Source organism: Lissotriton helveticus, chromosome 5_1 (genome assembly GCF_964261635.1).
Source record: "Lissotriton helveticus chromosome 5_1, aLisHel1.1, whole genome shotgun sequence".
NCBI classification, from domain to species: Eukaryota; Metazoa; Chordata; class Amphibia; order Caudata; family Salamandridae; genus Lissotriton; species Lissotriton helveticus.
In genome coordinates, this window is record NC_136065.1 from 450944174 (window position 1) to 451016262 (window position 72089).

Genomic DNA, 72089 nt, shown 5'->3' on the forward strand with positions numbered 1-72089 from the left:
GGTCAGGTGCGAGATGCTTGGTTTGATGATACAGGAGGATAGCAACACCCTAAGGGTAATCTCCTGGAATGTTCGGGGTCTTGGGGATCCAAGGAAGCAGAGGCAGGTTCTGGCCTACCTGGATAGGCAGCAGATTCATGTGGCACTTTTACAGGAAACTCGCATTGCATGGAATGCCACAAATACCTTCGCTAGTCGATGGGCGAGCTGCCGTGTGTTCTCTTCCTACTCCTCTTATGCCTGAGGCACTGCTATACTTTTTAGCAAACACACGCGATTCGAGAAGATGGGGGTGTTAGAGGACCCACAAGGAAGATATGTTGTACTATGGGGGCGCTTGGGCAGAGACACTGTCACAATAGCTAACTGTTATGGCCCCAATTCGGACTGTCCAGAATTCTTTACCAATTTATGGGGTAAAATCTTGACAATTGGATCGACTCACATTATCTGGGGAGGGTGACTTTAATGTTGCTCTAAATCCACAATTTGACATATCCAATGCAGATCCGCAACACTACACCAAAGCACATGAAGTTCTGCAGGTAATAATAGCGGAAGGCGGGCTGATTGATAGCTGGAGATATATGAACCCCCAACAGCATGAAGGTACGCACTTCACATCATATAGAGGATCCTGGGCATGGATAGATTACTGCCTACTCACAAGGGGACTTGGGCCACTATCAGTAATGTCATACATTTGGCTCAGACCTTTTATGATCACTGCCCAGTTAAGGTCACACTTTCCACTCCGGGGTATGATAGGCCTAGGTCGAGTTGGCGATTACAACCTACGGCTCTTTTAGATATGGTTTTTCGAACAGAGCTCGGCGAGGAAATTTAAAAAAATTTCGTCCGGAATAAAGGCTCCGTAGATAGTGTTAAAATGATATGGGATGCATTTAAAGTCACTATTCGCGGGTACTGCATGTCTAAGAGTTTTGGGGTTCTGAGGGACATACAAAACATGATACGTAAGTTGGAGCAAGATCTGAGGGAGATGGAGAGGTGAATGGGGCGGGAGAGGCAGGGCAGGTGCTGAAAGATTTTCGTACAACTTTAACTGAATATGTTGATGCTGCACACAGGGAGGTGAAGTTTCGGGGGCGGTATTGGATAGCACGCAGATATGGGGACGGAGAAAGACCGGGGAGGGTGCTGGCTGCAGTAACAAAGGGTCCTCGATTGCACACACATGTTTTGGAAATACAGGAGCCGGGTAAGCCACCACAACGTGACTCGCGGAGCGTCTTGGAGGCATTCACCGTGCACTACGCTGCACTATATACATCTCAAAGACATGGTGTTATTGACCTAGAGGAATTTATGGGGGATGTGGCGCTTGGATGGCTTGGGGATACCCAGCGGGAGTTCTTAAGTATTCGATTCGAGATCGATGAAATTAGGGAGGCTATCATGCAGCTTCAAAATGGGAAGACCCCGGAATCAGATGGCCTACCGGCTGAAAATTATAAGGCTTATATCGACATCATGGCACCGGGCCTGAAGGAGGTGTGTGAGGAATCATTAGAGGTGAGAACAATCCCCTCCTCGATGAGAGAGGCAATAGTCATGTCACTACTAAAGCCTGGGAAACCTCCCGAGTCCTGTGACTCGTATAGACCGTTGTCCCTGATGAACTGTGACATGAAAATCTTGGCAAATGTCTTAGCTAATCGGCTGTCCCTCTTACTAGATAAGCTTGTGTTGATTGATCAATTGGGATTTATGCCCAGTAGAGCCACCTCCCATAATCTTCGGACTTTATTTTAGTTAATCCAAAATGTGGCGCCTGACTTCCCACTCGCCGCAGTTGTTTTAGATGCCACTAAGGAGTTCGACTCGGTTGAGTGGGATTATTTATTCGGAGTGCTGCGGAGGATGGGTTTCCCTAAGATGTACCTGTCCTGGCTGGAACTATTGTATCACCATCCCACTGCTAGGGTTCTGATTAATGGCCATTTGTTCCAACCCCTCACGATTTCCAGAGGCACTTTCCAGGGGGGCCATTGTCCCCGCTTCTTTTTGCAATTGCGGTGGAACCCTTGGCTTGTAGACTGAGGCAAATGCACCAGGCCAAAGCATTCCGCTGCTGTCTTCGTCAAATACTGGTATCGCATGTGGACGATATCACGCTTTATATTAGAGATCCGCAACAGAATATTAACCCCATCTTACGCGACTTTATAAAATTTGGTCGACTATCTGGAATAGGCATCAACTGGGGAAAATCCCAGGTTTTCCCCCTTACACCGGCGGTAACACAATTCCCGCTTGATTTCCCGATAGAATGGTGCGAAACGGAGCTGAGGTATCTTGGCATCCAAGTGACCAGAGACAGGGAGGAAACCATAAGAGCCAATTATGGTACGGCCATAACACGCCTCAATGCTAATGTCACACGTTGGATGTCGGTACCTTTGTAACTTGCCGGGAGAGCCTCCCTTATTAAGATGATTGTACTTCCCCAGTTCCTCTACCTGTTCCTCAATATACCTTATGCGCTGGGGAGGTTCTTTTTTAAACCATTACGCTCTGAGTTGCTAAGACTATTGTGGGGTGGAGACAGTTGAGACTTAGTTGGTCAACACTGACGAGGCCATGTGAGCAGGGTGGTTTTGACATCCCAATTTTCGAGATATATTTTTTAAGCGCACAGGCGCACTATGCCTACTTTTGGATGCACCGTCCTTGCTATATGCCGCAGATAGCTACAGCAGATTGGCTCGTTGACCCAGTGCCGATGACTGGAGTGATACATGGGCCTGTCAGCACACGGGCGACGCCACCCACTACTATGACTGGCACGGTGGACGCGTGGCACCAGATAACTACATTACTAGGTTTGCCTGCTCTTTATTCCAGGCGGCTCCCATTGTCGTTTCATCCTGATCTATCACTGTTGCAAGAGAAGGGTTTTCAGGGGCTGTGTAAACGTGCAAAAATAAGCACTTGGGGAGATCTATTCCATAATGGGGCGTTCCGCTCGATGGAGCATCTCCTTCGGGGAGTGCAAACTACACCTCTGGATATATTCCTCTATGTGCGTCTTAGACAGGGGATGAGGTTTGTTCTACCGGATTTCCCTCAAGATCCAGTATGCCTCCTCCCACTACACCAAATGCTGGGGTCCACAAATGGGAAACATCTTGTGTCAGGGTTATACAATAGCATCCGAGTAAACGGAGCAGGAATACGCAGTAGGTCCCGTGCACAATGGGATGAGGACTTGGGGTGAGAAATTACTGATGAACAATGACAATATTGTTGTGTGCAAACGGTACAGATCTCGGCCAGCTGTCGGTTGTGAATCATACACTATAAATAGCTGCATAGGTTATATTATACCTTGGACTTTGCATGTAAGCTGACCCACGATGCCTCAAACATAATACTGTGATCCTTGCTGTGATCATTCAAAGGTTTATATTGGGCACTCACATTGTATGATTTATGTATGACATGACATATATAGGCATTTACTGGGGGCGATTATTATGATTGGGTGCTGATTCACTGTGTCATGGTTGAACGCAAATTACTTTTACATTCTGAAAATCTAAAATAAAGTTTTCAAAAAAACAAAAAAAATATATAGGAATAGAATTGGGACCAGAGGCGTTTCCAGAGGGGAGGCTCATAGCTTTTGCTCAGTTACATATTTTGGTGCTTTGTAAATAAGATGCCATATGAGACTTTTTGATGTAACTATGCATCAGTGAGAGGGTGGGCCATTGTTCCTCTTGATATAAATGCATATAGTTCTCTCAGAATGTGGCCATAATAGATTCTTTCTCATGAGTAATGTTACCCTGGGCGTCACAAATAGCTGATACATAATTCTTTACTGCATTCTCTTTCTGTTTTAAGGGTAGAATGTTTTCCATGTTTTTACTATTCTCGAAGTGCTTTAAACAATTTTATCGAGTTTGGTGCATTGCCTTATTCCATAATCGTTTTTAATTCTCTTTGTAGAGAATTAATTATCATTAGTCAGCTTACTAATTGTGAGTTGACCATAGCATCTTGACAGGGAACATGCATACCCTGTAATCATTTAAAGAAATCTGCACTTGATCTGTGCTTGATCTATCATTTCTGTCTCCTGAAATCGTAGATGTGAGAGTTGACCCTCATATAACAGTTTTCATACAGTCCCGCAATATATTGGGGGAGGCGGAGTGCTCAGGCATGTATTCCTCTTTCACTCTGGTCGTATGAGCTGATAACGCGATTTGGTAAGAAGACTCCAATCAAAAGTTCAGCATTGATGAATCAGTAATATATACTGAAATGCATCCTTGCAATATTTAATATGAGTTGGTTTTGATCAGAAGCCATTTAGGGCCAGATGTAGGAGCCCAAATACCGGTATTTGGGTTTTCAGATGTAGGGGCATGTAATTTAAAGAATCAGTAATTTTACCGATTCGGTAAATATACCAATTCTGTAAAATACCGAATCGGTATATTTACCGAATCGGTAAATCCATATGTAGCTGACACTCCTGAGAGTGCCACAGGCCCTTAAGAGTCGGTATTTTACCACACAATCCTATTGTGTGGTAAAATACCGACAGACATGCCCTTAGGGCATGTATGTGTGCCACATGTCACACAAGCCTGTACTTGGGGTGCTAGAGGGTGTCAAAGTGACACCCCCTGCACCCTTGCAGGATTCGGTATTGCCCATTGATTCCTATGGCCTTCAAGGCCCATAGGAATCAATGGGCAATACCAAGTCGGTATTTACTGAATTCGGAATTACCTAAATCTGCCCCCTTCCCATTTACAGACTCTTAAATACCGAATCGGTAAAATTCGGTATTTAAGAGTCTGTGGGCCCGATGTAGGTAAATCCCAATTACCGATTTTGAAATACCGAATCTTACCGATTCGGTATTTTAAAATCGGTAAATGGGATGTAGGTCCCAACATCTGGATTCGTTACCGAATCCTTAACAATTCATTAATTACCGATTGGGTAAATACCGAATCGGTAATGCCCATTCTTTCCTATGGGCTTTGAAGCCCATAGGAATGATTAGGCATTACCGATTCGGTATTTACCCAATCGGTATTTAAGGAATTCACAAGGGTGCAGGGGGTGTCACTTTGACACCCTCTAGCACCCCCAAAACGGCCATGTGTGCAATGTGGCACACAGACATGCCCTAAGGGCACGTCTGTCTGTCACATGGCACATGTGTACATGCACAGATGTGCATGTACACAGGAATCGATTTTTTACCATGGATTTGTATTCCATGGTAAAATACCGATTCTGTAAGCCATGTGCTGCCGGAACATAGGCTACCTACATCACATTTTCGGTAATTTTACCGAATCGTTATCATTACCGAATCGGTAAATATTACCGACTCGGTAAATTTACCTATTCGGTAATGATAACGAATCGGTAAAATTACCGAAAATGTGCCCCTACATCTCCATGGCCCTTTACCGATCGGAAACGGCCGAAAATCGGTATTTTCGGCCGATTCCGATCGGTAAAGGGCTACCTACATCGGGCCCTGTAAATGGGAATTACCTACATCTAGCCCCTAGTGTATGTGACTTGGCATGCAAAGAATTAGGCTATATGATATCAAAAGCATATCCATTCCGGATGATAATTTATGTGGAGAAAACCAAAATGTGAAGCCATATTGTGAGGGTCTACACATATGCTTCATTACTATAACACCTAGGCAGGCCATTATATGCGGAAGGGCAGCCCTGGGATGCAGCGTTCGACAAGCAAATGTGTTGTCCTCTTGAATCTTGCTAGGATCAGTAACAACGTTAACATTACAATCTGAATTTAATGAGACTTCTTCGTTAGGTTATTTCAGCACCAGTTGTTTAAATATCACTGATTCATCTATATCAGCTACACGAGCACTACATATTGTAACATACATTAATTCCTTAAAAATAATAGAGATTACATCTTGGAGTGCTCTGCGCTTGCCAATTAGGACATATAACGAGTAAGGTTGCTAGACCTTTGAAGACCAGTTGAGTCAATTTCCCATATCATGTCTAGATAGAGGCGTGTCCTGAAGGCGGAGGACCTCAGGTGCTAAATATATTAGTGCCTCCTTTGTTGTGCAAAGTTTTTTTATTGGATTGAAACCCATTAACATTCCACGTTAAAATCCTTATGCCTCAAAGGGTGACATGTCAAAATTGTGCCATTGACGGTAATTGTAATGATTAATTTTAGCACGAATAGTACACATCTGTTTTTTATGCAAGCCTACCTCCTCCCTCACTCCCCTTTCCCTCCACTTCCCTAACCGCAAGGACAGAGTGATTTCCCTGGACCCCTCCCAATGCTAGTCTCTGAATGATCAGAGATAACCTCATGCACCTTAGGCCCAGATGCATGAAAGGAAAATCTGGTTGCAAAGGGGCAGATTCTCAGAATCTGCCCCTTTGCGACCGGTATTTTTGCATTTGGGATGCATCATCACAAATGCAAAAATCGCAATTTAAGGAATCTCTAAATTGAGATTCCTTAAATTGCGATTGCATTTAAGGAATCCCAAATTGAGATTCCTTAAATTCAATGCAAAAAAGTAAAACAATTAGCGATTTTATTAATAGGGGGAGAAAATTACCATGAAGTTGAACTTCATGGTAATTTGCAAAAACTTTTAAAAATGCACTTTTGTGCATTTTTCAAAGTTTCATGTTGCGCACACACATGCCCTTAGGGCATGTGTGTGCGCTACATATGTGCACAGATTAATTTCAGGGGTGCAACAGGGTGCCCTTTGGACACCCCTGCACCCTTGAAATGGCATTCTCAATTTTCTATTCGCTAATTGCTAATCGCAAATTGAGAATGTCTTCCTATTCATTCCTATGGGCCTCTAGGCCCACAGGAATGAATGGGGAGGTATTCCTTAATTTCGACACGCAATTTGCGAGTCGCAATTAAGGAATATTAAGAAATCGCAATTGTTTTAGAGATTTCTTCCTTATATTCCTTATTAGCGAATCCTTATTTTTCGCTAATAAGGAATCACAAAATGGATGCTTGGTGCATCTGGGGGATAGTCCCTAAAGCACATCACAGATAAGTGTTAGGCACAGTGGTTGTGAGGGGACAGTATAGTGCTTTAAAAAGAAGACGATAAAGAGCAAAGACCCTTTGCCTTTGGGCTTATTAAGCTCTATCATTAAGCAAAAAAACATGTAACTTAACTTCTGTGAATTATCCATAGGTAAGTCCATTATCATTAATTAATCATTATCTGAAAAGCAACCCTTGATCCATAGCTCATGCAAGCCATGTACATGTTCTTTGGAGATATACGTATAAGTGTATGAGCCACAAATGTTTCTTAGCTGAGATGTTTCTTGAAGATAAATCTGCATACTGGGAATTTTGAATCTTAGTATTATGTGTTGTAATTGCCACCAGTGCTCAAATGTCTAATGATTGAAATCAGAGCATATGAAAAATATGTGGACACCATCTTTAGCAGCATCCCTTGGGTGGCCAGCCTGATACAGAAACTCTTGAAAAATTAAGTTACTCATATACATAATAATTGCCCAGGCGTGTGAATTCCTTTGATTAACCATACGTTTGTTAAAGGGGAAGTCAGTCAGTCAATAGCCCATTCTTGGTAAATAGGGAAATATCTTCACAAACAATCAAACAATAAAGCCACGTAGCTCATCCTTATCTGCACCACCTTCAAAGCTCAATACTTCTAAGTTATTGTGTTGCATCAGGTTTTCCATGTATTCTGGTTCCTCCATAATTTCCTGAGATTGCTTCTGATAGGTATCGACTTGCTGTCGTACTGCTGTGTTGACGTGCTGTGACTTGTTTGTATTCTTTTCAACCTCAGTAATACGTATACCAATAAGTGCTGTTTGTTTAGATATCTTGAACACTGCAACCTGAGTTTTTTAGGCTAGCCACATGTAAAGCAGCTGTATCTATTCTGTATTTGTTCAATAACAGCATGTATTGTGTGAGAAGCTGGCCTGGTATATGATGTCCACTAATGTAAGTGGACACATTGCAACAGTCCAGACAACGCTTATGGGGATTTAAGAGGTCTTAGACAACCTTAGAAAGCTTTCTAAGTGATAGATGTGGAGAGAAGCCTTCAGACTTAGTCCAGAAGGAGTGTGAAGCAGCTTGCTTTACCAGAATTCAATCTCATAGTATAGATTAAGTGAAAAGAACCACACCAAGTATTTATAGAAATATGTATTTATTACGTAATACCCTCTAGTACGTTCAAATATCTCCTACATGGAGATCAACACAGTGCACACAATACTTTAGCAAAGAAACACAGTAAATAGCACAGAATACACAGTGGACCCGGGAATGGGGGGGCAAACCATATACCAAGAAAGTGGTTTAAGAACTACAACTTAGGTCAAGACAAGGTCCAGAGGACATAGAAGTGCTGGGGACCCACAGAAACACCCATGGTGTGTAGATAGGGAACCTAAGGAGAGAGTGTGCAGTGTGGAAACACGACCACGTGCGCCCTACAAGTCTACGTGTAAGTCATGGTTGGATTTTTAAAGATTAAGGACCCTTTCAAGTGGACCCTGAAGAGACCCCATGGAAGACAGAAGGTTGTAGAGCCACCCCACCCATGGGTACCCTAGTACCCATTTTACCTACACCAGGGAAGCCGGGTGCATACATGTAAAGTGGTGTCGGAAACCGCAGTCAAACCCAATGGAGGACTTCAGGAAAGTGCCACTGCTGAAGAAGGAGAAAGTGTCCGGTGGACTCTGAAGGTGGATTCTAGATAAGAAGTACCTGCAAGCAGAGATTACAGAGCTTAAGTCACTCTGGAGTGACCAGGAGACTTGGGAGCAGAATGCCCTCCGATGTCAGGTGTTGCTGAGATTGATTCTGCAGCTGTGAGGAACAGGTGATGCTGTGGAGGACCAGAAACCATGCACAAGCTTTCCCACGAAGGATGTCGAATGCTGAGAGGTCGGTGTCTGGTGGGAGCACAAAAGAGCCTTGGCAAAGGCAACCAACACAGGAAGTGAAGAAGGAGCAACATAGGGACCAGCAAGGTCCAGGGGACTCACCACAAGCAGGGGAGTCAGGGTAGGCATTGAGCAATCGGGGGTGCCCAAAAGAAACAAGTGTGTCCCTCATGTGGACCCACAGGCTGGAAGAACTGGAGTCGCGAGAGGACCTTAAGCAGCTCACCAAAAGATGCAGGCCGAGAGTGTGGCTGAATATTCTGGTCACTGGAGGTGCTCAAGATTGTGGCTACTTGTAGCCTGAAGATCTTCTTGGAAGCAAGCCAACAAGCCTTTGCAGCTAGAAGTTGATGCGGAGCACAGGGATTTGGTTATTGCAAACCCCACGAGGGATACTGGCCTCAAACTTGGTGAGAGGGTTGGGCAAGACGCGGGAGCTGTGGAAGACCACTACCTGTATTGCAGACCCTTACAGAGTCCGGAGGACCTCAGAATCAGCAGACCTGTCTATTTAGTTGCGGTGCCTGCGAATGCACGGGAGTGACTCCTTCACTCCAAAGTAGATTCCTTCAAGTGTCTTTGATGCTTTACAGGCCTTGGAAGTTCCTGTATGATGCACAGGAACATACGGTGCAGCAGACAGGAAGGAAGACGAAGTCAGGCCCAAACAAAGTCCAGCGAAGTCCAGAGTGCCCTGACAGTATAAGAAGAAGTGGTGTCTGATCTGAATCTTATCTCATGACGAATCGTGGGACATACACCAAGGTAAGCCCTTAAGTACCCTAGGGAAAGGGTTGGGAAGATTCAGGGAACCCTCCCAGGGCAGGGTCTGGACAGGGTGGATTTTACTCCCATGTCCTGTTTTGTCCTGTTTCGCACCAGAGTGGAGCCAATGGCTCCGAGGACTGGTTTGAACTGGACTATGCACAGGGACACCAAATGTGCCCCACATGCAGACTGAGTGGTGCTAGCAAGCTCACCCACTCCACCCCAATACACTAAATCCAGTCTGGGAGGTGATCAATCCTCACTGTGACAGGATGCCTATTGTTCTGACTTTCCCTGCTCTAGATTGGCTCAGCAGCAGGAGGACAGAATTGTGTCTCAGGTCGGCAGCAGCCATTTTATGCTGTCCGGGTCAAAAAGGCCTGTACCGGGAACACTGAGAGCCTAACAGAGGGCTTTTCCAGTGCTTGAAATCATACCTTCCTCATACCGTTTATGATGTGGTGGTATGATTCCAACATGTTTGATACCAAACATGATATGATTAGTTGCAGCCAGTTTCAAGATGGTCATCGTGTAATTACGCAGTCCCCCTCTATATAGTATATGGCTGCTTCACTGATAACCCGGGAGAATGGACTCCGTATACTGCATGGGTGTCCTGCTCATGCAGGGGCACCATCTCACTTAGAACCAAGTACCCTGCCTTCAGGATTGCAAAGGCCTGCTAGAGGGGTGACTTATAGGTTTTAAGCACAGTGACCCTAGATATAGGAAACCTATATCTGTAGTAAGTGGTGCAAGCACCAACTTCCACAGGCTGCAATGTCAGGCCTGTAGTTCCATTTTGAATGGTCTCTCATGGGTGGCATAATGCATGCTTCAGCCCATGGGAGACCTCTGGTGTACCCATGCCCTGGTTACATCGGTACCATATACTAAGGACTTATAAGGGAACCCCAGTATTCAATCTGGAGTGTACCTAAGTGTTGAACATAGCGACTGTAGGGAGATAGCAGATAGACTGGGGTCCTGATTAGCAGGATCCCAGTCAGATTAGTCATATACAACTTGCACCAGGCCAAAAGTGGGGGTAATCATAGAAGCAGATCCTACTTTCCTACATATTGCTACTAATGAGAGCTCCCTGATTTATGGTTATGGCAAGCACGCAATTTTGGTAGGATAGCTTTAGTATTTGTTTGCCATTGGAAGGTCGGTAACGTTGTTATTTCTGTAGTGAAAGTGAGATGATGGGCCCTGTTATTCCATTAGAGGGCTTCTCTACCCTTATCACTCATGTCGATATTGTTAGCAGGTTGGTCCTCATTCTCTTCCTGGAGCTTCTCCATGAGTTCTTCCTGTGATGAACATAAAGGTTATCAGTAGTGACTGTATCTATTTCAGACTCTGCTTCGGACACCACATGAGAGACAACGAACATGGAGCAGAAAGCCTTTTGTGGATCAACCTTCTCCATTATCTGGCTGTGGGAAATAATTGTCTATCATGTTTGAACTCACTTTGGGGATAAAGATCTCTGGCTGATATTGGTGATTTGTGGATCACTCAGCTCTTTAGTCTAATGGAGATGTAATTTATGTTTAGCTTGGTGTAAACCATTACAAATAGAGACTGCATAGTCAGTGGAGAGTGCAGCATCTACGACTGCAGGCAGGGGGCCTGCTTAGAAAATAATATAAATCCATTATCGGTCTGGGAAGTACCCAAAATAGTGGTGATGCAGCAGAAAGCCGGACAAAATCTTTCTCCTCATACTTACATCATATATATCATGTTTCAATCTATTTCCTCTCTGGGCCCATAACATAACACTTAACTGCCAATTAATCTTTTATGTGACCTAACAGGGGCTGGTATATTTAGAGAATGTGAGGAAAATCCTTATGAGGACCTGGAATAAGAAAATGCCAAATTCATGCTAACAACATATAACCATTAATTTAAGATCTTACTAGTGATAAGATTTGCAACAAAAGGATCACCCCAAAAATGACTCGAATACGATATGTTTACTCATATAAACAATTTATCTAAACCTCAATTTGAATGGACAAGATCATAAAGCACATTTATGTTTCAATTTAATAGAAATAATTTAGTACAATTAGTCACACAATGTCATACAGATTCAATAAGATAAACATTTGCTGTTTACCTAGGGAAAGAAAGAAAACATAGGGAAAGTCAAATTTCAGCATTTTGGTTATACAAACCAAAATATGCAGAGTTGAAGCGCATTGAGCAACAACTAAGAGTATGTACATTCTTCAGCTGAACAGTTATAGCTGCACACTTTACCACCCGGCAAAGTATAGGTTTGAGTTAGTTCAGAAAGTTCAGTTCAAATGGGTTTGGCATAGGTAAGAAAATGAGAGATCTGACCAATAACATGCCAGGCCGGGAAATTTATATGATATCCAGGCCCGACTCCTCCTCCAAGGGAGCAAATATACTTCCTAAAGTTCCCAGTTTACACCCACAAAGCATTCTTTCTATCATACAATATGGTTTCCATTGGTTGTCCACAGTGGGCTGCTCATGGTGTGATCAATACCTCACTAAGAAATCCGGAAGCATTAAGTAATCCTTTTGCAAATTCATCAATTTCAATAACTTTATATTTGCATCCTTTTCTCTGTAGTAAGAAAATTCAATTTGTTCACTGTCTTTCTGTTCCCAGATGCTCCCACTGAGTTTGCAATTGTGTTGATACATTTCTGTCAAAAGTGTTGCTGAATCAAGAGAGAGAGAGTCTATTGTTTGCAAGCATAAGAAAGAAACTTCATGAAAAGTTCTCACAGGGTCCAAAATGACTACTTCAGGTAGATTCTGCTTTTTAATGAGGAAAAGAAGCATTTGAGGGCTACATAAAAACTTGCTGAATAATTATCACGTTATGGTTAATATAAAACACACATTAATTTGAATAACTCAGTTTTCTTAGTTAATTCACTCAATTATTATTTTCTTCAGAAGTTACATGTCAATATTAGGTGCTACTAAATATAATGTTTTGCACTTTTTTATTTTCAAAACAGATTAATACACGTGTCACTTTTGATATACACGTTTTTACAACACAATATGAAAAAATAAAATTGCGAATCTTCATAATGTCAAGCATCTTTATACTCAGCATTTTAATTGTTTTCACGTGTTTCATTACGTAAGCATTAGTTTCATTTCTCACATTTAGGGTTCTATTAGGATGTAGGGCAGATCGCCACTGCCCGCATGGCGGTGTCGAGCCGCCCTACAACACACCCTGCCCGCCACCTATTTCCCCCGCCATATTAGTTTGGCCACCAGTTTTCCGCCGGTCACACAGGTGACCGGGCGGAAAAGGAGCCTGATATGGTGGCAGTGTCTGATAGACACCGCCATCCATATTAGGGAGGCAGTGGGGAGCAGCCTTTCACCGCCATGGAAAGGCATGCAGATTGTGCTTACGGAGACCCGTTGCGGGCCCCCAGGGTATTGAGGGGGTGGGTGGTGCACATGGGGGGTACCTATGGTACTCCCCTACATTGTCATGGACAAGGTGGCAGGCACCAGAATGCCGGGAATGGAGGATGCCACCGCCACGGTGGCAGCCTAATTGCAGGTTCAGGACCACCGCACCACTGGCGGCCGTTCCCAGCACCGCTAGGGTGGCAGGCGGACTAAAGTCTGCCCGCCATCCAAATCTGCCCCTTAGTATTCATCAGCAGCATATTTTCTAAGTTAACTTTGTTTAGATTCTTAAACGTGTGATTGCATTGCATAAGCAAATAACCTTTTCTCTCTCTTTATTTACATCTTTCACATTTTCACGTTTCAAAACCCTTCTGCGTGCTTTTACGATGCAGTAGATAATCTCATGTTTTTTGTCCGTCTTTAAACTTTCACGCTCCATCAGTGGTAATGGCTAAGTGTGGATCACCTTGAATAGCCCCTGTCTGAGAAGAAACAGAAGATGCAGCATTACTGAAATTAGATTCTAAATTACAATTTTCTCGCCCAATATGTGCACCATTTCACTGTGTTTCTGTTGTTAGTTGTTTTACTGTGTGTTCCAAGAAAGCAGCAGCCTTTGTTATTGTGTGCTTGGGAAACATTGGAGCTATGCCCATGTTCACAACTGCCCTTTATTTCTGATGGGCTGGGTGGAGATGTTTCGAAAAAGAAGAAAAGCAATTCTTTAGTGTTTGAGTCCCCCTGGGTAACACCTGTATTTCTGACTGTGCTTTTTCTGTCTTATTCCTCTTTTGCACTTGTAAGAAGTCAGTCAATACCCAGCCTTTGTTGAAAGCATGTGCCTGGGGCTGTGCTGGCTTTGCCAACGTTGACGGTGAAGTAGTTGCAGTTGGGCGTGGTCGCAAAGTGGGCTGGTGGTGTCTTGTGCTCCTGTGGCAGGCTTGGACCATTATGTGAAGGAATCCAGTTCAGAGCCGCCCATGGGAAAACAGCAGGGAGGACAGTGACTGAGATTCAGTTGATGCTATGATTCTGAGACCAGTTATGTGGTCTGACACACTCTCCACTGAAGAGGAACCACAGAGAAAGGCAGAAGTGGGCCATATAGGTCAGGATGTGATGCCTCTTTCACACAGTAGTTTCAGAGCACTGACAACAAGGCTAAATTGCTGATTTGCAGGTGGAAAATTAGCTGGGGGTCGTCAAGGATCTTTTGCCTATCAGGATAAAGATAGCCCTGAACCCTTAGCTGATAGTGCCTCTAAGGCTTTTGGCGCTTCTTCTAAGCCATATCTCTGCAGTGTTGATTGTTTAGGGTAGCTCCCATGTACGTACTTCACTACCTTCTCCAACTTTGCAATGTTCTGAGGCATTAGCTGGGAAATAGAGCCACATTCCTTACTGTATCCCATCCTGCTGCCTTGGGTAACTACAGCTGACTCTGAACGGTCACAGGAATTTCTCTCTGTCTTTTGAATAGTTCATAGGTTGATCGCAGTCAGTAGCAGATCACCTGTGCTAATGGTGGGTTAAAGCTTGCCCTGGGTAGAGTTTCCATCACCTAGCTACAATATCCTCCTTTTGGACCAGATTATGACCACCACTTTTGGTTACTAGGCGTAGTATGTCCAGCAGAAAATAAAAATAATTCTACTATCTAAATAAAAAATGCCTACTGAAGCATAGAGACACTAGACAGTAATAAGCAATTAATAGATACTACCTGCATCAGTGGTGCCTTCCAGGTATCCTATATGCATCTCTGGGGTAGGAAATCTAGAGAGGGTGTCGTAGTCGCCAGACGCAGGCTAATTGGTGAACATAATGTTCACCAAAACATGAGTAATGCCTCAAAATATGGTATCTCTGGTTACATCTAGAAGGTTCTCATAGATATTGATGATCAAAGGAGTGAGGGACCATCTCCAATATTTTGGTTTGCAGCTCATCACAGGTTGTATGCATTTAAGGCGGATAGGTTGTTGGTGGAGAAGTGTGGCTCACTGGTTAGAAGCAGCAGACCCTGAAGCAGAGATCGGCCCGGGACCAGGGTTCAATTCCCGACACGGCAGGGTCTTGGGTCAATGTCTGCGGACTCGATAATTCTCGCCGAGGTGCCTACACTAACCATGGGTCCCACTCTGCAACTCTGGGCAATAGCTTGCTTAATCTCCACAACGGCCCCATCAGCGCCGGGGGTGCCTGGCTTCACCTTGGAGGTGCCCAGGAGGAACCATCTCACAGGGAAAGCCAGGACGGGTTCCCCAGTGGTATACAGCGCCAGGACACTCCGAGATGGAGTAATAGTGCGCTTTACAAGTTTACTTACCTACCTGAGTGGACACCTCCTCAAACCAGAATTTTTCAGAGCTTCTGCTCAGGATGTTAAGCAGAGCACCAAAATGCAGAGGTTTTTTTATGTACTGGGAAAGATTTCAGCCTCTTGTGCTTTGGTTGGCTTTGGCTGTCATTTCTTGGGTGGCATTCATATGGATTGGTGTCACTACATCGCGGTTTTTTACAACGCATTCCGTTACATCGGAATTTTTACAACGCAGGATCCATTACATCGGATGCCATTACAACGCATGGCATTACATAGCAGATGCTATTACAACGCATGGCATTACATCGTAAGTATAGGTAAGTATAAAAAATGTAATTAAGTTAATTTAATTAATTTAATTTAATTAATTGAATTAAAATACATTTTAAAATAGTAATTAATTTTATTTAATACATTTAAATCTATTTATTTAAATTAATTTTAATAAAAATTGTAATTAATTTTATTTAATTAATATAATGAAATTAATTTAATTTAAATATTTTTTTAATTGTAATTAAATTAAATTAATTAAAATAATTTATTTAATTTAATTATTTTAATTAAGAAATGTAATTAATATAATATAATTAATTTAACCTAAAAACACCCCTGTACCCCAAAACCCAAACCCTGCCCTGAAACCTAAAAACACCCCTGTACCCCAAAACCCAAACCCTACCCTGAAACCTAAAAACACCCCTGTACCCCAAAACCCAAACCCTGCCCTGAAACCTAAAAACACCCCTGTACCCCAAAACCCAAACCCTGCCCTGAAACCTAAAAACACCCCTGTACCCCAAAACCCAAACCCTGCCCTGAAACCTAAAAACACCCCTGTACCCCAAAACCCAAACCCTACCCTGAAACCTAAAAACACCCCTGTACCCCAAAACCCAAACCTGAAACCTAAAAACACCCCTGTACCCCAAAACCCAAACCCTACCCTGAAACCTAAAAACACCCCTGTACACCTGTACTTATTTTAAAAATTACTTTAATTAATATAATAAATAATAAATTAATAATATTAAAAAACATAAATAAATATATTTAATTATAATTAATATTAATAAAATTTAAAAAAATTAAATACTTACCTATACTTACGATGTAATGTCATGCGTTGTAATAGCATCTGCTATGTAATGCCATGCGTTGTAATGGCATCCGATGTAATGAATCCTGCGTTGTAAAAGTTCCGTTGTAAAAGACTCCCGTTGTAAAAGTTGCGATGTAACGGTGCATCACCCCTCATATTGCCTGTGATGGTCTGTTAATGTGCCAGACCGAGCTTGGGTTCTTTGTTACAGGGCACTGCACTCCACATATGCAAGCAGCTTGGAGCTCTGTGCGTGGCATGCAGATTACTGTAAGAAGAAGCGATTGGACAGATATAGAATTTTATTAGCTGTTTACTTACATTTTTAAACATTAAGAAAGTTAATGATGCAGTGAAAGAAAATGTGTCTACATGGTACCAATGTTATTCTGTACGTGCAGGCGGGCTCGCCTCTCCTCTGCTTTTAGAGACTTTATTCCATGCAATCTCTAAACTGATTGGTTCAAACTACACCAAAGATCGTATATATACTGTAGGACCAGAAGAAAGTATGAAATGCCATATAAAAGTCTTCCTCTCTGAAATATACAAGTATTCAGAGAAAACTGAATGTTACTTATGTACTTATGTCCATCTAGTAATCGTTACAGACATCTGATTACTTCTCTCCTGTACTAAAACTGAAGCAGCTTCTCTTCTGTGAGCTAAACGTTAGGAACAAGTAACTCTAGAAACCCAATGTAGTAACTTAATAGAATTAATAAAATATATATATATTATACAGTAGCAACATCTATAAACAAAAATGTACTTGTCAGATATACATGCTATTTAGTGTCACAAAATAAGCTTGATGCAAGAAAACCTATGTGCAGACTATTTTTCACAACAGTTCACTGCATGAAGAATATGTATAGTCCAGTGAAAATTTCAGGGAAATAATTCAATAAATTACACTGATGCTATTGCATGAGTATTTTTAGTTGATATTTCCAGATTGCATAGGTTTCATTTGTGCAATTTTGGGCTGACATTTGAACCAACCAGATGGTGCACAATATATATTTTTCATTTATCTTTCATTCTTAATGTAATTTTTCCACTAGTTAAGGGATGCAAATAATGGCACACAGCGGCAGCTCCTCCACTAATGCAGAGGAGCGTCACCCACTGCTCTGAGAGCAGTTCAAAGAGGAAAAATAAACAATAATAACGCAATGTTATTGTTCTTTTATTTTCCGCTCAGTTCTAGGGCGATGCTGGGCTATCCACAGCAGGGTGAGGAGTGGTAGGTACTCCCTTAAGTGTGATTGATGGTTTGGCTGGTTGTCTTGGGCCTGCCAAGCAGTCATGCACACTTGGCATGTCCTCAACCTGGCTGCATTGCACAGCCTGGGTGGAGAACATGCTCAGTCCCTGTCTGAGCACCGAACCACGGTGCTTAGACCAATCATGATGCTGCTGTCATGCTGGTAACAGCAGCATCGTGATTGGCTAGGGGAGTCTGGGAGCCTATGTGCTTCCTGCTTCTGGAGTTAGTCGACCGAAAAAGACAGAGAGGTGGCAGACAGCTTGCGGGTGAGAGATTTTTTTATTTACCATCCTTGAAAACCCCCCCACCCCACACCCTCCTGTGAAATTCCTCTTACCTCCATGAGAGAAAGCTGATGTGCAGGTTGCTTTTTCCCCCTCTTAAGCGGATGCGAAAGCCGGGTCTAATTCTCCAATGACGCCAATTACCTGTACCACGCATATGCCCGTACCATCTCTATCACGCATATGCCTTTACCACCTTTACTATGCATAAGCCCTTACCATTCATACCTTTACAATGTAATTCATTGTAAAGGCATGTGTGATAAAGGCATATGCGCTGTAAAATCACGTGTGGTAAAGGCTATGTGTGGCAACAGCTGTGTTGTAATGGCTGTTTCCCCTAAATATTTGACACCGTAAATACTGTGAAAGATGAAAGCATTATGAGTAAATTCAGTAGATGAGTTTTGTGATTTTCGTAAGACTATTTTATCCATAGATTTTTTAAAGAAATGCCAACACGTTCTTTATTTTTAAACTTTTGTTGAAATACATTACCACTCTCTAATCTGCATTATATATTTGTTTCCAACAGGCCTTCATGCGGGAGAACTTGAATAACAACCAAATGTGGTCTTCTCTTTAAAGCCAGATTCCATCCGCAGTCCTTTTCGACTCCAAAATGAACAGCACAACGTTGGCGATATTCTATAAAAACCACGCATTCAACCTCACGTCACCTTTTCAGGACCAGTGTGAAAATACCACCGACATTACTTCATTTTTGAGCACTTCGTACAGCCTGCTTACCATCATAGGGCTTTTGGGAAACCTATGTTTGATTTGTGTCATAGGCCGACAAAAAGAGAAGTCCAATGTGACCAATACTCTCATTGCTAATTTGTCCTTCTCTGATATCATTGTGTGTATCTTCTGCTTGCCAGCGACAGTGGTGTCAATCATCAAGAAGCACTGGCTCTTTGGAGAAGGACTATGCAAGCTAACAAATTTTCTCCAATGTGCCTCAGTGACTGTGTCAACTTTATCCCTAATACTTATTGCCTTGGAACGACATCAATTAATAATAAACCCAACTGGGTGGAAGCCTAACATTACTCAGGCCTATATTGCTATCGCCATGATTTGGATTACAGCAGGACTCCTTTCAGTGCCCTTTATAACCTACTCAATCCTGAACACAGAACTGCACAGGAAGTTTTCGCTTGCTGTTGAGTCCTCCGCTGGGAAAGGGGCTTGCATGGAACATTGGCCATCGGTTCAACATAGATTAATTTACACAACCTTCATGTTTGTCTTCCAGTATTGTGTACCTCTCTTTTTTATCTTTTTGTGTTACCTCCGCATATATCTGCGTCTGCGAAGAAGGAAAGATTTGTTTGAGAGAAGTGAGTACAACAGTAGGATGTCCCACATTAAGAGAGTCAATGTTATGCTTGCAGCCATGGTTGCTGCATTTGCTCTTTGCTGGCTTCCCTTCTATGTCTTCAATAATATTTACGAGTGGAATCATGAGGCTATTGCAGTGTGCCATCATGATCTGATCTTCTCTCTTTGTCACCTGATGGCAATGCTGTCTACGTGTGTCAATCCCATTATCTATGGATTTTTAAACAACAATTTCAAGAAGGAAGTCAAATCGCTCATTCAAAGCTGCAAGAGGAACTCATCGACCTCAATTGAGTGTGAGCATTACCCTTTATCAACGATGCAGAGTGAGGTCTCCAAAGGATCGATGAAGAGTTAAGAGGGAGAACTGACCAGCATCAGGACTTTTGAGACCTCATGCATAAAGTTACTTTTACCTATACATTCATCCTTTACCTACATGATGGCACATGGATAGAAAAAACAGACGATTTCTCAACAGAGTAGAAATTCATTGTAGCAGAAGGTTTGATGAACGAAGTAAAAAAAAAAGCATACAAATACTTCAGTTCCCATCTACAAACAGGTCTGATGGTCAGATGTTCTTTGATGCTATATTGTGACTCTGAACATGGTGTCATGGACTCAGAAATGTCCATTTCTGCCACTCCTTTTCCTAAAATGTAGGTGTTGTGTAATTTGAAATGTCTGTGATGTTGTGGCTTCTTGATTTGTAAATGGAGTATCCTGTAGACAATCTGAAATTATACTGAAGGATTATATAATGTCTCACGTATGTTTTAAAGTGAAAGTAGAAGTATATTGTATTCGTTCTCTCTGTGCTGTGAGCTATGACCAATGTGGGCTGATGGGCTCTTGCAGTCATAGCTTCTACTGGTGCAACTTTATAGGTCCCTCCCTTGAAGGGGCCCTATGTCCATGTTGAAACTGACTATTATAAAAATTGTAAAGATGGTAGGCTAGAATTGAGACTTTTGGACAATAAAACAACAATATTGGTTTCTGGGTAATTCTGATACAGAGGAGGGTCTTCCGCCTTATTTGAATCAACCCATTGACTGTGCTTCTCTTTGCAACAATAAGGGTTCGTTGATTTTCATTACAAAACTCCAGAAATAAGCATTTCAACAGCGAACATATTACCATGACTGAGAGCATGAAAACGACATAAGAAAACCAGGAACAGTTTGCTCCTTTGCAATTTATATGTTCACCCTGTACATAGGACACATAACAAACCAAAAGTCTCTAGGGGCTAATGGAATATGTTTTATTATTAACTGACTCAATGCTAATCGTACTATAGACTTGGGAAGGATATAAGGTTGAGACAGGACTTCTACATGCAGAACAGAAATCTGCAAATTTGCAAACATATCTCTTTCATCCCGCAGAATTATCATAAATGTGTAACTTTTCGATGTGCAAGCATACATCTTTATAAGTATACACTGCTATATTCTGAAAATTATACATGACTAGAAGTAAAAAAAAAAGCCTTAAGTCTGCTATCAGAGGAGGCGCCAGCAGTGCTTAAAAGTAATAGACAATATGACATCATTAGCACTGTAATCAGGATTTTTCTTGTGGAGGGTACCTAGCCATTCTTAAAGCTAGAAACAATTGCCAACCCTACTCATTGGAGGTGATGTCCTGAATAAGGGCCTGATTTACAGTTTGGTGGGTGGGTTACTCCACCACAAATGTGACGGATCTCCCGTCTGACATACTACAAGTGGCATTGGATATAATGCACTTGTAATATAGCATACGGGATAGCCGTCACATTTGTGATGGAGTAACCCATCTGCCGAGCTCAAAATCAGGCCATAAGTCACTCTGGACTTTCCCAAGAATACTTTTGTCTTTGCCTTACAGCTGCCAATCACAGTCTGCCTTCCCCCAGATGTGCTGCATCTCCCCACTAATCACAGCTTACCCACATCAATGAGTTGTCTTTGTCATTAGATTCAAATCGATCACAGTTTATCTGTAACAATGGCATCCTAACTCCCTCCAGGCTTTCCCCAGACCCAACCTATGTTACGCTTTGCTATTCAATACTATGATGTGCTATTCCATGCTATGCTATGCTGTTATGCTATGTTATGCCATGTTATGTTACATTAATGGGATGTTAAACTGTTGCAAATACCCAGAGGGGAGTCCCGGTGCTGAAGGGGATAGGAATATTAACATACAACTAGAAGAACAAAGATGTGTTTGGAAGAGTCCGATTTGCCGCTTTTTACAAAGCTAAATGGTGTCAGTGGTGACTTTAATTTCAATTGGTAGAGTGTTCAGGAATTTGGAGGCGAGATAGATGGAGGATGGCCCCTCAAATGAGATTTTTTGATGGAGTGGTCCACCACAAGCTTTGAGGCAGAGGACCAAAGGTTCCAAGAGGACTGTAGAATCAGAATTTGTTGCTAAGATAGACAGAGTATGAATTCTGAATGGCTCTTTTTACAAAAACTTAGAGCCTTGAATGGTGAATTTTTATTTAGGCAGCAAGATAATGCAAATCCTTAAGATTGGCAGATATAGAATCTGTGGATGAGAGGTTTAGAATCAGATGATTTGCCATGTTCTGAATAACTTGAAGTTAATGGGTGAGGTTTTATGACAGGCCCAGATACATTGTGCTCCCAGAGTCAAGGCGCAACGTCATTTTGTTTTGGAGTTTGTATAGCACGGCCTAGACCCGAAGGTATCGGAACTCTTTACATGAGCATCAGTTGCATTACAGACAGACACATTCATTTTTGTTAGGCACGGGGAAGATTAAATGATTTGCCCAGAATCAGAGGATGTTAAGAGTCCCTGGTGAGACTCAAGCCCGATTCTCCAGATCCGGGGTCAACCATTTTAGCTATTAGGCCTGAGCTATGGTTCTGCTAGCACAGGTGGGCAGGAGTGGAATAATTGTCATGAGCAGGTGAAGAAGTGAAACGCAGATACTAGGTATGTGATTGATCCACTAACAAAAGAGAGGTTACTTGTCTGATGAAACCAAGGCTTCTAGCTGAATTCACTGTAGAGGGTAATGGACTTAGTTTGTTAGGCCACAAAGCTGGTGACTAAGTATCTTTCGGTTAGCCAAAAAACAGAACCTCGATCTTGTCTTTGTTCACTTGAGGCAATTTACATGGATCCATGAGGTAAAAGCTCTCATGCAGGAGCAAAAGTTAGATTGAAAATGGTTCACCTATTGTACGGCAATGAAACTGGTTCTACTATTGTGGTCATCACAATATCATTGTGTGTGACCCCACACATCCCCTACTTCCCAATTACTAGCAATACAATTACTGCATTGACATCTTGTCTTCCTCCAGACATCTCATAGGCTCAACCCAGGGTTCGACCAGTGCCACTTCATTTAAAACAGTGGCATCACATCTTCCTCCTGCTTTGCCATAACCCATCAATAGGTGTGGCAATCACAATATCTTCCTGGGTGCTGCCAATCCTGAGAGTTTCAGCTGGAATGTTCCTATTGGAGGAGATCCAAGAATGATATGCATCTGGCTGGAGTGGCATAGTGAGTAAAAAATGATAGGTAGTACTGTGGCCCCGACTGACTGCCATTGGCTGAGATTAAATCAGGCAGTCCATCCATCCCTGTACTAACCGGCATTAAATTACTATATGATTATAATAATAACATCTACTTGGCCTCTAAATAGGCCCCATTGCCAACAAATTACACAGTGAAATCTTTTTAACCATCATGGATTTCCTGTTATCTCTCAATCAATTACAGAGTGGTTTTCCAAATCAAACAGTGTCTCTAGGTATGCACTGAATCTCACCAAACCACACTGTTTCCATCAGAACACCATCTTATTTATCTCAAGGCATGCTATGCTTTGCAGTCATTAAGAGTGTGCCTAGTGTAATGTAATACCATTATGTCTGTCTCTAGATGTATGTATGCATGTGGTACTTCTTTAATGCAAGCCTAGCCAAAAGGCAGCAGAGCGCTGTACAGAGTGAAAGATAGGCATAAAGTCAATAAGTGGTAGGAGAAGTAGCTATTTTGTGGTTTGTTAATGCATTGTGATGTAGTGTTCAGAGGTACGTCTTCAACCCTTTCCTAAATTGGAACAGACATAGGGCGATCCTAATGGATATAGAGTTGAGGTCCTCTCACAGAGAGTGATTCAGTCTCGATATATGCATGTTATATTGCCCTTATTGCATTTCAGTGTCAATGGTGGACATTCCCAACCCTGTCCAAAAAGACTTGGTTCTGTACTGACCCAAAATGTTTCATTTGAACTGAAAAAACCTTGACGAGACTTTCAGACTGTGTCACCTACTGAACCTTTACTCAGGATAATATGGATCCATTATTTCCATATGCTGCTTTGCAGCCATCATAAGAAGATGGGACTAATCTTCTCCAACTGTTGTAGGTCTTGTAGTTCTACTGTGATAAGAAAATACTCTACAGAAGCCTATTTAAATCCAAAGTTAAGGTATTTGTCAGGAAAGTAATATCATGAGCTATTTGTGGAGGGTGAGACTTTGAATGACAAGGTCCGCCACTTTAATTATTTGCACATACAGGTAATTTGTTCATGTTGATCAGCTAAGCATTGCTAAAAGCATTTATAGTTTAGCACCAAAGTTCAGGGGTTCGTATTGGGCGAAATTTCAGCACTTTGAACAGGCATCAAAGCAGGTTAATCAAAGCAAGACCATTGATGGCTCAAGCTGTCTTGGGTAGAACCGTGGACACTTAAACGTTGTAATCCTAAATGTTTGAAAAGACAGCTTTTTAGAGAATGCAGGGTGTAGCACAAGCACTCATTCTATTGATAACAGAGGTGGGCCTTGACTCTCTTTACTACTTGGTGGATGTGAAGCCTATGGTCTTCTTTGTTCATCTATCAGTTGACCCATGAAATGTATTATACAGAGAAGCACTTAGTGGTAGGCTTTTAAATATGCACTATTCACATTCAAAGCAAGATATCTTTATATATGCTTGATAGGCTCGACATTCAGCATTCTTTGCTTCTGATGTACTGTGACTACAAAATTCCATGGAATTTTTAGGAATCCTTTAAGACAATTGAACTTGTTGTTCTAGTTTTTTGCCCATTTCATCTATTATTGTCCCCTTAAATGTACATGAGAAAGATGTAAATACATTCTTGGTTAAAGGGGGGGAAGAAGTCAATGAAGTCAGTGTCCTTCTCATCCTATACAAAGTCAACATCATGCCATGAGCTGTAATTGGGTATGAAAATAGTGAATACAGTGTTGGTCACCTTTAGCTTACCCTGCAGAAGACTTAGTTATAGCATCTGTACCTTAGTGCTTATTGGTATGGATTTTCCGTTTGGTCACTTTAAGGAGTATGTTAAATGTTTTAATATATAAGCCCAGACTGTATAGATGTACATTTCATACGTTCAGCGGTTTCCTTTTATCGTGCTGCGGTCAACGTTTTTTACGCAAATCTTACCTAAAATGTGTTGTGTATTATGTTTTGATAACTGTGTATTATTGAGTTCTGACCAATCAATAAAAAATATTTAAATATTATTCAGTACCTCCCTCTGCTTTGCAAATAAGTGCTGCTAAACATAAAGAGTTATGCACTAATAATTATTCTTTGGTACTGTCTTCAAATGTATGATATATTACAAGAAAAGGTGGACTACAAAGAGTGAAGATTGAACATTGTCAACTCGACGGCATTCCTGGCATATAGATTAAATCCTTACTGGTTATGCCCCAACTGACCAGCTGCAGCAGCAAGTTCTGGAATCTAGAACTAACATAAGGATGGTAACAGCAGGGAATGAGATAGACAACTTAGACATTCCTTCTTACTCTACTTAACACCAAAAAACACAAACTGCCTACCACCAATTATACTCAAAAGAGTTATGCACAAGGACATACAAAGCACGACAAGCAATAATGGTGCAACAGAAGGAAAAGGTCAAATCTATGCTCATTAAGCCTATCCACATCTTTATTTGACTCTTCTGTCTGACCTCTTTACTCAGCTTCATAACCTTGTTATCAGCCTCATGCCAAACGAACACTTCCTTATGTCTCCCATGCTATGGACTATTAATAGTACCACCTTGCAATTTCACTGATTTGTGTTATGAAGCTCAGAACAGATCTTGGGCATGATTCACATATTGCAATTCGTAGTACTTAAAGCAGTAAGACAGTGTCCTACTCGCATACTACACAAACATACTACAAAATACTATTCACATACCTACAGCTGGAAACCTCTGATTCTACCTCTCCTATTTTTGGTTTGCGATGGTCTACGCCAAGTGTGCAGAGATTTACGCACACATAGGTATAGGTTTTTGTATTAAATAAGGAGGCAATAGGGGATACAACTACTAAATGTGAGGGAGCTAGGCAAATGTAGGAGGGGTTTATGGAGGGACAATTGCAATTTGTACAATACCCTTCTAAAGTTAATGCAGCCCTAAGGGTGTCAAAATAGGCTCAAATGTACCAAGGTCAGCCTTGGCTTAAGCAAAGTAGCACACATAGCCAACCGCTGGTGCTGCAACATAGTCCATTAGATAAAATTGGAGCCTATGAAATAAAATAACACCCCATAGCTAGTAATATTACATCAATTAAATAAGTACAACATTTAAAGATATATGTATATTTAAATGGCAAACAATTATATATTGTTATTATAATTATTGTAAAAAACACTAAGGTCCCGATTATGATGTCGTTAGGAACCTGTACAGAACGAATCGGTTCCGGACGGGTTTCCTAATGAACCGGGTCCTGCAAGTCTGACCGACCAATTACGATGCTTCCCAACATCGTTCGGTTGGACTCGCATTGACTTCTATGGAAACCTGTGTTCCGAACGATAACACAGGCTCCCATTGAAAAAAGGGGTGGTTGGGGAAAACCTTGCACCCTGTGGAGGGAACCCCATGGTGCTTGCCACATTGTGTATGGTTGGGAAGAGGGGTCCCTTGGGTACCCCCACGAGACATAATCGGTCGCCTTTGGGTGAAAGGTGGCCCGCAACAGGCCCCCAAAGACCGATTCCGAAACCCATTTTGTCTCAGGCAAACTGAGTCAGAACGGCTGTCCAAATTGGTTAATGGTTATCCTAATCGCTCGTCCAGGTAATCTTGCCCATTGAGCATGAACGATTCAGATCCGAAATACTCCAACCGACTCAATTCCTTTCAGAACCGATTCGTACTGTTCAAACGGTTTCTGGACATCGTAACTGGTCGGTGGGAAAACGGACCGATTCTGTGGGAAACAAGGGTTCTGAATCAGATTCAACAATACCGCGTCCCATCCGGAGCCCTTTCGAACAACATTGTAATCATCCTCTTAGTGTTCTATAAGGTTTAACCAAGTTTACTAAATATAAAATGAAAATAAAAATGTTAGTGAAGGTGAGTATTTTTTAAGTATTGTTTAAAAATTATGAATTATAAATGAAATTATAAAATGAAATAATACACTTTCTTTAATTTTCCTATTTTTGTCAACTGCAGATGTCTTTGCCCGATTTGCGGACATGTACCCGAAAATGGCCAAAATATAAAATATGGTTGTAAAGTTATTTGTAGTAGCTTTACAATCATAAATACCATTATGGGTTTATTTGTCAAAGTGTTAATGAGAGGTAGTGGGTGAACCAGATCTGATTCAATTTCCACCCAAGCCGGGCGATAGATAGCTTGTGGACGAAGCCAACAAAAATGGTTAGTCAGGTCAAAAATGCTATTTAACCATTTTTAAAATGAGGTAGGTTTAAGCCGTCCGGGCATTTCTTTAACTGTAGGTGCCAGAGCGAGATCCTCACTCTTCATTGCTTTCAGATTATTAAAGATTCAATTTTAGCTCTAAAACATCTGGATAGGTGTTTTTCTTAGAAGATTAGGGGCTCAGAACTCGCATTCTTGTGGTTTAATCTGCCAAAAAATGAGATCCTCTCTCATCCGTCTGGAAAGCTTGGGCCTCTTTGCGTATCCTTTTTATTTTAGATATTTTTCAACCTCACAATCCAATATATTTTGATATGTTGCCTCAAAAATTCAACTTTCAGCCATTGAATTTTAATCATTGTTTTAAGTTAAACGTCATTCTAATAGACATTAAAATAATACATGTGGCAGACTTTTACTATTTCTTGGATCATTCTTGTCCCAAACACACAGTGCATCAATAATCTATAAAATCTTTTAAAAAAATGTAACACCGCAAATGATTCTGACTCAGCAATTGTTGCTTGAACGTGAAATACCTCCAAAAAGCAAGAGGCATTTGGCAAAACAGAAACAGTTTGTTTAATTAAACAACTTGGCCGGAAGAACAGCTACAGGCATACAGTCTGAGGACCGTCTCTACTTACAAACAATCTGAGATTACTTTATATACAAATATTGAATGCCATAAATGGTTCCAACGATCCTTGTTTGGTAAGGAATGTGAGTTGCTGCCTTTGGAGTCGTAAATTAATCTATACGATGGGGAATCGAGGTGGGCCTCAACCTTGTGTGGACACAATGCGGCCAATGGGTAACGTGTCCAGATATTCTGCATGGGTAGTTCATGATCACTGTGTATTCTGTGTGTGCTGTGTCCTGATTGGCAATATGTTTCAAACTTATGTGACTGCTGCCTTTATGGTGTTTTGAGTGCAAGCGTACCCCTCTGGCCCTGTATGCTTTAATGAGGCTATTGTAGTGTTGCTGCGCCTATCTGGGGGATTGATCTGGGATTTCCTGTTTGTGCATTTGTCAGCCCACTACGTGTTGCCCCACCTGTGACATGTCAATCAGTGAACTCAGGCCTAGGTCTCAGAGCCTGCCTGACTATGTATTTCTAGGTCCGGGATTGACGGGGAGTTCACAACTGGTGGATTTGTTAGCAGACCGGAGAGACACCGGGGGAGTTACAAGAACCAATTCGAAAACCACTCCTGCTCAGGGGCACCTCCCTCCTCACAAATGTCTCTTTGTAATTGACGCAGTGCTTGGATGGCAAGAGTCAATGTCTCATTGCCCATTTCATTCCTTGGGATAAACATGCAGCAGGATGCATCGATCTTGGCATATACCCCTCTCTCCATCTCTGTCATTACGTCTAACACATATTGATGTTTCATCACCATGAGGCGGATTGCTCTCAGTTCTTCCTTGATTGAATTAAGGCCCAGATCAGTGCTGTTTACAATTTTAAGCATCTCCCATGTGGTAATTTGTAACCAGTGGGCCTTTGCTTTTGTCTGTACTTTGAAGAAGGGTATGTATGGTACCTCCTGCCAATACTTGTGTGTCTGTGAACAGTTTGAAGTCTTCTGGAATATCCTTGTACTGAGCCCAGCCAAAATAATCCACTGTTCTTTTTTCACGAGCCTTATGTAGCAAAGTTGTCTTCTTCTTTAACGGGTGCTGGTACAAATCCGATAGCTCTCTCGGAATGATCATGGTTGTATGGTGACCAGAAAACAGAGTCCGCCCCATCCAGGGACGAGTGGAGAGTAGGCAAACTCGCCGAACTGCCATTTAAAATTCATTAGTGTGGAGGTGCCCCATGCATATTCGGAATGTGCAATATCGTACAGTAGTTTTCTTTTCTGCCCAGTGGAAGCATTCCTTTACCTCTGAAACACAAGGAATACAGCCTTACCTATCGAATTGGGGCCAGAAAGTCGAGCAAGCACAAGGACAGTCCAGGGCAGAGCAAAGGCAACACCCGGTCTCCCTCCCGCCGCCGCAGCTTGTCACCAGCGGCCGCCGAGCGGAGGGAGACTACAACTCCCAGCAAGCTTAGCGGCGGAAGCCGCTACGAGCAGTTCCGCGCCAGGAGGCGCCATAAAACGAACGTCAACCCCGGGGGAGCGGGCACAGCCTTACCTATCGAATTGGGGCCAGAAAGTCGAGCAAGCACAAGGATAGTCCAGGGTAGAGCAAAGGCAACACCCGGTCTCCCTCCCGCTGCCGCAGCTTGTCACCAGCGGCCGCCGAGCGGAGGGAGACTACAACTCCCAGCAAGCTTAGCGGCGGAAGCCGCTACTAGCAGTTCCGCGACAGGAGGCGCCATAAAACGAACGTCAACCCCGGGGGAGCGGGCACAGCCTTACCTATCGAATTGGGGCCAGAAAGTCGAGCAAGCACAAGGACAGTGCAGGGCAGAGCAAAGGCAACACCCGGTCTCCCTCCCGCCGCCGCAGCTTGTCACCAGCGGCCGCCGAGCGGAGGGAGACTACAACTCCCAGCAAGCTTAGCGGCGGAAGCCGCTACGAGCAGTTCCACGCCAGGAGGCGGCATAAAACGAACGTCAGCCCCCGCGTCGCAGGACTGCGCGCGGGCTAAGCCCCGGGCAAAGGGCGGGCCGTCTGTGGCCGTCCGGGGACGTTAAGGGACGGGACAGGCTCACTCCCTAACACTCACTTAAAGACTGCTTTGCATGACAACTTAAAAAACTGTGAGTAATCACCCTTGCCATATAAAATGCCTTTGAGTCCCATTAAAGGAGTGGTGACCTCGAAAAGAGGAGGGTGTATGAAAACACTAGATAGTTATTTCATGAGGGCAGCTAAAGATGCGGACATTGAAAAAGAGTCTATGTTGGCAGAACGTCGAGCAGAGCGGCGACGCTCAGTGGAGTCTATTAAAAATAAATGTTCATCCTTGAGTTTAATGCAATCTGCTAGCTTACTGTCCTTGAGCCACCATTCCGAGATAGAGATTCCAGACACCGCATGCAGTGATAGCATCCCACTGCTTTTGAGAGATACTGTAACTTCTCCACTTCTTGAAAGGTCTAAAGAGGAAACGCATATAATCACCCCTTCCACCCCTCGGATTGGGAGTTTAGTAGTGGAAGTCTTATCTGAATCACAGGCTCCCGTAGTAGAGGTCACGCGAAATAAGGCTACAAGTGCTACTCGATCTCGAGCAAAAGGTTCACCACCCAGAAAAAGGAGAAGGAAGGGGAAAGCCCCACAAAATAATAAGGTTAGACATGCTGACCTTGGCAAATCTTCTGATAATAATCTGCCATTCTCATTCAAAACTCCTGGTCCGCTTAATTCAGAACAGGGCACTCACTACCTCAGAGAGATTTATTACCGAGACAGCAGGAACCCTCGAACAGTTGCTTAGATCTTTCATATCACCACTGATCGAGAGACTAAAGAGAATTGAAACCTGGTTAGGGATTCTAGAACAGGCCATAGGTAAAAATACGGGGCTAATTGAGAATATGGCTAAGTCCGCCCAAGCACCCCCAATGGTTTTACCTGCTGCAGCACCATTATCTAAGGGTACAGCCCAAAAAGTCATAAAAGGCAATAATTTAACTATAGCCGAACCCCAGAAGCAGCCACCTTCCAATAACCCACAGCATCTAATCAAAAGCAAGGCCAGTAAGACGCAGTCGGGGGTGAAACAACCACTTTCAGCAAAGGGTCCATCTAACTTAGGGAGCAAAAGTCCAGACAGGGTAGCAAAACCTATGAGGCATCCAGATCTACCTCCAGAAGCTGTCCCGTTGGTGGTGGTCCTAAGGGGAGTCCCCACTTTAGATGAGGGTAAGAAAGAAGGATACTTCCAGCTAAAAAATAAAGTCACATATTGGCTTAACCACAATCGGCCCTTACCACCTAACATTGACGGTACAATCCTCCATGTGCGAAGAGCCCCCTGGATGGGCACTCGTAAAAAAGACACCAAGGGGGATATTATTATAATTAATTTTACCGACCACAGAGCAGTCACGCATATCCTAGACTGGCCCCCTGAATATGGTAGCGGCACTATAAAAGCCTGCGAGCTGACCTACTTTTATCCAAGACCCTCCATGCTTCCCATAGTCAATTTAAGACCTCTAATGGGTAACTGGGACTATCGTCCCGTTGCTCTTAGAAACCGCTATGAGGCCTTTTCAGGCCTGGAAGGCGTAGACTGACTGTACCGTAAGGGCACTGATTTGGTTAGTGGTGAGAGTGTGATCGACTCACCCGATTCTAATTCTGGTAAGAATCCTATTCATATTAGTTTGGAGCCTTTTCCTAATAACCCCCTGTCAGAAGTTATAGCTACTGACCAGTGGGAGAACTGCCCCGGGGATACACGGTCATCTTCTGCTGCTGCACCTACTTCTGCACAGAATCCATCTTGTGTGCAGATCTTCACAAAGCTTACTGGGAACGAGGGGCGAAATAGTGAGGAATACCACACTGGTTACGATCCGGTAGAGAGTAAAGGACCGCAGGACAAGTCACTGGTTCCGCAGATTACAAAAGGCAAACAGATAGGGATAGGTTTAAGGGTTTCTTTCTGGAACATAGCTGGCCTTCGTGGAAAGATCAATAACTGCGTCTGGGAAAATTTCATTAAAGATATAGACATTTTGTGTCTCCAAGAGACTAGGGGCCAGATGTAGGTAGCCAAATACCGGTCGGTAACGGCCGATTTCGGCCGTTACCGACCGGTATTTGGCTTTTGAGATGTAGGGGGATTGCAACAGGCCATTTCGGTAATTTTACCGATTCGGTAAATATACCGGTCGGTAAATTTACCGACCGGTATTTTTACAGAATCGGTCAAATTGAGATGTAGGTGGGACTCTTCTGAGTCCCACAAGCCCTACAAATTCGATATTTTACCATCAAATTCAATTTGATGGTAAAATACCGATTCAGGTGTGCATGCACATGTGTGCATGCACACCTGTGCCATATGACAGGCAGACCTGCCCTTAGGGCAGGTATGCCTGCCACATGGCCCGAACCTTTTTTGGGGGTGCTAGAGGGTGTCAAAGTGACACCCCCTGCACCCTTGTCACAATCGGTATTTACCGATTCGGTAAATACCGACCGGTAATGCCCCATTCATTCCTATGGGCTTCAAAGCCCATAGGAATGAATGGAGCATTACCGGTCGGTATTTACCTACCTATTATAATACAGATATTTACCGATTCGGTAAATGGAACATCTGGATGTTCCTACATACCCCCCCTTCTTATTTACCGATTCTTAATTACCGAATCAGTAAAATTCGGTAATTAAGAATCGGTAAATAAGTTCTACCTACATCTGGCCCTTGGTCCCTCGAGGAAATTCACTTAGAAGGTTTTATAACTGCAGTTCCCTCTAGCCACGGGAGGTGTAAGGGGGGGGCTCTGTGTATACGTGTCCAATCTCCTTGAGGTGGTATCAATTGGCACATTGAGAGCGTGCAGTCAATATCAAATTATGGTTATAAAAGTCTCCTTCAAGGTGCAGTTAACAATTGTTAATATGTATAATAGCTCAGAAAAGGGTAAAGTAAATGAAATGGTACAATCCATTGACGTGGCAATTCGGAGTATGGTGGTAAAACCAGGGATGGATTCAATCCTTATCTGGGGAGGCGATTTTAACCATAATCTGTGCCAACACTTCCAGAGCGGATGTGGTGATTACGTTGAAGATGAAACTGAGTTGCAAACACATTTTGCCCATCACAATGAAGGCGATGCGCTCAATGAGATGATGGCCTCCCATAACTTGGGTTTTGCAAACTTGCTTTGTCTACCCCCAGTGGACTTTAGCCCAACTTTTGTGGGAAGAGGTCACAGCACTTTGATCGACGTTATAACAATCTCTAATTCCTATGTAATTTGGTTTGCAGATTTTGCAACCAACATCATAGGAATTAGTGACCATCTTCCGCTTAGTCTTAGAATTACACTCCCTAAGGAAAAAGATCGTTCACTGGTGGAAAGGCTGGCCTGGACTTCACGTTGCACATTGGCTAGTCAAAATGGTTACACCTTGAGATGGACACAGTGCATTCCTGAGGTAATTAACTCAAAAATCATAGAGCAAGCTATAGTATCTAATACTAAATGCTTGCGGGATGAGATTTCTGATCTGGATATATTAGACTCCTTTGCCGAGATAACCAGGATAATACAAGCAAGCCTCCAGCGACCAACAAGTAAAAAGAACCTTGGTGATATTAGGTGGTTTGACGCGTCCTGCACAAAGACTAATTCTCAATTGTTAAAAGCACTGCATAAAACTCCAAGAAACAAGGAAGATATAATAAGGTGCAGGAAGGAGTATAATCTAGCAAGGAAGGCACGTAAACAAAAAATTAAAGATGATGCATGGCAGAATCTACACGAAGCCTCACAAAAAAGGGATAGCTCTTCGTTTTGGGCTGCAGTTCGAGCACCATTTTTTAATCCAGGAGACCTGGCAAAAATTGAAGTGGCAATACCTGAAAAGTCCTGGATTACCTTTTTCTCAGAAGTCTACAACCCGGGGGTGGTAAACAACATTGTGGACACCAGAGTATTAACAGGGGGGTCTCATGACAGCTTTGCCCCTTTATCCCTATCTATTTCTGTCAAAGAAATTACAGAGGCTATAAATCAAAGCAAGGGAGGCAAAGCGCCGGGAGCAGATGGCATTCCCATCGATCTGTTTAAGTTTAAGAACGAGCTATGGTCCCCGCTCCTTGTACGTGTCCTCGAGGCCAGTTGCAACTTGGGTTTTATCGACACATGGTCAGATTCAATAATTATCCCGATATTCAAAAAGGGTGACCGAAATAATCCTTCCTGTTATCGCCCTATATCGCTCCTGGACTCTTTTATGAAAATAACTGGAAGAGTAATTCTGAATAGACTGAAGCAATGGGCTGAAGAAGCAGAAATCCTGTCACCTGTTCAATACGGTTTTAGGGAAGGCCGGGGCACAGTTGAACAAGTCCTCAATTTTTCATTACTTCAAGGAAAATATACCCAGGCAAGGGAGGGTAAAATGTATGCTGTATTTGCAGATCTAAGTGCAGCTTTTGACTGTGTGAATCACAGTCATCTATGGAAGATCCTGGAGGAGATGCAGGTGGACGAGGTCCTAATTTCTTTTCTTAGACAGCTCTATGTGGGTGCCAGGGCAAAAGTCAGATTTGGCACTAACGGCGAATGCACCAAGCCGTTTTATGTCCGGCGGGGCGTCAGGCAAGGATGTGTTCTCGCCCCTTTTCTTTTTAATTTATACACAAATGATTTAGAGAAAGAGCTGAAGGTAAAGGTGCGTGATTCCCCCCAGGTCAAACATAATCAAATTGTTTCTCTCCAGTATGCCGATGATGCTGTGGTCATTGCTAGAACTCAAAGAGGGCTACAAACGGCCCTAAACACATATATGAACTTCATGGATTTGAGGGGGTTGAAACTTAATGTAAAAAAGACATTTGTAATGACCTGTGGCAGACGCAAGAATGGAGAGTGTCGTCTGTTTGCAGGGAAAGAGAAGATCGCCCCCACCAAAACTTTTTCCTACCTGGGCATTGTATTAGATGATACAGGTAGCTGTGTCCCTGCAATCAGATCAAGGGCTTTGACGTTTAAACGAGCAACATCAGCCCTGATGATATTCTCAAAAAAAATGGGGAAAAGACCCGCAGACATTCTACTGAAAATCTATCAAGCAAAGTGTATCAGCACAGCAATTTATGGTGCTGGAGTTTGGGGCATTGCCGATTCAGTCCAGATGCAGAAGATAGAAAATGCATTTTTAAAATTTATTCTGGCTGTTCCCCAAAGCACACCTAATTTTAACTGTCACGCAGAGCTGGGCATTCGGTACATTAGTGACCTTATCAGCATGCAACCGCTATTGCTGTGGCACCGCGTATGGACCTCACCCGATCTTTGCCTGAATAGGGATATTATTATTGATTGTATGAGCCTAGACTGGGCAACTAGAATCCCCTGGTTGACTTATATTTGTAAGTTTGTAAATGATTTGGGGAGACCTGAGTTTTATCATGCACCTGACTCACAGTGTAACATTACTAGGAAAGAGTTGAAGCTGCTTTGCTGGAACCACTTGGAATCTTTAAGGGCAGGCGTAGAACTGGTTAAGAAATCCGTGTCTCAACATCAACTCATGTTAGTGTCATACTCTATTCAACCCTATTTAAATTGGTGTCTAAATGGTTTTGATTTATATTTATTGACAAGGTTTAGGTTTAATATCTTTTTTAATAACTTTCTCAAATACGAATAACTGGGATAGGAAGCTATGCAGCTGTCCGTGTGATAATAAGTCAGTTCAATCAACTTTGCATGCTACCTTTTTTTGTAAATTTTATGTTCAAGAAAGGTTGAGGTGGATCAAACCACTTTTAAAAAAGTATGGAACATGGAGACAATGCAGGCCTGCCCTATTGTTTCTGTTATCACTCAATGATGTATACACTGTGGCTGTAATGACAGGTTTTTTAAAAAGTGTTCTAAAAAAACGGAAAAGCTTAAATATTCTTTACATTTAATTGTTTTTTAATTCTATTTAATGTATTATATGAACTAGTGTATGTATCAAATTGAATCTGTTGCTTTTATGATTTTATGTATTTTAAAATCGAATAAAGCTTTTTCATTCATTCATTCACAAGGAATGCAGTCTAAGTTTCCATACAATTATAAGTTGCTCTTTCTCTTCTAGCCAAGTGTATCCACCCACATCAGTATCCCAGATTTCCTGACATGGGGTGGTCAAGATTTCATTCAACCCGCCCCCCAAGTGACTCATTCACTTTTTTATCCTCGGTCTGGACGACCCTATACAGGAACTCCATGTCGGAGTCCATTTGTTGTTAAAAAACACAACCTCAGATACACTAAGGGCCACCCTTGGACCACAAATGGAAACAGGAGCAGATGTGTTTGTGCATTGGGTTGGGAGTTTCGCTACCTTCAAAAATCTCCTTTCTGGGAAGTCTCGGGCCAAACAGTATCTTCCTTTATGGTGTCTTTTCTGAGCACCCTGTCCAGCTCAGTTTGGATATCACCAGGCTAGGTGAAAAGTTATAGAGTCATTGGGTTGGTTTCGCATTGGGTCAGATTCACAACTAACATGTGGAGTTCTACTTTGTTGGGTTGGATTTTGGTCCTAAGTCTGCATAGGTATAAGTAAAGAAGGCATTTTGCTTTTTCGGGGGCTACCTATGGTAATAAGTCAAGTCTATCTGCACCTACTGTATGCGGTATCAATGAGCAGATGTAAAATGACCTGGCTGATGTCCAGTAGCCTACTGTGGTCGTGTGCTGACCACTTGCTATGCAAGAGGACGCTGTGTAGTGAATGTGAGATGCTAGTGTTTTGTTTGGTGTAATTGTGACATGGAAGAGATCCCTGTGAAAGTGCTGTGACAGTTTTAGAACAGACTACTTTTGGCCAATCAGTTCTTTAGCAGTGAATAGATACGACAGCACCCCAAATAGACAGAGGGTACATAGAAGTGTAATAATACATACATTTTATGGAATATTACAGCTCTTGGTATGGATCCAGGGGAGCTGTCAGTCGGCATCAGGTGACTGGGGTTTCCCTTTTAACAGTTCAAACAAAAACATTTGTGGTGTAAGTTCATAATCTTGATTCATACACTTTGGATTCATGCTGGGGTGTTGATGTGACAGCTGAGAGGTGGTGCACTTGGAGGCTCTGTTGTAGGCCTGTTGGATAAGAACTTGGTTAATTTTTTTAATTCAGAAACTTTACCTGTGTGCCATCATCAATTGTAGGGAAGAACTGGAAGGTGGGCCTGGTTGGAGTATCTTTTTGATAGTTAAAAATTAAAGATGAGTTATCTGTAATCAGACAAATTAATCTATTTTTTTAACCACTGAGCCCTCCCCTCCTTCATACCTAACTGGGTGCGTGGACTAACACAAAATATTTATGGAATGGTCTTGTGATTATATGAATGGATCACAGCAGTTTTTAGTTAGGGTTCAATGGCCGCCACCAGCTTTCCAAGAACATGTCTCTCCCGGTGTGTGCATGGAGGCGCCATCGGTGTGGGCTGTGTGTTTCAACCTACAAGTGCACAGGACTGTAGGAGGAGGGGGTGTATCGCTTTTAAGTGTTGTTGGTGGTTGCAATGTGCCCCGACATCATGTGCGTGCATCTCTAAGTTACTGGCATGCAGTGTACAATGTGACCATGCCTTGCGGTGCCAGATATTTTGACTCTGCCTTTTCTCTAGCTTCTTCTTTTGGCCTAACTTTGGGCTTTTTTTGTTAGTTTTTGGGTCTTTCCCTGGGTCTCGTACAATCTGCTACCTCAACTCTTGCCTGGTGCACCAGGACTTCCTTGGGAGCACATATGCACCCCCCGAGGGTGACACATAACTCATGCGTCGTGTGACAGTCTGCCTGGCACAGATCTCCCTACCCCTGTCCATCTGACAGCCCATGAAGATCTCCCAGGACAGAAGTGGTGTCACCATAGTCATCCATTGGCTGACCCCTGATCCACTGGTTCTTCCAATGGGAACTTTTTCCCCCTGTCACCCCTCAATCTGGACTTCTGCACCCTCCACTTAGGAGCGGCACTGCCAGACACCAGAACTGATGGAGGCCTGCTTACAGACACTAGGGGATCCCCCTCAACGGGCGGCCCATGAGGGCAGCCTAGGCTCCCCACCTGGTGTTCCCTTAAAGAACCATCCAGGCCCTGAGACTGGGTTTTGGGCACCTTGGGACACGCATTCTCACACTCACTCCATCTCCACTGAGACAGGACATGAGCCCCTACACCCCTCCCACTACAACAGGACCTAGCTGGGCTACTCTGAACCACTTTCACCACTCTGGGTGGGAAGATACCCAAGCCACTCCCCACAGGGTCACTCCCCAATACCTCTCCAGATCCTCTGGAATCCACTAAAAGGTCTGCCTGCAATGTGAGCTCCCTGCGGTCAGAGAACTCACTATCCAACAGGTGTTGGCATAGCTCTGGAAAACAGGGAATTACAATATGCTCTCCCACAATTGGATCACACAGCCCCCTACAAGGGTTAACCAAACTACCCTTCACCTCACCATCCAGTGCCTCGCTCACGTACTCCACACCACTCTCCTGAGATTGGCAAGACAGCATCTGACTGTCTCTGTCACTCAACCCACACTCTTCTGGGCGGTCTTCACACTCACATACCAGGACTTCCACCTTGGGGGAACCCTTCCCTGTGCACCTCTCTTCTAGAGTCAGTAGAGTGTCCCTCCCACCACTAGGATCATGAACTCCTGCGTCAGTGTCCCCATTCTTCTCAGGGTCACTGTGCACCACTGGAGCTACCTCATGTCCTTGAACCTCCTGGTGTATGTTAAATCCCTCCGTCAAGTCAGGTGCCACATCTCTGGGTGTATGTACTGCTCCCTCAGCACTACAAAATTCAATTTTACTGCCACCATCTGAGCTGGACTCCACCTCCAACTCAGCAAAGCTCAATCTCTGAGCTACACACATTTCTGGTTGCTGGGCTGAGACACTCATGGCCAAAAGCCTCTCGACCTCTAAATCAAGCTCCCTCATTCTCAACTCATGCTCCATTTGCATTCTCTTGTCCTCCAGGGCCAATTTCCTATTCTGTAACTCCAGTTGTCCACTCAATTTGAGCATGGCCAGCGCCATTTCATGCATCCTTCATCTCTCTTTGGCCTCCAGCTCCTCTGGGAGCAGACTTTGGGCAGAAACACTGCTACCTGCTGGGAAAGGTGCTTTCCTCCCTCCTGGGCCCAATGGCCCTTCCAGCTGCCTTACATTGTAGGATTCCAGTTTCTCCTCTTCCCAATCAAAATCAACAGATGCTATGGATTCTGCTTTCTCCATGATGGTTAAACTTGGCAAAAATAGAAAATCCCAGGAAAAAGAAATTTACCAAAAGTATGTGATTGCGTTTTGGTCTGCACTCACTAGTAGTGTTTACCAATCACTGTACATGAGTCACAAATGCAAGTCCAGAATCCTCACCGCTGACCACCAATGTTAGATTTGGGGGTCTTTAGTTGGCACAGGTATGTACTTGTGACAAATAGGGACCCTTGCCTCTAGTCAGGGTAAGGGGTTACACTCCTAAAGTAACCCCTGCTCCCTCCCTTGGTAGCTTGGCACGAGCAGACAGGCTTATCTCAGAGGCAGTGTGTAAAGCATTTGTGAACACATACAGTAATCCAGTGACAACACTACAGATGGACACCACACAGTTGCATATTAAAAATAAGTATTCTTTATATAGATTTAACACAAGACCACAAACGACAAAAATCCACAATACTGTACTTAAAATGGTAGAATTAGCTTAGTTCTCTTTAGATCTTAAAATGCGACACTTTGAGTCAATGTACCTTAAGATGCGACACGCAGGGCAACGAAAGTGTTGCAGGAAAGGTGATGCGGTAGTCCCTGGCACGCACCGGCGTAGCTAGGGGGGTGCGGTGGGGGCGGCCCGCCCCAGGCGGCACTATTCTCAGGGTGGCGGCTGCGGCAGTGGCCCATTGCAGCGCCCTTTATCATTTATGTACTGTCAGTAAGTGTCCTCAAATAAACGATAAAGGCCGCCGCAACAACTGGCCGCCACTACCACGGCCGCCATCTGAAGTGCGAGCGCTGCACAGCAGTACGTCACGTGACTTCAGGGCTGCGTGACTTCCTGCTGCTAATTCGTAATGCGAGTGCGAGGATGAAGTTGTGGCAGGAATGAGCGCACCTCGCTCACACCGAAGAATCATTTAAAAAAATTTGTTCCTGTGACCGGACCCCTGAACTAACCCCAAGGATCACAGCGGTCTCGCAGCCAAGGGCACATCGGTGTGCAGCTTTGCTGCTGAACCTATTAATCATGCCCGGGCGGCATGGTTTGCCCCGGGAGTCAGTGGGGCCACGAGGAGGCCTAGCCGTGCTGAATTGCCGCTCATAGAGTGAGGCAGGTAATTGTATCTCTTGATTGAATTAGATTTCGAGCCCTCTGTCTTTAATGTTTCGAGCATCTGTAATTCAAGAAGAAGACGCTACTCTAAAGACTGTTGTATTTAGGAAACGTACCAGACCTACATATTGCGGCTGCATTAATAGATAGGGTGCGACACACAGAATTGTTCGAGAAAGCTAAGGGGCTCCTTAGCTCTAATCTCCAATTAAAGACACACAGCATCTACATAACTTGAGACAAACTGTCTTTATTTTTATCCTGTCTGCCCACCCAAGCATTCTCGAAAATAAGGGTCCAGTATCTGTTTACCGGCCAGGGAGTTCACATCCAATCTAGCTTTGGTTACACTAAGATCAAATCAGCATGGCTTCCTGATGAAGGCTTGTAGCCGAGTTTTGCATGTTCAAACATTTGTTTTAAGCCATGACATAAAAGAGATTGTGTTTGTATAACAGGTTATATGATTCAAATGAAATGTGAAAGTGATTACCTACTGTGAGAACTAAAAAAAGATAACATAACACAGAGGTGTCATACGAACTAAATCTTTTTATTGCATTAAATATTAAAAGAATAAATTATTTTTTGAAAAAGAAAAATAAATACATTTCTAATATCACTTTTTGTGTAATTTAATGTACTTTCAAAATCCTATACAATTATTGTCCCACAGTGTCTGTTTATGTCCATATTTTTAATCATGTTTTCTAAACTCGCTAGTTACAACTAATTGTACCTCTTGATATCATCTGTAGCACGATATCAATATATGGTCATCCTCACATAGTTTAAGTGTGGTGTATGAACCATGCATAACCACCTATAGAGAAACTAATACATTGATCATTCGGTATATTCCAGTGTAATAATATTTGTGTATGTACTCTAGAGAAATTGCATCTAAATGAAAAATAGAAACAGGACTTTGTATTGAGCAGGAAGCTTTAAAAAGTCTTACAAGTGTTGCAGCCGCACTAAGTGACAGAATAGGAAGTATTAGAAAGTGAGGTGGGCGTGCACCTGTCGCATGTTGTCACATGGTTTTAGCCATGTGTGTCTTTATGGGCAGCGGAATGGGCAGACCTGCTTCCCGCAGGAAGTGTATATGTAATACGTATTTACATATTTGAAATGTTTGAAAAAATGCGCACCCAGTGACAATAAAGACTCTGTAAAGACCCATTTTATTGTGGTGTATTGTAGCATTTCTATAGCGCTTCCTACCCCCTTGCGGGGTACCATAGCATATCTTTGAATGCACAGCGCACTGCACTGTGGGGGGTGCTCGGTTGGCTGAGTTGTATATTTGTTGCGGTTCTGTGTGGCAGGTGTTTGGTGTTGTGTGTGACAGACCAGAGAGGCCTCTTACTTGGTCTTGGGGTGCAGCATCTATCAGTGTGATGGAAGGGAGGATGTGTGAGAGGCAGATGTGCACAATAACATTGTAATTAGATGTCAGATTATAAATTACTTGGCAGGGTCGCTCTTGTGTTTCATGGCTTCTATTAGGCTAGAGGCAGAGAGAAGATGTAGGGTCCTGCTCGGATGATGTTTTTGACAGGTGGTCCAGTTGGTGGCAGCTACACAACCCTGACCTGCCCAGAGGGGTCACACAGTGGTGTGTGCATCTACACGAAGAAACGAGGTGATCAGAGAAGGCCTAGTTATCCAAATGGCAAAATATGTGGTGAGAGATGCTGCAAGTTGAGCAAAAGTGGGAAGCTGGTGACATGAACATTGTGCATGTACTTTTTTAAATGCATGGATAATGCCTACTGCTGTACAAATACCCCCCCTGGAGCGAGGAAGGAAGTGGGAAAGCAATCAGGGCTGACAACCTGAGCAGAAACTATGACATCTTTGAAGGGCCCAGAATCCCACTCCTGCCAGGCACAAGATGCAGGGTTTGCGTCTCAAGCTCCTTACATTCTCTTGAAGGCTTCCAAAGGGAAGACAAACGCCTGTCAGGTAAACCTCAATCAGCTTATGGCTCAAAGCCTAGCTGATGCAGCAGGGGTGCCTCAAACCCCAAGCGCTATACACAGGGCAGGGACTCAGGTTGACACACAGAGCAGACTGGCAAAACTCACCTAGAAAAAGCCTACCTCTTCTTAGGGTACAGGACGAAGGCGGATGGCACACAGTGCATTCCTTCAAAGTGGCGCACCATTAATTCCAAGCACTGCCTGTCAGGCATTCCTGCCTGGAGGCACTAAGGTTTGTTATGGCCTGGAACCATTGATTCTCATTGCTGCCTGGGGTCTTTGATGTACATTACTGCCTGGGGACACTAAGGTTTGTTACAGCCTGGAACCATTGATTCTCATTGCTGCTTGGGGTCATTGATGTACGTTACTGCCTGGGAATACCATGGTTTGTTGTAGCCTGGAACTATTGAGAGGTAACAAACAGGGTAGGTAGAACTGATTTAAGTTTTGGGTTTCCTTCTGCTTTTCCTTCAGCGGCGTAGCTAGGCGGGGCGGACCGCCCTAGGCGGCACTATTTTGGGGACGGGGCTGTCTAGACCTGGACCGTTTCATGTATGTGCATGTAACTTGCGTGATCGAGGTAACTATTAGCGGCGATACTACGTGTCTCTCGAACCTCTTTCAGGTGCTCGCCGTCCTTTTTCCCCAGTACCCCTCAGGGGGGCGGCAATCTGAAGGATAGCCCCGGGTGCCACAAACTCTAGCTACGCCCCTGCTGGCACGCAAGGACGGTGTTGCGTTGAAGATCGGGTGCAAAGAAGCAAAGATGGCTTCTTCTTCTTGATGTGGCGCACTTCTCTGATGTTGCGAGATGTCTTGACTCGATACGTCATCTGCAGCGGCGACACCCTTGTTCAGAGATGCGACGACAGCGGCTTTGGCGGCGACACTCTTCTCCCTCGGTACGAGACGCTTCCGCTCAATGCGATAGCTGCAGCGGCGACACCCTTGTTCAGAGGTGCGAGGGCAGCTGCTCTGACGGCGGCGCGCTTCTCCGTGGATGCGAGGTGCTTCTGCGGTGCAATGCATCAGCTACAGTGACAACACGCTCGTTTAGAGATAAGACAGAAGCGACTGCGATGGCGAAACGCTTCTCCCTCGTGAGTCGCGCTTCCATGCGACCCGCATTCACTCAGAAGGCCCAAAACAGCAGCAGGCACTTCCAAAGAACTCCTGAGGAGCTGGGGGTTGAAGTCTGTTGTCCCTGAGACTTCAGCAGGAGGCAAGCTCTTCTTCAAGCCCTTGGAGATACTTACAAGTTGATGAAGTACACAAAGTCCCTTTCTCCTTTCTTTGGCAGTCAGGCAACCACTGCAGGCCAATCCCCCAAGCAGCACTTCAGCTTAGGGATAGTCTCTCCTCAGTTTCTTCTGGTTCCTCTCCTCAGCAAAGGTATCTTCTTGTTGTCCAAAAGTGATCTAATTCTCTGGGGTTTGGGCCCCCTCTTTTATACACAGTCTTTCTTTGTTCTCTGAAGGCAGAGAGGCCTGTACCTAGTCCAAACCAGTTCAGGTGAGTCCTGGAGCACTCTGTTGACATGACTCCTTCTTTCCCTCACAGTGCAGGGCAGAGACATCAGACGCACTACAGGAGGTGGAGCCAGCATTGTGGAGGGAAGGCACAGCCCTATTAAGGTCCCAGCTGCAACTCATCCCTCCCATCTAGATGCAGATCTCTCTATTCACCACTGGGCTGACTCACCCTGTCTCCTGGAATCCCCCAGACCCTGTCACTCAAACTCCAGACAAGGAATACACAACCTAGCAGAGGCAGGCTTGGATAGTTAGGCAAGAAAATACCTACTTTCTAAAAGTGGTATTTTCAAACGCAGAATGTTAAAATCAACTTCACTAAAAGATGTATTTTATCATTCTGAGTTCAGGCATACTAAACTTGAATTTCTACCATGTTCCCTGAGTCAGTTAGGATTATAAGATGTAACAATCTTACTGCCCATTCTGGCCTATGGGGAATAGGTAGCCTTGAAAAACCAAAATGGCTGTAATTCACTATTTAGACATGCCACACACATCAGGGCTTGTCCTATCTTATGCTTACAATGCACCCTGCCCTTGGGCATACCATAGGAGGGTCTGATATGTAGAAAAGGGAAGGTTTCGGGACTGGTAAGTGGGTGCACTTGCCCAGTCAGCATGGTAGTACCCGACTGCACACAGGCTCTGCAATGACAAGCCTTAGACACATTTTTACAGGCTGCTTCTGTGTGTGGCACAACCAGGCCTGCAAGCCCACCATCAGCATTTGGTTTACAAGCCCTGGGCACTCCTGGTGCACTGTACTAGGGTCGGACAGGCACACCAAACCAGCCAAGCATGTAATCACTAATTCATACATCAATTTATAATAGGGAGAGCATATGCACTTTAGCACTGATCAGCAGTGGTAAAGTGCCCAGAGTCATAAAACCAACAAAACAGTTCAGACCAGAAACAGGAGGAAGGCAAAAAGTTCAGGATGACCCTGCTAAAAGAGCCAAGTCTAACACTGCCCCACAGCTTCCTTGGAACCATCTCTGCCCGACACACCCTTGACGTGGGATCTCTCAACAATCTGCAACAAGGATTTAAGGTACTTTGTTCAGCTGACCTAATTTGGTTCCTGTATCCGACCCACGCTCCAACACAGTTGGTCTGAACTTGTGACTTTGTCCTGGTCCAGTGCAACCAGATAACCACAGTTGGCACTTTGTGCTTCTAGGCACTGTTCTACTAAAAACTTTGAAATTGCATATCTCCAGTTCTACTGATTGGATTTTTGTCGGTTTTGATCTCAAATTATTTATTAAATTTTACTCTATGTTTCTAAATCAATGTGGGATTTTTCTTGTCCTGTGTTTGCACTTTATCATTTTTTAAAGTGCTGCATAAATTTGTTAGGCATTGCCTCTAAGCTAAGCCTGTCTGCTTTGTGCTAAACTACCAGAAGGTTAAGCACAACTTAATTTTGGGATTGCTTGTGACTTCACCCTGACAGGAATTGTGATTGATGCTTGAGGAGGGTTTCACCCCCTCTACCAGTAATCCAATTTCCTACAACTGATTATAATACTTCCTTTGGGAAGAGTGAGAAGTAGAGGCAATTTCATCAGAAACGATATAGGTTCCCCTCTCAGATTCGATCTTCTCTGAATCTTGATCAGAAATGTGCATGTTTGCCATCTCAAGACATTTTATAAATGAATCTTTTTTGCTTGCTACCTCTAAGTATTTCTTGATTTTTAAACCCATTGTTCAATACTTGCTGAAGAGTTCCAAAGCTTACTAGTAGAACCTTAAATGTAATCACTGCACCACTAACAATATCCATCTTTCTGCAAGTAGTATCTTACACCTTTATCTTCCTAGCTTCCAGAAGCATCCTTCCCTCAGTGACTTGCTTGCTCCACATTTACAATCACTGAAGACCCACCTGTGCTTTTTAAAGAACAAATTATTCTTCCCTGTCACACGGAGAGAAGTTGGAGATTTGTCCAGGAGCCGTCAGGCTGCCTTCCCAATTGGCAGAAGATTCCAGAGCCCAGTAAACAATTTCTAAATAAAAAACAAAAAACTAAGATAAAAATATTTGCAAAAATAAAATGTATTTCTAAGATCTGTTCACAGTATCCCAGATCGGTTCAATAACCATGCTAACAATGACCACATTCAGCACTGGCCCACCCCCATGTCTTTCTTGACATCCTTATTCTGCACTTCCTAATTCGAACCTTTTTCTGCCATGGATGAGGGTTTGACTGTCATGGTGGCATAGATGGGCCGAGCAGCCAAGCAACCCCAATTCTTGTTAGCGGACCAGCTAGTCAGATGACATCACTACTTAGGGACAGGAATTCCCAGATGAGAAAGGGGGAAGAAATGAAGGGGGACAAGATCAGCGAGAGACCTGGGGAAGGTCTGCTCTGCCACCAGCAGGTTATGTGTGTCCCACAGTGTCTAATAAAGAACGGGTGGTAACGCTTACCTGAGTCATGCTTGCATCTGAGTGACCTGATACCACAGGTGGCCAGGAAGTCACAGGAAAAAAGGGTGCACAGGAAAGAACCCTTTGCAGAAGAGCTAGCGACCGATCCAAAACACCCACAAGTCATCCCCATATTCCTCTGATTTGACCCTGTAAACACAAGACAGGCTTTGTTGTTCATGCGGCTGCCTAAATAAACATAGATTTCAACAAGAATTTTAGATGCCTGGGACAGTTTTGAAAAAATGCGGCTGCGGTGAGACTCCATAAGCGTTACATAGGTGCACCCATTAATCAAATTCAAGGCCATATGTACAAAGAGTGAGGTGTTAGCCGTCATGGCATAACGCCTCACTCCGCCACTTCAGAAACTCAAGGCTGCACCATAGAATACGGTGCAGCCTTGCGTTTCCCCCTGTGCTGGTGCTAGGTTTAGCAGCTTAGCCCCAACGCAGGCACCCCTGCACCATAGTGCAAGGGTGTCTGCATGCAGGGGAAGATTGTTTACGTGTAGTAAGGTGTGTCTTCCTGCACATAAACAATCTTTAAATTTCATTTAGTCACATTTATGTTTCCTGCTTAATGCAGCACACACAGAAGTTACAATATGTCTTTTTTTTTTAAAGATTGTTTATGTAAAGGAAGGGAAACCTTTCTACACATAAACAATTCAAGGTGTTTTGCTTTCTCCATGTGTGCGGCAGTACACATGGAAAAAGCAAAAGCGAGGAGAAATAAAGCATTTCTCCTTGTTTCGCCAAGTTAAGACCAGGTATTCCCTGGTCTTAATTTTGGTGCTGCCTCCTATTTACGCCACCCTCGTAAATAGGGGGCAGAGTCAAAATCAAAGGGTGTTGCGGTGGAACGCCCACCGCAAAACCCACCCCTTTCACTCTAAGCATAGCGTGAAAGGAGGCCTTATTTACAAGGCAGCATTAAGCCACATTAAGTGGCTTAACGCTGCCTTGTAAATAAGGCTAAGGCCCTCTCTCCACAGGAACGTCAGAAAAAGTGACGTCCCTGTGGCGATAGGGACTTGTACATATGCCTCCTAGTTTTGCCACTTAGGGTGTTTGCCCCATATGGACTGAAGAAAACACGAATGGGGTTGCTCTGGTTTGCTCCAGTACACATTATATAAAGGGGTTTGCACCGGAGCAAAAGGGAGCAAAATTCATCTACTCTATTTTGTTTATAGTTACCTAATATTTATATTCTATATTTGCATAAGAAGGAATATAGCAGATGCATTTTTCTACAAATTGAAATGTCGTACACGAAACTAATCTTGAGACAAGATAATTATGCTGTATTTATTTACGATTTTTTTCTTTGTTAAATATCTATTTAAACATATCAAATGATTTAAAAGCAAAAGTAGCATCATATATTTTGAACAATCGTTTTACAATCTGGTCTCTCATTTAATGTGATTTTTGTGTCCTGGTGTAAAAATGCTAATGCATTATGGACTGAAGTAAAGCATTCTATTCCGCATTATCAGCAGGCAGCGTGTGAAAGTGTTTTTGATGCATATTTTTACCAGCGTGAAGTGTATGTCTTCTTATCAAACCCTTCTCCCTGCAGGTGATTTACTACAAGAGTGCCCCTTTCAATCAGCTGCTGAAATCTTTCTCCGTTGACCTTTGATCTCTTGAACAGAAGCTCGTGCCAGCTTGAACATCAGAAATACATAACTTGTGTGTTGGTTAGTGAGCTCTGAAGGATGACCTTGGTGTACTGGTTGTGCAAAGGTTTCAGAATATATTATTGTAATAGGTTGTAAAACAGGTCTGCACTGAGGAACACTGAGAAACTTGAAACTAAATAATTTCCCTTGCTACACTAGCGCAGATAGAAAAAGCGCATAGTTGAGAAAAAGCGCATTTTGAGATTGTTATGTTATGTTATATATTGCTTATAAAGCGCACGTTCACCAGATTGGTTTCATGGCGCTACTCTAAGGGATGCCATAGTCCTGGACGTTACTCGTAAGGCTGGCTAAATAGCCATGTTTTTAGAAGTCTCCTGAAGCTCATGAGATCCGTGCAGGATCTAATTTCTAAGGGCAAGGAATTCCAATATCTGGGGCCTAGTACAGCTAACCTTGTTCTACCGATACGTTTCAACTTGAATGACGGAGAGGCCAGAAGATACAAGTGGGTGGATAACAGTCCTCAAGAGAGGGGTGATATGTTGACGCATAATTTCGTGCAGGATCAGTCTTGCTGCCTGATTTTGTACCAATTGGAATCGGTGGACAAGATTAGCTAAAGTACTGAAGTATAGAGAATTGGCATAATCTATATGCGATATCACCATAGCTAGAACTACCTGTATTTTAACTTCCTGTGTAAGGAATCTACTGATTTTCCTTATTTTTCTCAACTGGAAAAAACACGTTGAGATCACAGAGCCAATTTGAGTCTTCATTGTGAGATCGCCGTTAATAATGACCCCCATTGTTTTGACAGAGACCGAGGGGGTGGGGGCTGTCACAGCTCCCTAGTCGAAAAGAGGGGTCTCCAGGGATTCAGAGAGCCCCCTGTTAGAATCACCTCTGTCTTATCTGGATTTAGCTTCAGGTGATTGCTGTTCATCCAATCACGAATGAACAGCATCGTAGTCTGAAATTCGTTGATGGATTCTGGGGATTTACTGATAGATTATCATTCTCAAATTCACATTGTATGCCAATTAAGTTGCCTAATTGCCGCTACTCATTAATCACCAGCACAAAAGTTAAACCTGTACTCGAGGCTAGATCTGGAATGTTGCAGAAGAAAATATTGCCATCTGTACCCGGCACACTTCCTGTTCGCCTCGGCAGGCTTGACCTCGTTCAGGGCTTCCACCAAGACATGTGAATTGTAGGAAAGGTATATAAATGTCCCTGCCAGCAGTTAAGGCAACCACGGTTGGAATGGGACAGATAATAGGTCCAAGCACCAAATAAAAAGTGAACCCTGCTTGCAAATCATATAGCTAAAAAATGACCCGCATTTCCAAACTGTGGTAGTTTTGAACTGTTACTTTCACTCTGTATAGGCGTTTGCAAGGTATGGGACATTACATGCATTTGTGCATGCTGCAGGAAATATTGGTGGTATAATCAAAGAAATCAACTGTAAAAACCATAAAACACTGCCATACCCAAGTCAAAAAGGTATATCTTCCTGGAGTCATTTTAAAAGTCATCCATCGACTACAGCTGGTCATTTCTCGTAATGATCTAGTGAAGTCATCCCAAACCATCCTGAAGTATGTGTATAGGCATGGGTCTCATTTGGGGTCTCAGCTCATCCTCATGGACATCTGTGGCGGCTCAACGCTCCTGTTTTTCTGTCAATGTTTTATTACACTCATAGTGAATTATATATTAATCACTATTCGTGTAATAAAGAATGGAGTACAATTAGTTGAAATATGACCCTCACTGGCAGCTGAAGTAAGTAAAAAGTAATTTTAAATGTATGTTGTGTTCATGCTTGCGAATGACAGTCTGTGTATGTGAGCGAGTGTGTGTACACATGTGTGTGTGAAAGTAAAGATCAAATGGTGTGCGATTTCATTTAGTATATCCCAGGTATTTTGGTGAATTGACGGTCATGTGTACAGGCAGAAATATTTTAAAAATTGAGTCATCACAAGAACTATTCTGGGATGGTGTCCTGATTACTTCAAATGAGTATGTGTGATGGTCTCTTACTACTCAAGGTACACTTGTTGACAACATCGGGATGAGTGTTCATTACTACATGATGATTGAAGGACATTTTCACAATGACTGTAGATTTCTCTAAGATGTTTCCAGGACAACTTTGGGATGACTGTGAATTACTCCAGGATGACTCCATGACAACTTTAGACTGAGTGTGGATTACTCTAGGATGATTTAATTAAAACATCAGAATGAGCGTGGCTTACTTTAGGATGACTTCATGGCAGAGTGTGGATTACTTCTGGGTGATCTTATAAACATTTTGGATGGCGGTGGGTTACTGATGAATGATTTATTATCAAGCACAGATTTTATTACAAAATGCAGGTTCTATTGCATGAGAACATTCTACAGTTACTACTTCTCAAATCCAGAGCCCACTGAGTCTTTAAAATCTATTAATCTGTTGATAAAAAAGTACTTGGAGGTGCATCATATATGTATAATCCTGCTAAATGAGGAATTGTGTTTGAATGTAAGTCAGTCAGTCCAATGAATTCTAAATAACTGATAAGTGGCTAAAATTATGCTCCGGCTTTGGCATGCTACTTCATTGCTCTGCACAGTAAAAAGTGGTCGAGTGGCATAAACAAAATCTGAAGAAGTAGGAGTTAGCAAGAAAGCGGCACACTTTGTTTCAAAAGCAGCCTTTTAATTTCTGATATTCCCACATATTCAGTGGACATTGTCTTCATTTGTATACAAGTCATTATCTGCCATTTTTCTAATATTGTTACCCAAGGAAAAAGACTAAACAAAACACAGGTTGAAAGAAAATGGATTCACAATGGCTCTTCCAAATCAATTTTATTCAACTGAAGCACATGCCTGGCCAAAAAGTCCCAGGATACCATAAAATATAATAGTGAAAGTAAACAGGAAATGGTAAAAAAAAAAAGGTACTTTGTTGTTTGCTTATAGATTTGCTGTTTTCTTCCGTCTTTTCTGGCGAGTGAAATCTTTTTGGCAAGTTGAGGATTCAGAAGAACAGTCACATAGTTAGAGAATGTAGTCAGGGATGGTCAATCTGCAAAGTTTATTATTTCACTTTCTGATCTCCCGCTCAATAGGAAAGGAAAGAACAACGTCCCAGTTCTGCCCTACATGGACCCAATTTTGTGACAGAGTGATGTCTTCAGAGACTGGATTTGGTTTGTTAGGAAATTGCCCGGGCGACCAGTATCTGGTATCTAAAAGGAAAAAATACCCAAGTTTCAAAACAGGGCTGCTGATCTACAGAGTGTAAGTGCTGCACAAGTGTGAGATAACAATTTGAGCAAGGTGTGTCATCAGTGCTGTTTGCTGTCACCAGCTGTCGCCAGACTTAGCGTTAGAGGTCTTTCCTGTGACCTGTTCATGTTGAGACACCTGGTTAGGAATGGAGAGGCACCACAAAACAGCAACAATAATCCTGGTGTGTTCATTAGATGTGTTATGGGGACCTATATTTTTATTTATTAAAACAAATGACAATGTTCTTTATGAACCAAATGTTATCCATTCATTCCTTTTTACTAAATGATGGTAGAACAAGAGGCGGGGTAGACAACATACATAGAATGTATGTGCATTAGGTTATGAGTGCAATATGGCAGTTTTTGTAATAAGTGTTTTCATTTCTGTTTTATTCAGACTGTTTTTAAATGAAAAAAAGTGTCCTGAAGAAGGTGACGATCTCTTTCACTGAAACGCCGTGTCGACATATTTTTTCTTTTTATGAATTTCTCTGTATGAATTGTTTTAAGATGTTATTGTTTTTATGATTAAAATGATGTTTTTAATAATACAACTAGAAAAGCTTTATAAATAAAAATTTAGAACCCATCTTTCTGTTCTCTCTGCCCTTATTGTATCCTGTTGATCATCATTTGCAAAATTAGCAAAACTGTAAGATAAGTAAATTTGTTAATCTGAATGAATCTCTAAGCCCCGCTCAGAATAGGGATGTATGACGGTACGGCGCAGGCTATTACCACGCGTACCGCTACAACGCGTGTTTTACAACGCAAGTCGTTACCACAACTTGCGCTGTAGGGTGCGGACTTAGGAATAGTTTAATTTACTATTCCAGCACCAGTCCCCGTGGATAGTAGGGAAGGTGTTGGAATAGTAAATTAACTATTCCTTGTCCTTGAGCGCCCTCCAGTGCAAGTCGTGGTTACGACTTGCGTTGTAAGAGACACGTCGTAATGGTAGCGCGGGGTAACATCCGCGTCGTAAAGGATGTTCCCCTCAGAATAGTTCTTTGACCCAAGATTTCCTCAAGACGTTAGTCTCATAAAAATAAGGAAAAGGGAAATTTTGACTTTTACTTAGGAAGGAAACCATGAGGATATGGACCTGTCTGTGAGCTGGCAAGTTCACAAAATTTGTAATCAATTTTAAGCACTCTTCAGGGACATGGAAACTTTGCAATGTCAGCAAAATAAAAAGTCCATTGACCCCAGTTAGACAAGGAAGTCTACTGAATCCATAGATTCATTGGCTTGTTCTGCAAGTTCTAAAAACTTAGTAAGTGGACCCACCACATCAAAAAGTTGTTCTGGGGAAATAACCAGCCCCATTCATGTAGTGTGCCAATAGTCAGAACCTAAGTATCAGGAAAGGGAAAACAATGCCCAAAGGCTATCTCGAGATATAGAAAAAAGCACATTTAAAATACAGTAGATATGCCTGAAATATAGCCACAATCATACTTTCAGACTGTAACACAGAAATAACATACAGGAGAGGAACATAAAGCAAGTCAATTTTTGTATTACATAAAATCCATCGCATATTTTGGATGATGTTGCAAATTTGTCGTAAGATGTTGGACTTTGTTAATGTAGACTGCTACGTGTAAACATTTTATGGCCAACTCCTTTCCTCATGTACCCCATAGCTGTGCTTTAATGGGAACAACTAGTTTAAAGTTAGCAGATTTGGTAACACAAACTAAGGGGCCTATTACGATAGCGGATTTCCCGCATCCTCCGGACCGGCGGAAGCCACCGCTGGCCCGGAGGATGCAGGAAAACCGCTGCGGAGGCTTGAAAGTCACACCGCCAAGTTAGGATGGCTGGTGGGTCTTGCAATCTGTCTGCCGCTTTTCCGCCGCGGTCGCCTTCTGACCACAGCGGAAAAGCATTAACATGGCTGGTGGTGTCTATCGGACACCGCCAGCCATGTTAGGATGGAGTAGAAAGTATGCTTTTCCACTGCGGCTTTTCCGCCATGGAAAAGCATACGGACCTTCTTTTCGGGGGCCCGTTGCGGGTCCCCCGGGTGAAGGGGGTGTGGGGGGTGCACATGGGGGGTACCTATGGTACACCCCTGCATTTGCGTGAACAAAGCGGCAGGCACCGCACGGTGCCTGCCGCTTTGTGCACGCAAATGCCGTGCATGCATTTTTAACATTGCGGCGGGTGCAGCTTGAAGCTGCACCTGCCGTAATGTTAAAGATAGAGGATGTGACCGCCACCCTGGCGGTCACATCCTAATCTGCTCGGAGGGACCGCCGCTGCCCCTGCGGACGGTCCCTCCTACTCTATGGTGGCGGACGGACTCAGGTCCGTCCGCCATCATAATCAGCCCCTTATTTCGGGGCTATGCAGGTGGAGGGCAGAAAACTAGTTTTATGGAGTTCGGTGTTGTGGATTATATAGCGCTGAAAATGAGCTGCCATTCATCTAGTCAAAATAGAATATCCTTCAATTTCTATTGAGACAATCATTCTAAGCTTGAAAACCGCTCACTTTTGCTTGTAATAATATACACTCCTCTTTCGTGGAGGTAGAGATGCATTCAGGAACAGCTGTTGTCTCTGTTAATGATTGATGAGTTATGCATAAAATCATTAAGGAGCAAGTGTCTCTGGGCCAGATGTAGGTAATTCATATTTACTGACTCTTAAATACCGAATTTTACCGATTCGGTATTTAAGAGTCGGTAAATATGAAGGGGGAAGATGTAGGTATTTCAGATTCGGTAAATACCGAATCGTTAAGATTCGGTATTTACCGAATCTGTAAATACCGAATCGGTATTGACCATTGATTCCTATGGGCCTTAAAGCCCATAGGAATCAATGGGCAATACCGATTCTGTAATTACAGAATCGGTAAATACCGAATTTTGCAAGGGTGCAGGGGGTGTCACTTTGACACCCTCTGGCACCCCAAAAATAGGCATGTGCGCCATGTGGCACACAGACATGCCCTAAGGGCATGTCTGTCTGTCACATGGCTAGGTGTGCATGCACACATGTGCATGCACACCTGAATTCGGTATTTTAACACCCAATTGGATTGGGTGTTAAAATACCGAATCTGAAAGGCCTGCGGCACTCAAAGATGTGCTACCTACATATGCTTTTACAGACTCTGTATTTTTACCGAGTCTGTATTTACCGATTCGGTAATTTTACGGAATCTGTAAATACAGATTCGGTAAAATACCGATTCTGTAAAGCATGCTCCTACATCTCAAAATCCAATTACCGGTCGGTAACGGCCGAATTCGGCCGTTACCGACCGGTAATTGGCCACCTACATCTGGCCCTCTATTCCACTGCAAAATGATGCACTTTATTAAGTTATTATTTGATCATAGTATTGCCTGTCCTGAAAACAAATGAGAAGCAGGTAATGATAAAACGATTCCTATGTAACTATCTATAATATACAGTACAAGCATTTGGCATTTCTTCCTCCACTACTTTTATTCAAAGCTAAGTTAAAAGCGCCTTAGATGTATACTAAATTAGAAAAAAGGAGTAAGTCCTGAAAAAGGATGCTACGGTCACCATGCAAAGTATAATAGGCATGCAGCCCCTTTCCATAAAAAATGATGTGTAGTTGATTCACTTATTAATCTCTGCTTATGTGACAGCCTCCACTTATTGCTTGTGAATTGGTGTTCATAGTGAATAGTATGGTTCACATCAGTGATCAAAGCTGCAGCATAAACTTCACTGTAGTTCAGGTTGCTTGATGATAAACCCAGACGCATCTGAGTGTGGAAACACTGAGGGGCATATTATCAAGCAGGGCGTTAAAATTATCGCTGTTTTAGCGGCAGAAAACTGCCGCTAAAGCGGCAATAATGGGCTTGACAATATGCCCTGGAGAATTCCAATAAAAGCCCATGCTCACACCAGAACATGGGTTTCTATTGGAATTCACAAGGCCATATTATCAAGCCCATTATCGAACGGCGATCATTTTTAACACCCTGCTTGATAATTTGCCCCGGAGTGCATTTTCACAAACTGCGGGGCATATTATCAAGGACGGAGTTAAAATTATTGCCGATTTAGCGGCAGAAAACTGCTGCTAAAACAGCGATAATGGGCTTGTTGTCATGCCCTGGAGAATTCCAATAGAAGCACAGGTTCACACCAGAACATGGACTTCTATTGGAATTCTTAAGGGCATATTATCAAGCCCATTATCGCTGCTTTAGCTGCAGTTTTCTGCTGCTAAACCGGCGATAATTTTTAGCGCCGTTCTTGATAATAGGCCCCTGCATTTTGTACATTTTGGAGTACAGCAAAACGTACTACAAAGTGCTATACACAAACCTACATGCAATGTTCATGCCTCTCCTATCTTTTTCTGTGTAGAGATTTTCACCCGAGTGTGGAGTCTCCGCACACATACGTTTACATTTTAGTTGTAATGTGGGAGAGACATCCCAAAACCGACCCACACTCTTTTAAACCAGTCCGTCTGGGTCTGCCAGATTGCCCTAAAGGCCTGTCCAATGCTGAAGGCACATTGTACTCCACTGCGTATGCAAGCCGCAAGTCATTGATTTTAAATTACTTTCTAAGCCTAATATAGGGGTAGAAATGTAATTAAAAGGATGATAAAAAGAGGCTTTTTAATTCAGTCGTCAATGGTACACCTACACATGATGTGGGTTAAGGGACAGAAGCCCCCTGAAGGCAGGTACTGGTTCCTTAAGAAATGTGCCTGCATATTTACAACTGTACTTTGCTATTTTACCAAGTTGATTAGGCATTCAACAATCTATCAGTTGGTATTTAAAAAGTAAGGATTTGTAATAAATGTTATAGGTCGAGTTATATCAGAACTAAGGACATAATTCACAATTTAGCAGAGTCTGTTGCAAATGGGGTAGACTGGTGGACCATAAGCTTTCTGTTAGCAGAGCCCCCTGTGTCTCTCTCCAGTGGAAACTTACTTTGAGGACTCCACAGACGAGAGGCTTTTGGAGTGTAGCCACCACACTGCATGCTCCATTTAGAGTAGACAGTGTGGTGGATTTTTTACTGTCTGTCAATGGTGGGAAAAGCTTGGGGGTGGACAGAAAAAAACAATATTGACCCCCACACCCTGGGAGGAAAACTCACAGGGTCATTATTTAGTTTTTTCGAAAAACAAACTCCCGCTTTGGGAGCGGGTTTCTGAAAAACAAAAGAAGTTAATAGTTGGGTAAACAGCCATCAAAACCGACGGTGGCCGTCCACAAACGTTTAGGGCCTCATTTATGAAAAGTGACGCATCGCTGCGAGAAAACAGCGATGCATCACTTTTCATTGCGCACTCCTTGCAACCCCAATGATGCGTCATATTTACAATATGACACATCATTACGCAAGGAGTTACAGATACGTCAGTATTTCTGACGTATCTGTAAGCGCAAAAGTGACGCATTGCTGGAGTGTGTCACAAAAGTGACGCAACTCCAGCAATGCATCCTTTCACATGGGGAAAGCCCCATGTGAAAGGGCTTGCGTCAGTCTTACACCTGCTGTGAGGCAGGCGCAAGATTTTTTTTTTTTTTTTTTTTTTTTTTTTTTTTTTATAAACCTTTATTTGAGTATGCAATAAAATACAAGGATGGGCCTACAACCACACGGGCCAGCCGCTAAAGAGGAGAAAATACACAATATACACTTCCGTAGCGGTAACGATCAATCGTCAATGCAATACTCCATATAATATACAGAACAAAAACAGATTTTGTTTTATAAAAAAGAACAGACACACAAAAAAGGCGAAAGTGTATTACTGAAGGTCAGCCCAAAGGACGGGAGGGGACAGCAACAAAAATGGAATCAAAGCTATAAGCTCCAAAGAGCCCGGATGGGGGGGGGGGACGGGGCACGAAGGAGAAAAAGAAGGGGGGGGGGGAGCCGGAAAACCAGCACAACCCCTATATGCAAGGTTCCAAGAACGCTCGCCTAAGGAGACCGGGAAAGCTCAATGTCATCCACAAGGGGAGGAGTACAGATGGCACCACGATATTCATTCCATTGACCCCACACCCTAGTCCATGCCCTGGGTCTGCCCCTAGCCACGTAGACAGTCTTCTCACGGAACATAGACCAATCCATGTTGTCTTCCCATTTCGATAGTTCAGGGGGCTTGGAGGCCCCCCAAAGTTGAGCAATATCTCGCTTCGCAACCATATAACCCAGGGTGGCCCACCTAGTCTGGGCCACCGAGCAGTCAGTAGGCTCCCAAACATTCAAAAGACAACGACGAGGTTCCGGACACAAGGACACCCCTGTCACCACAGCCATAACCTCAAGCACAGCCGTCCAGTAAGCAACCACCATCGGGCATTCCCAAAGAATATGTAGGAAAGTCGCACTCAAACCACATCCACGCTTACACAACCCATCGGAAGAAAAACCCATCACAAGCAAACGAGGTCCCGTAACATACACCCGATGAAGGATCTTCAATTGGACCAAACGGAGACGAGCCGGGATAGCCACCTCTTTAGGAGAAGAGAGGGTCGACTGCCAATCCTCGTCATCAAGCTCCAAACCATCACGAACCCACGCCTCCCGAAGTCGGACCAACAGATCAGTCCGATTATTAATCAGTTTCTTATAAATCAGGGAGATAGTGCTGTCAGGAAGATGTCCGTCAAGGACACGGTCTTCAAGGGGGGAAGAATCAGGCGGAATCTCACCAGGAGCAAATACAGCGGTCAAGGCGTGCCTAACCTGTAGGTATCGAAAGAATTCCCGACCACTCAAGCCATATTCAGCCTGGAGGGCCTGAAACGTTCGCACAGAGCCCTTGGAATACACATCTCCCACTTTAGAAATTCCAATCATGTCCCAGCGATCGAAACCCTTGGTAGACCAAAGACCGCCCAGACGTTCGGAAGCATAAAGCGGCGTGGATAACGTCAAGCGATCCTCCCAGCCCAGGCTCCGAGTCGCGGCCCGCCACACCGCCAAAGCAATCGACGTAGGACCCACAAGATGGCGCCCAGCAGGGCGAGAGTAAAGCACTCTGTTAAAGTCACCTCCCGGAAGCTGAAGTCTATCCATCTCAAACGCCGGATTACTACCCGGCGAGAACATGATGTGGTTGATAGCGGACAAGTGTGAGGCCCAATAATACCTCTTAATATCGGGGAGTGCAATGCCACCGTCATACCAAGGAATGGAAAGCTTAGCAAGAGCAATACGCGGGCGTCCATCCCAGACAAGTTGTCTCTGAAGGGTCTCAATCTCCCGAAAATAGGACTGAGGGACAGGATCATAATAATTCTGGAGAGCGTAAAGAAACCTCGGTAACGACATCATCTTAAACAGGGCTGCCCGACCAAGGGGAGACAAGGGAAGCCTGCGCCAACGAGCAACGTCCAAACGCAGTCGAAGCAACGGAGGAAGGAGATTACGATCAAAGCGAAGAGACGAGTCCAGAGTAACGAAAACTCCCAAGTATTTGAAACCATCCCGGGCCACCTGAAGAGGGAGCCTGCTCGGTAATGGAGGCAAGACACCAGACAAAACATACACACAGGACTTTGTCCAATTGATTACGAGGCCCGAGTTAGCACCAAAGGACACAAGAACGTCAAATAAAACAGATAAAGACTTACGAGGGGAGGTAAGATACAAGAGGATATCGTCCGCATAGAGCGAGACTCGGTCCTCGAAGTCCGGGGCCCAGCGGATCCCTTTAAGAGACGGTTCCCAGCGGAGCCAGGCCGCCAACGGCTCAAGGGCGAGCGCAAACAGTAGCGGGGACAAGGGGCAACCCTGGCGGGTGCCCCTGCCCAGGGGAAAGGGAGCAGACACCCTACCATTCACAACAACCTGCGCCAAAGGTTCCGCATACAATAACTTAATCCAGCTAATAAACTCGCACCCGAAACCGAATTTCTCAAGAGTCGCCCATAAATAAGGCCACTCCACAGTATCAAAGGCCATGGAGGCATCCAAGGACGCCAAAATGGCCGGTTCAGTCAGTAGCCCCGCCCTCGCTATCACGCCGTGAAGACGACGTAGATTCAAAGCAGTGTTGCGATGCGGGATAAAACCAGATTGATCCGGATGAACTAAGTCCCCAAGAACCGATAGGAGTTGGGTCGCCAAAAGTTTTGCCAGAACCTTGGGTTCAACATTTAACAGGGAGATGGGTCTATAAGAGGAACAAAGGTCGCGAGGTTTACCGTCTTTAGGGATGACGACTATCGTCGCCAAACGCTGATCATAGGGAAGGAGGTTACGCTCACGTGATTCCAAAAACATATCGCGGAGATATGGCGCCATTTTATCGGGTCGCAACTTGTACAACTCAATAGGCAAACCATTTGGACCCAACGCCTTGCCCGAACGGAGCGAACGAATGGCAGTAGCTATTTCATCCACCGTAAAGGGGGAGTCCAAAGCGATACGGTCCAAATCAGAGACACAGGGCAATGCAATATCACGCAAAAGGAGGCGAGAGTCAGCCACATCCCTCACAGACACAGGAGCATACACAACACGGAAATGTTCCGCAAAACGATCTACAATGGCGATCGGATCAATCACATTCTCACCACTCGCAGACTGAATCACAGGCACCACACGATTAGCTCTTTCTTTCTTGTCCAACCACGCCAGGAGTTTACCCGCCTTATCACCAACATCATACAATCTGCCTTGCTGCTCACGAAACATCACTTTTGCAGCGTCAGTAACTAGGGATTTATATGCAAACTGTTTTAGACCCAGGGCATGAAGTTTCTCAGGGGTGACACCAGATCCCAACTCGTCCTCCAAGGCAGAAATTTCCCCCTCAAGGTCCACTACCTCCCTCTTCCCGGCTTTCTTAGCTTCAACAATCAAAGAAAGGGCCTGTCCACGAATCACAGTTTTGAAGGCTTCCCACAGGGACACCGCCGAAGGGACCGACCCCTCGTTTTCCAGGAAATAAGCATCTATGGACTTGAGCAAGAGGGCACGAGTCTCAGGGGAGGAGAGATACCATGGGTTAATGGGAGCCACTCGGCCCACTGCCTCTATCCCAACCTCAAAACGAAGCCAGAGCGGCGAGTGGTCAGAGATGCCCCTTGGCAAATGTATAATCTCACGTACCGCCGACGACTGGGCAGCGGGCATCAGGAAATAATCTAGCCGAGATAGGCTACCATGGGCACCAGAGTGAAAAGTGTATTGAAGCTGAGTAGGATGTAACAATCGCCAGCAGTCCACAAGGCCAAAAGTATCCAAAAACCCACCCAACCAACGCTGGGCATGCGGGGTATCCCTGGGGGGATGGCGATCATGAAGGCCAGAAAGCACTGAATTAAAGTCACCGGCAAGAAAGAGTACACTATCAGGAAGGTCCAACAAGACACGGCCTAAATCAGTGAAAGTAGCAGTTTGCAAGCCTGGGGGGACATAAACATTAAAGAGGGACAGGGTGCGGCCCTCATATCTACCCACCAGAACAATATATCTCCCACGATCATCCCGAATCACCTCATCTATCGCCAGAGGGAGGGAGTTACGAACAAGGATACCCACACCCCTGGATCCTGAAGTAAACCCCGAGTGTGCCACAAGGCTGTAGCCCCATCTATTCATTGCATTACATACATTCCCAATCAAATGGGTCTCTTGCAGGAAAACAATGTCCGGTGACAAACGTCTTACATATTTCAACACCACACTGCGCTTGATGCGATCTCCCAGGCCATTAACGTTCCAGGAAACAAATTTCAACCCCCTACCCCCCATCCCACCCACCCGAGCCAGGACCCCCCATCCAAGAGCTAGACATCAGAAACATCAGTAAAGACAGAAGCAATTCGCCTTGAAAACAACACACAAAAAAATAAGAACTTCCCATCCCCCCTCCCCCAAGCTGAAAGGAAACACCCCCCACCCTGCACCCCTGCAAAAAGCTAAAGAGCCGCCCCAACCTGCAGTGTGCCTGTCGCCCCATAACCCCTAGTCTACACAAAGACCCCGGAGGAGGAAAGGTCTCCGTTCCACCCGCCCCCAGACTACAGTAAGAGCAAGAATCAACACACAAAAAATAAATAATCACATTGCAGAGGTACGCCGGCCACCACTCCTGGGAACGTATTCAAAACGAGACATCAGAGTCAAACAATCAGATCTCCACACCACCTTCGGCACCACCAGGGTGAGCGGCAGACTCAGTCTCAGGAGGACGGTCAGGCAAGGAGTCCAGCCAGTCATTAACAGCATCCGGTCTATCAAAAAACAGAGTACGCTCATTATACTCGACACGAAGTCTGGTGGGGAAAAGCATAGCATAGCGTAGACCCCGATCTCGAAGACGTTTCTTAGCACCACGAAACTCCATCCGTTGTCTTTGAACCTGTTGGGAGAAGTCCGGGTAGAAGTTCACTGTGGCATTCTCGAAGGCCACCGGGCCCTTCACCCGTGAGGCCTGCAGGATAGCGTCCCGATCCCTATAATGAAACAGTTTAGCCACAATAGGCCTTGGCGGAGCACCCGGCTTAACTTTGCCCCCCGGGACACGATGTGCGCGTTCAACCGTGAAAAATTTGGTAAGCCCGGAGGGGGCAAGATGGTTTAAAATCAGACCCTCAACCAGGAGATCAACAGAGTGGGGTTCAGGGTTTTCCGGTACACCAACCAGGCGAACATTGCAGCGACGTGCCCTGTTTTCAAAATCCTCCAGGCGTCGGGTCATGAGGTCGTTCACCCGACGAAGATTCCCAACCTCTGTCTGGAGCTCCGAGACGTCTTTCGTGAGGCTAGATGATTTAATATCCAATGACTGCACTCTCTCATTCGTCTTGCCGAGATCAGCACGAATCAGATTCACCTCAATGGCCACGGTGTCAAGTTTGTGGGCCAAGGCCTCGTACTGAAGGCCGGTGGATTCCCTCACTCCCGAGATGGCGCCCATGATATCCTGTAGGGAAGGCTCCGCCGACTCTTCCAAAATTCGTTCAGACGCCGTACTGTGGCCAGGTAGGGCAGCTCCGGGGGACCCCTTAGATTGAGTATAACGGTCCATGACGTTCGTCTGAACCGGCGCTCCGCGCAGAGGTGTTTTCGTCTTGCGCGTTTCTCTGTCCCCTCTGCCCGCCATTTTGAAGATGCGTCACGGGACAAGCCACCAGGGTCGACGGGCCAAACACCCAAAACTCAGGATCAAAAGTACACCAAAAAGAAGGGCTCAACTCGGGAGGAGGCCACCAAACCAGCAAATAGACAAGAGGAAAGCCCCGTGTCCGAACTGTCTCCAAGTCTCAGCCAAGCGCGATACGCACACTCGTGGCACAGGTCGAGACAGAATCGAAACCGAAACTCAGGAAGGGGGTCTCACAAGGCCAGATCTCCTGCCGTTGTTGTTCAATTCCAGGACGGCCACAGATCTGCACCCCGTCCCGGGCGCACCTCAAGGGCGGAGCCCAAAAGTTCAGACCACCGTAGCTCAGGAGTACGAGATCCAAAGCAAATTCCGAAAAGTGCCAGGGTAATCAGCCAAACGTCCTCTACTTGAATTCTTACAAGAAATCAGGATCTAGTCAGGATAAATCGCCGGGAGCGGCGAGGGTCCGGAGAGCGCTGTGCTCAAGCGGCCATCACGGATGCCCGCCAAGCTCCTCCTCCCAGGCGCAAGATTTTGACGCAACAGCGTCCTAAAAGTGACGCAGTGAAATCTCATAGATTTCACTGCGTCACTATTACGAGGCTTTTTGCGGGGGAACGCCCCCTCTGCATACATTATACCTGACGCAGGTATAATGTAGCGCAGGGGTTTACAAAGTGACGCATCACTTTGTAAATAGTGCGCAACAGGAGGCATGTTTTACGCTGCCGATGCATCACAAAAAGTGACGCATCGCAAGCGCAAAACTGACGCAAGGCCTCATAAATGAGGCCCTTAGTGTCATTAATCTTGAGGGGAATCACTGTGCTGGCAGTTCCCTTTAGGGTACAGAGGCATCAGCTGGGCTGGTTATCATCTCTAAATATGATGGTCAGAGTACTGTTGGTACAGACGTCCCAACAAATTCTGCTCATCCATCAAAAAATAAATCAGGCTGTAATACTTTCAACTGCAATGAGTACTAAGACATGGGAGGTATTATCATGAAATAATCTGAATGTAAATGTACAGATTGAGCTAGTACCTTCAGCTACTAGGAGTGCTGCAGCACACCTATATATTCTTGATGGAGGTTAGATAAAAAAATAGTCTGGACAAATAGCAGTAAAGAGGCCTACAAACTGTCACATGAAAGGCAACATCATGTGGCAATTTGCTGCGAAATCATTTAACATGGAAAGCTCTGTGTGCTATTCTTTTCTCTGCAAGTTGTTGATATTTCATAATTTTTACTCTTTTTTGGGGGGGTGGAGTTTTATAGAGGGCAAACTAGAACCAACGGTATCAGGGCGCTTTACATGAGCACCAGTCGCATTGTAGACGGACTCTTGCTGGGGTATAGGTGAAAGGAGAAGGTAACAAGCATTTGCAATGCAATAGGTCTCGCATTTACGCAAGTTTAAGCTATTGGCTATTGGCATTGTAAATGCTAATGCCTTTTATTTACGTTTTGTTTTTTAAAACATAAATAAAAGGCATTGTCATTTACAATGCTAATAGCTTACACTCTCGCAAATGAGGGACCTATTGCATTGATGCTTGTCTATCCTTGGCAATGAAAATCTGATAAGCAGAAGCTTGCAGTCTTGCTTATTGACCTACTTCTACTTACTAAGGATTTAAAAATAAGTCACTCCGGTCTACATGAAGTCTAAGAGAGTGTGGTCTGTAAGGCCAGAGGGTAAGGGTTGTTATGTTCATCCGGAGAGAAGGACAGTAGAGGAATCAATGTTTATTATTTTCATGTTTACACCATGTTTATATTTGAAAACTATGAAACAGAGGGGCATATTCTCAAGAAATTATTGCCGCGTTATCGGCACATTATCGCATCTGAAGTTGCGATAAAACCAATGCCCCATTCACAAGCTAGTGCTAACAGCCCATATCACCAGTTTACCTGCGATAGCAGCCGCAAAAAATATTGCCACAGATGACCCCCGCAACTATCGCTAATGAGATGCAGAGTAGGCGTTCCCGTGCAAAAAGCTGCGACAACCCCACTCTGCAACATTCACAACGACCAGTCAGATAAGCGATAAGATCCCCAAAAATGCGATAAGGTGCATTAGCAGCAGGAAATTTACACTTGCTTTGACCTGGTGTAAAGTCGGACGACAGCCTGCACCAGAAAAGGGAGCCCAGCCCACCTGAAGAACAACAGATGCCATGGAGCCACTGATCATGCAGCACAGACAGCCAAGAGGGCCACAACACCCACCCCCGCATTATGCCCTCCGCACCGACACTGAGGCAGCGCAGACAAAGACAGCGACCCTCATTGCCCACTACAGGCTCAAAGTGACAATCATCCTCCGCATCCTGACCACCATAGTCCACAGGCTGGCGGAACCAACACAGCGGACAACCAACATCCCCCCTCAGACAAAGCTGCTGGCCGTGCTGCACGTGTTGACCTCTGGTACCCTCCAAACAAAAACCAACTGAGTCGTAGGAGTCATACAGCCAGCCCAATCCAAGTCCCTCACAACAGTCATGGATGACACCATCAGCTTGGTACCCCACGATCTACACTTACCCCACACTGCGCAGGAACAGCCGGAGACCAAGCAAGGCGTCTACGCCACAGCTGGCTTCCCACACGTGTTAGGGGGCAATTGACTGCACACATGTCCCACGTATGCCCCATGGCAACACTGCACACAACAACAGCAACAGAAAGCGCAAATATACCATCAATGTCCTGGCAATAGCGGACCACCGGGGAATCTCCACCAATGTCGACGCCAACCACTCAGGCAGTGTGCATGATCCCTACATCTTCCGACAGTCCATCATCAACCAGCGCTACCAGTTTGGCACCCACGGAAATGCACTCCTCATTGGCAAATACCAAATGAACACACCACACACCTCAACCCCCCAATCATGCAAATCACAACACTGGGAATGCACATGCCACAAGCTCACAAACAACATGCCAAACAACATGCACAACCACCAGACACGACAGCACAACTTACTGTGGGAACCTGAGCTAGCCATGTACATTAGCTATCACTGGCTTGGCACCTCAGCCACACAATAGCTGAATGTCGGTAGAGGTTGGGACCAGGCTGGTGCTAAGGAGGAAAGTGACCGATGAATAGGAATGTACACAATGCCAAGTGTGGCATGGATGTGAGGACCAGACTGCAGTATCCAGTCCACACACATATCCATGTCGACACACACCGCTGGTGTTTGGAGTGCAGTTGACAGTGGAAGCAACAATGTCACCCCAGCCAGTGGGGAAGATCTCGAAAATGTAGCTTGTTACATCCCCCCGTAAGCGTGAGCGGAGTGGGCTGGGCGGCACATGCTAGGCCAGAGTAGGGGTGTGAATAAAAGGCACGTAACTCTGGGCATGGTCCTCTTCCGGGATGCCCAATGTGTCTGCCAGGGTGGTACCTCTCACCCCGCCACAAGGCCGACGCTGTGAGGGGTGTTTCCTGCGATCCTGCACGCCTGCTGCACCCCGGAAAACTGGTCCCTGAACGTGTCTTGCCCACCCCTGAGCACCTAGGCCTCAATGGCCATCTGCCTACACCGGTGTGTGCCGAAGAGGGCCCAGCACGTGTCGGTGCAAGCTCCAAGCCTGAGGGCCGCGACCCTGGCAGCCTCTTCAGACCATCACGGCCTCTGCGACACAGGCCCGCAGTACTCCTTTCTCGTTGACAATCTCCACCGGCATACACAGTGGATTAGTAGGCCACACATTTGGGACTGAGTCTTGATCACACCGTGGCAGAGAACATTATTTATGGTAGAGTTTATATCACTATACTCCCTTCGATGTGGTGCCAACAACTCTGTGCATAGCATTACAACCACAAGTGTCTGTGGGCCCACGCGGACCACTGCCCTCGGCCTACGCTGCGCTCGAGGTGGGCACACAGTTGGAACTGAGTATTGATTTTTTAATGGCAGAGTACATATCATTGCACGCAAGGAGAGGTGTAAGAAGAAGAGGCATTTCAGTCCAGAGGAAAAAAAGGTTCATCGTTACAGAGGTGATCAAACACTACTGACAACTGCCCTGGTGTCACTCACTCTGTGCATCACGAGCCAACGACACGTGGCTGTGGGCCACTGCTGACCGCTGCCTCTGGCCTGCACTGCAGTTGAATAGGACACACATTTGGAACTGAGTCTTGATTTAGCAATGGCAGAGTTCATATCATTGTACAGGCCTCATCGCAGACTGCATCCCCTCTCAGCCCCGATGCCACTATGTCTGTTAACCGACATTCATGGACACTCTCTGCTTGAACTTAGGTGACGTCTGAGTCTATGGACTAGGGGGTAGGCTACATCCTCATGTAGCTGATACCGAATTGGTGGTGGAAACGAGGCTGTAGCATTCCACTCCTCCGTTTGCTGCTTCTGGACGGCAACTGCCCTAAGCATCATGCCCTGAAGGACACCTTCTACTGTCCCCTGCAATCCTCCACCACATTCCCGCTCAGTCCACATGGCCCTACGTCAGTGGACCACAAGTCACCTCCCCGTGGCAGTGTGCCTGTGCCTGTGCCGGCTGCTATGCATCCGGGGCCACTAACTCTGTGCAGCTCAAGTTAGGGACCCTGTCTGATTGAATATTGGCTGGCCTCTGAGACGATGGCCTTGGGGTCGTCAACGCCATGTGTCTGTGGCCCTGCGCTGTCCGCTGCCTCCAGCCTTAACTGCAGTCAGCCAGTTCTCACACATCAAATCGAGTCCGGACCGGTCCGGATGTCGCATCACCGCAGGAGGCACACGCCACCACCGTCATGTGCTCCTCCAACCGCCATCTACCAGGGTGGAAACTGTCGTACTGGCAGACTAATGGAGTTGATCACACCTGTCGTAAATGCCATCATCTGCCTGATACCCTGCTCAGCACTTCTGGTGCCACTGACTCAGTGCACCACAACCCATGGACCGTTACTGATTGAGTTTTGTGCTGTGGAGAGCTCAAGCAGCAATGTCACCTCACGCATTGTGGGAGACCTGTTTGCATATTGAGTGACCTCTGTACTTGCTCTGGCTACCTCCATGTTGCTCAGCAGTTGTCTCTGTTATGCTGTTTTTTTCCGTTTCCGTTTTAATGGTGTGCACTGTTCAAGTTGTTGCCAGCACCAACCACTCCATGCGAGCTGGCTTACACTCACCCCACACACATCCAGCACAGGCATCACTGTACATATGGCCCTGCCAATAAAGGGGCGGGGTGCACGTGCCCGTAGCCAGTTCTATCTGCGTGTGTCCCTGTGGTCATGTTGTATGCATGAGGGCCCTGGGTCCTCCAACATTACATTGTGCAGTGTACAGCGGATGCAGACAGGTCACCGCAGGCAGTGGATTAGGGCTTGGACATGTAGCTTTGCCGTCATCCACTCATACGCAGAGCCAACGGGGTGTGTGAATGATAATTGCGTGCCTCTGGGCATGTTCTGTACTGGAAATGTGCATATGCATGTGTCCCTGTAGCAATGTGGGTCTCCTTTGTGAGGTGTAGGTGGTCCCTGAAGGGTATTAGATGCCCACGTATGTGATCTAGTTCGTCTTCCATGGGTTCGAACCCCACCCGCACATATTCGGCAAGCTCCTTTTGGCATTCTGACACCTGGCATTGGAATGGCATGTGTGGCTTGGTGAAGTGTTGTGAGACAGCCGTGCTTGCGGGTGCTTCCTGCTGTGTGGTCTGTGCAGGGGGTGGGTTCTACTCTATGTAGCTTGGCTGCCCTGGCGGTGGGTTGCATGGGATGTCCATGAGCTGTTGTAGGATGTCGGTGTTGAAGGTGTGGTGGTCCTCTCCAGCATCACTGATGAGTTGTCTGGTCTTCTCTGCTGGAGGTGTTGTTTGTCCCTCTGTAAAGTGACGGGGAGATGCATGTCGACATTGTGTTGCCATGTATGTTGGTACATTGTTCTTGTTTACATGCAAACTGTATGACAATGTACATTGAGACTATTTGGGAGGTGCTGAATATTTGACGTGGGACAGTGGACATTTGGACTACAAGATGGATGTGAGATTGTCCACGCACATTTCAATCTCACAGTTTCCTACTATACTAGATGTGATTGTCCTGTTTCTGCACATGTGCGGACCCACTTGTGTTCTCTGTTCTGCCGTTTCTGTGTTGCACTTTGTCCCACATTGTTGTGGGATGTGCTGTAATTGCTATGTGTGTGTGCTGCAGTGTGCCATGGGGATCAGAGACATGATCATGGGTCATTGTTGGTGTGCAGTGTGCTACATCTCTTTGTGCATGTGTGCCATTGTACCCATCTCCCCCGCCCCCCCAGTCCCTGGTCGTTACTCACCCTGTTGATGTTGTGTCAGGTCCTTTCGAGCTGTGTCCCGACTCCCAACTACTTGCACCGTCTCCACACTGATGACTGTGGCCTCAAATTACTCCCGCTCCTTCTGTGGCGGAGTACTCCCACCTCCTGTCGCCGTTGGTGCCTTCCCGTTGGCATCGGGTTTGTCCTTGGTTTGATTTTCACATCATGCCAGCGCCTCTTGGCCTCTCTCAGTGACCTCCTCGACACTCCGACTGCATTCACGGTAGTCCAAAAGTGTGTCAGTTGATGGTAGTGTTCTATCACCTCCGTGATCTGACGCTGATCTGGTTTGCCTGTGGACTGCACACCGTCTTCTTCGTCCTCTTCTCCTTGGCCTTCCCCGGCCCCGTTGTTCCTTGCTGATGGTCTGCGGGGCTTTTGGGGTTCGCGTGGCCTCTGCACGCGGTCCGGGTGCCTCCATTTTGCTGCACACTTTGAATTGTTTTTGGTGTGTTCTTTTTGTTGTTTTTATAGTGCATTTTCCCGCCAGACGCGTGGGATTTGCAGGTCTGCCGCTGGTTTTCGCTGCTTTTTGTATCGCGATTGGCCTCATTGCCAGTTTTTTGCATTCATGTTTCGCATGTTTGCAGTGTTGCGTTGGTTGTAACACAGTCATTTGACACGTTATTGTGAGACTATTGCATGGTACCGCTGTTTTGTGAATAGTTAGATAACACTGCAACATTTTCCCGTGATAGACTGCAGTGTTGAGAGTTGCGTTAAGCTAATTTTGCTATAGTTATCACAAGTTCTTGAGAATATACCCCAGAGAGTGCAGGATATACGATCTTTAACAATTCTTGATGTAATGCAATTTTATTTTAAAACAAAACGACTCGATCGATATTTGTGTGAAGGAGAACAAGGAACTAAATCTGTCATTTATTTCAGGTACAGTCAGCAAAGGGGTTCTAATGACCCGGTTTTGGGGTTGTAAAAGTACTGCAGCAGCAAAATGAAACAGACTGATTTTGACACTTTTTCGGACTAGGCTAGGCGTGGTTACTTAAAACAAAGTAAACTGGGAGAAAGGGACTAAGCGAGGGGCGAGGATCAGCTGAAAACACAAGCTGCAAGTGTTTGTGTTTTCCGCCAATCCTTGTTAGTTTGCAAGCACTTAACCACTGAAAACACAAGCGCTATTTAAATAAACACACACCTTTTCCCCTGCAAGAGTGAAAGTTTCAAAGGCGGGTCTGGGGAAGTTGCAGGAGCAGTGAGTGCAACCGAAGGACATGCGCGCCCATGTGTGCTGCAGAGGTGGGAACGGAGTAAAGGAGGGGGTGGGTTGGCCAATATGGGGAAGAAAGAAATGCGAACACCATGAAGCGGACGTGCCGCCCAAAACTAAGAAAATTAAGCATGGCAGCGGAAATCAGGAGAAGTGGTTCATGCATTAAAACGACAGGAGGTGTGGCACATCAATATGCTGACTAGCGGGGTAAACAATGGCAGAGCTGCTCTTGGGAAGGGGAGAACCCGCTGCTGAAACATCTGAGACCCAAAGGAAGAGAGCAAGGTTAAACAAGCTGAGCGCTGGAAAAGCGGGAGGCACGGGAGGTGGTGAGGGATGGCATGGAAAGATTACGTTATTTAGTACAAATGTGCGTTTGGCGGCCGGGATACTTTTTGAGCATGCGTATAATGTAAGGTAGTGCACGCATGTTAATGCGCACTATTTAATTAAAAATATGACACTGTGTAAGCGTAATAAGACTGAAGTTAGGCGGTGCTGCTTCCGCAACAATTGGAAGTTACATATCGGATGAAGAGCCAATAATAAGCGCGCTAACAAAAAAAATCCAAAGTTAACCAACGGCAAGCGGCGAGAAATGACCAAGCAATAGGCAGAGTTTCACCACGCATATAGATTACTAGATGTCTCGGAGAGACAGCGCATGCATGCTGCCTAGGTGAGACCTAAAAACTAGTCTAGAGGTTTTCTAACACATTTACAAAGATATTCTTGCTTTACAATGTAAAGCACATATATCTCCTAATATACTTCACCAGAATGGAAAGCACAATGAAGGCATGTAAGTCAATTGGCTAGCACCCCACTGTGAAAATTGTCCCAGCACCGCTGCTTCTATATATAGACTAAGCTTGTGATCGATCGGTGGTTTCCTGTCCCCTCAACCTGTAGTTTGAGACCCAGAGTTTGGTGGGATGTGTCGTTTTTTGTGATTTGTGGCTGCTATAATAAAAGTAGCTAGATAAGAAAGCATAACATGAGCTCACAATCTTGTAATAATATTGGATTATAAAGTGTTTTTATATTGCACGTTGTGCTAACCATCTGTCATTCCAAAGCACTGAAAACAACAGATGTTACTACAACCTAATTAAATTGGACACAATGTACCAGCGTGAGAACGAGGGAAGGCTGTATTGGGATTGCTGGGATCGAAACTGGTGACATCCAGATCACAACATTTCCCAGTGGAGCATTGAACTCCTTGCACTTTCCTTCCTGCTACTACTAGAGGCCATAATAAATCTCCATGCTGCCACATGGTGCAGTGAGGTGCAGAACTTTTTCAGGTGTGGTTTCAGGTTGATTAGGTTCACTAAAAGTTTGATAAATGAGTATGCATTGATGTTTTTAATTTTTATTTGAAATATAACGAAACTGAAATGTGAGTTGAATAAATGGGTAAAAATGTCCCTGTTGGACAGGGTCATCCCCAAACTTTTTGTCTTCTCTCTCCTGTTTTCTGAACTTGTTTTTGCTGGCTTTTAGGACTCTGCACATTTTACCATTTCTAACCAGTGCTAAAGTGCTTGGGCTCTCTCCTTTAAACATGATAAAAGTTGTTTACATTCAATGGCCTTTATAATTTACATGTAAATCCCAAGTAGACTGGCTCTACTCATGCCTAGGGACTTTAAATTAAATGCTACAAGTAGGCCTTCAGCACTCATTGTGTCACCCACTTAAGTAGCTCTGCAAACATGTCTCAGGCCTGCTAATACAGCCTTTGTGTGAAGATTTAATCTACCATTTCGACCTTGCAAAATAAACTTTTGCCAGGTCCAAACCTTCCTTTTTAATACATATGTCATCCCTGATGTAGGCTCTGTACAGCCAGAGGTCAAGGTGCAGTGTATTTAAAAAGTAGGACATGTACTTTTAAGTTTTACATGTCTTAGTAGTAAAATAGTCCCACGTTTATTTTTCACTACTGCAAAGCTTACCTCTCCTGTGGGATAATATTGGCGTTATCTTATTACATTTAATAAGCTGTAATTTCCAATTGGGAGCAGGTATCTTTCAGGGACAGAAGGCTCCAACAACCTTGAACCGAGCACCTTAACTCTGCCAGTTGTGAATCCTACCCTGCCAAGTGGTGCCACCCTAGTCCTGAACCCTTGGAGGTGGGCCTGAAGGTGACCTGCCAGCCCATC

At 44.5% G+C, this 72089-nt stretch overlaps 1 protein-coding gene across 1 annotated transcript; it reads left to right on the forward strand.

Annotated features, from left to right (window-relative positions):
* The first annotated feature begins 18712 nt into the window (after nt 1–18712).
* NPY4R2 (neuropeptide Y receptor Y4-2) lies at nt 18713–20034 on the forward strand. The gene has a single exon (XM_078642692.1). The coding sequence runs from the start codon at nt 18804–18806 to the stop codon at nt 19884–19886; it is 1083 nt and encodes a 360-aa protein (XP_078498818.1). The 5' UTR covers nt 18713–18803; the 3' UTR covers nt 19887–20034.
* The last annotated feature ends 52055 nt before the right edge of the window (nt 20035–72089 follow it).

What these genes read in the sequence shown, in the direction of transcription:
- NPY4R2 (XM_078642692.1), top strand. Translation starts at nt 18,804, where the DNA reads ATGAACAGCACAACGTTGGCGATATTCTATAAAAACCACGCATTCAAC.